A 72,089-nucleotide genomic window follows, 5' to 3' on the forward strand; every position below is an offset into this window, starting at 1 on the left:
TATTAGGGGTAACTCTATACTTTTCTAGGAGATAGTTTATTCAGAGATTTTGACTCTGAGATAAAAGTTTTGGCACCGTTAGCCAACAGTTAAATATATCCATTAGAGATATCAAGATCAGTGACAGATCAAAAAGTGACACAGTAGAATTCGTATCATGTCTATTTAATTGATATTGACGGGTTATAGTTGAGCATTGATTACATAAAGGTGTTTCGCAGAAGCATTGTGTTTTCCATAGTTGAATTGTGACTAGATGCAATTGGGTGATTACAATTCCGCAAGGGTATTCGGTGTCTAGTCGAGTTGTAGTAACTCAGATTCGCAAGTTAGTATTTTCCTTCAGTACGAGTTGATATCAAGTGAGTGGTTAGAATGACTGCTCGTGTTATAAGATGATAACACTATTTTGACGGTGTTGCTAGTTATAGTGTTGCATGAACTGGTGGGGTGATTTTGGTACAGCCTAATAGACAACACCACTATTGATTATTTATATATGGATTAGATATCATAGGAATCTCGACTTAGTAGGGTACTATATATTGAGACCAATTGACATTGTACAGATATCTATTAGGATTTTAGGAGATTACTTAGTGGGTTGGCAGGATATTTTGCAAGAATTCATGGGAACTGTATAGTAGCACAAAAGAAATTTCCATGTGATTTATTGGAATTCAGGGATGACCTCATTTTTTGTACTTACTCAGATATTGAGGTAATTAAACTATTATTTGAATTTAGCTATGTGGCTAAGAATTTTACGATTGAGTTTTGTTGACTTGATCAGTAATGCTCATAGCTTGAACCATAAAAAATGCTAGAGTATAGCATCAGTTTTGGGATGCAACATTATAACAGAAGTTAGACATATTTAGTTGCACTACAAGAAAAAAGCTCATACACCACTTAAAAGACAACGCTTTTTGCAAAAAGCGTTATTGTTTTTTTTTAAAAAAAAACGCTTTTATTGAAAAGCGTTGTTTGTATATGTTTTTCTTGGGTCAAAGACAGCACTTTTTGAAAAGCATTGTGTATGAGCGTCTTTTTTTGGGTCAAAGACAACGCTTTTAAAAGTGTTGTGTACGAGCGTCTTTTTTTTCTATTTACAGCAACGCTCTTTAAAAAGCGTTGTGGATGAAATTTTTTTTAAAACCTGCTACAATGCTTTTAAGAAAGCGTTGTGAAATAGAAATAAAGAACATAGAAGCCCAAACCCAAATCCCCAACGCCTCGCCCCTTTCTTCCTCTCCTTACCCAGCCGCTGCGTCGCTCTCCAAATCGGAAGAAAACCTCAACCCGCGCCCCTTTTTTCCTCTCCTCACCCACCCAGCAACTGCGGGGAACATAGAAGCGAACCCTCTCTTTATTTCCCACCACTTTTTTCCCCAATTATTTCTTACTTTTCTTTTTCTCCATTTTCTCTCTTATCCCACGCTAAACCACATAATATCTTTACTTCCCTCTTTTTCATTTTCTGTCGCTTGGTGGTATTTTAATGACGAGGTATTTATTTATTTTTCGTTTTCTGTCTTACCATTTAATTCTTTTTAGCTTTGATTGATGCCCGGTATTTCGTACTTGGTCAGTGGTTTGCATTCGCGGCTCTGATTTGACGAAGGAGAGTGTGGTGAATGAGGTGGATTTTGAAGAATTAGCATTGGATGTGATTGTCGAAGAAGTTTCGTGATTCCTGAAGTGGGATGTTGGGTGGAGGATATTGCTTATGTCAGTGGTGACTGGTCGTGGCTATGGGTAACCAGGATCCACATTGTTATTTGGTGGTGTTGTTGCAGTTTATTGTGTTTCAACGTCGGCTCTCTGCCTTAGCAGTGAGCTTTAGGGTTATGTTTTTTTTTCTAGTTTAATGGATTTTGACTGACGTTCAGCTAGATTATTGTATCTGTGAATATTACCAATAAAAATAAAATCGACAATTCCTAGCTATTTTAATTGAAACTATCATTGATAGATAAAATATTCTTGAGTTTGATTTGTGTGTCGGCAACACATGCACATCTGTTATTACTAATTAATTAGCTGAATGCATCTATAAATCACATATACTTATAAATCTATATTACATATTAATCAATTAATTCATTAACATAATAATTAATCTAGCTAGAATAAGATTTACCTTTGCATAATTAAAGTCACATGGTTGTCATAGTTACATTACAATATGAGTCGTATGACACTTGTGGTCATTTGGAAATTACTTGGTTCATCCATTACTCGTCTAAAAATCAAGCATGCATGCATAGGCTAGTCTTGTTTCTGATCAATACGTGAAACTTAACCTTTTAATTTCTGATCAATGCAATGTAACAGCGGGTGTTAGGACCAATTAAGTGGCATAGAACTTGAAAATATTTAAAACCTTAATTTCATCTCAAGTGACCGAAATCCCTTCCCTATATATTACCCGACGATTTTTTTGATGTGTTGCAATTTCCTTCATTCGTTTCACTTCATAAACGAATTTATATTTATTTCAGTTTCATAGAGAATTTAGTAGATTTTACTCATTGTCAAACAATTTACAGGGTAAATAAATTTTTGATTTTGAACTTCGGATCCATGTTAATTTTTATTTTTCTGAACTTTGGAAAGGTGTAAGAGGACATCAATCTAATGGTCACAGAGCTGAGAGTCATGATATTCCTTTTCTACTTTCTGGAGGGTTCAACACTTATGTTATCATATTCCTGTGGAATCGTGTTTCTTATACTACCAAATCTCCAATAGATCAGGAGTGAAAGTGTTATTTGATTCATATCTCATTCCTGCTTGTTTGTTATTTTCAGGTTTAAATCTGATGAGGAGAGAGTACCGGTTCATCACATTGTTGAGGAACACATTTCCTCATCTTCTATATATATTGAAACAACTCGTTGAGATCAGAAACACTTATATTGAAATAGCAGATTATCAAGCTGATTTGCAAAACATTCTAGTCTTCCATATATGTATTTTTGTGTTTCTTAAAGTTTGAAATGGGTCACAGGTGACTGTTATATGTCCATGTCACTGGATTGTGGCAGGTGTATTTTGACCTAGAGGTACTCGAATTCTTTTATACAAAGTTGTTTTTCACATACATTTGGTGGAAAGATCCAGCTTTGCATGAGAAAGGATTGTTTAGTCTTGCACCTTTTAAATAAATTGATATTCAAGTGGCATGTTTATTTGCTTTCTGTTGCTTGAAAACCATCCCATGTCTTTTTTCTTTCAGTGGGGTTTACTTGGTCGAGAGCCAATAGATATTTTTCGCCTCGCCCGCACTTTGGTATACAAAGAGGAGACCTACTAACATCAATTTTCACGATGCTGAGGGTATTGTTTCGATTCTTTGTTGCACGTTTGGTAAAACTTAATTTTTTATTCTCACTGAACTTCTTTTTAATGGATTTTTTCAACCTGATGTTCTTGACCAAGGTCTTGACGCTGATGTTATTGCTGATAATTCAAAGATATTTGGAAGATCTTTTACATTCTGAACTTAGACAGCGATTGATTAATATTATTAAGGTTTTTATATCATATTCAGCATATTTTGTAGGCATTTGGCTAAGCTGATCTTTTGGTATTCATCGTTTTTCTTTTTGAGAACTTATGCGACTGATGCTATGAAATATGAGGTGAAATGTTTGGATGAGAGTTTTTCTAACATACACCATGCACCGCAGTACAAAGATGTTCGCGATGCTGCAGATGCCATTCGTGGACGTGATGGATACGATTTTGATGGACATCGTCTACGGGTTAGTTATAGATGGAACAAAGATATTCTTATAACACACTAAAGTTTACTTTATTGGTAGGTCCTTCCTCTTGTTTTTGCATGCAGTACATGCTTTTGATGCCACATCAGAGAAGGAACTGAGCTTGGAAATAGGGGATTACACTGTTGTTAGAAAGGTTTTTGCATTATATTTTAATTTTCTGTTGTTTATATCTGTGGGTGCCAGTGGACATACGTTATGCTATATTTGAGGAAACATGAGTTAATCGGTGTTTCTTTGACTACATTTAGTTACTTCATGACGAAAACCCGAGAGGTAAGTTGGAGGGCAGACGAAAACCCGAGAGGTACGTCATATGTATTTTATCGATTTGATTTTTGAAGAAACAAGCTTCTTTTTATGGATGTTGGAGGGCAGACGCAGTATGGATGCCAATGCTTGAGTGGAATTATGATTCTTGAAATGAACAAGTGTTTGGTGTGTAAATCTCTATCACGTTTGTCATTCTTTTCTACAATGTTCTTAGTATAGAGAGATTTTATCAATTAGATTTTTTTCTATGGAAGTTGGAGGGCTGACGCAGTATGGATGTTAATACTTGAGTGGAATTATGATTCTTGAATTGATAGGAATATACTGGAGTATCTATATGCGCGGAATTACAATCATTCAAGACATTTAATTGTCATGAATACAACAAGTCCCAATAAAGAAATACCGCATGATCTTATTCTCTGTAGATTTCTGTCCATCTTATGCTTTTTTACTTGATTCCAAGTTTAGTTCATAAATTATTGTTTAATGAAATACTCATTGTAGGCCTCTACCTTCTTCTCAATCATCTTGTGAGCAGTTTTTACTATTTGAAGTTGGTTTTGCAACACCATTTCTATTGTTCTCTTTTATTGTCTTACTTATTAAAGTTTCAGATCGAAGCGCAGGGTCATATACTTGTAGCTATCGGAAATATGATTATAATTGGACATATGATAATGATGACCTTCCTGATGATATGATGCATGCTTCAGCTGATTTAGAAGGTTGCCGTCGCCGACCGTTGCTTAGGCTAGGAGGAAGGTTGCTTGAAATGATGTGGGGCTGGTTTTTATTCATTAGCACGCTGTGTTTATTTCGAGGTGATGTTTCTACGTCAAACTTCCTTAATTTTTTTGCTTCTTATATATATGATTGTTCTTATTATTTCATGTTCATATTTATTTTCCCCTGGTTTAATCAGTCAAAGAGGTTCAAGCTAAAGAAGATTTACAATCAATTTTCGAGGAGCTGGACATCAATATATGACTTTCAGCGCACGAGCCATATGAGGGTATTCAGTATTGGTACCAAATTGAGTACATGGAAAACAAATTAAATGAAATTTAATATATGACAAACAAAATATTATTATTATTATTATTATTATTATTATTATTATTTTTTTATTTTTTATTTTTAATCATTTTGTTTTAGACATGATATAGATAATTTTTACCTGATCAGTTCTAATAAAAGTGAAGGTGAATTTGGAATGGACTGTACACATTAACATGCACCGACTTCTTATCTTAGTTTTGTCATTTGTGTTGCATTTTGTTGAACTTTATGCTTAATTTATTATGATTCTTGATTTAACACTTGAACACATCTTTGACCCTTATAAACTATTGAATATTATATTTATATATGTGTTTGTGATTTTTTTAATAACCGTGGAACAAGTGATGTTCGGTTTCCATCCTAGTCTAGCTCCAATTCTTTAAATTTTTAGGTTAGTGGCAGCTAGGTTCCAGCCCCTATTGTTGACTGTAGTATGCTGCATGCAGGTTAGAAAATATATGGTTGCTAGATTTATTTTAAATTTTGTCCTTTTTATGTCGTTATATTCATTATCGGGTTGCTGTAGGTTCAATCGTTGGACAAGTTCGAGGTGTACATGTTCTTGAATGTTCCTATTGATTGTTTATGTGTACACTTGTTCTAGCTCGATTTATTTTTAATGATCTTTGGTTAAAACAAAACTTTTGTGCTGCTATTTTAACTATTTTGGAATATGCATGTCATAGCTTAATAAATCAGTGGAGAATACTACCTTAAAGTCATGGGCTGAGACTTTTGTGTAAGCAATCTATGATTTCATTTAAATTTTATTTGGGTTCGTTAGATTTTTTGGCTTGTTTCTACTGTTGGCCTGCTTTTTTGTATTTCTTGCAGATTTAGGTGGACAAAGGGCTTTTGTATTTGTGGGAACCTCGTGTGCTAATCTCAATTCTTAAACACAATCAATATCAACATGGTAAACAACATGGCTTACAATATCCAATCTGAACAAGTAAGCATCTAACTAAACAAAAAAAATTTTAAAAAAAAAACTAGTGCCTCGTTCAGCAACCTCTACATGCGCTCGAGCGAGAGAAGCTCTGGCCGACCATATGCACAAATAATTTGGAAACATGCTAAACATAAAAGTTGTAGATCTCTGTCTTAGCTTTCCAATTCCACCAACCTCACTTGAATCGGAATTTTTAGTAAAATGTTATGCTCATTGTCCCAAGATGGGTCAGTGTAGAAATTTACAAAAATTACCAAAGACTACAACAAAGTTCAAAGTTACTAGCATGTTAAATAGAGTTGTCCCATGCATTTCTGATGTGTACCAACATTAATCATCTCTAACCAAATCTAAGATGATCTTTATACAAGAAACAAAGTAGAGCATGCTTTTTAATGTATAAACATCTGATACATGTTTGCAAAGTACAATATAACAAGATCAAGTCTAGATCTAAGTTCTCAAACCATTCTAATGCTTCAAGATCACAAGGTTAACAGCACAATCTACTTCTTAAACCCGAGTCACCACGTGCTAAATCTTTCAATATCGAGCTATCCAAGCCACATCTGACTCGCTCATGCCCAAACCTGATGCAATGCACACATACAAACAAAGCAACAGCCGGATAACTTCGGTGAGAAATACATCTCAGTATGAACAACATGCATATACATCATTTAAGCATATTGAATCTATATGCCATAATAATCTTAAGTCACAAAACATGTAATAACATGTAAATCATAGAAGAATAATCGATTCTTAAAGTCTTATAGCATATCTGTTCATATATGGCCATATCATACCAAGCATACAAACACATTCACATCTTGAATGGCATATAATAACATGCTAGCATTTATAAACGCATATTCTAAACCGTAGAAATCTTTAGGTTAATGCATAAATGCAATGCATGCTTCACGGAATAGGCTATCAAGTCTGATAACAATCAAATCTTGGTTCTTGGGATCCCGAGGAATAAAATCTTTAACTAACCACCGACTCTCCCAATCGAGGTGGCGTCAAATATCTTAATGCCCCTGACTTTGGTGCAACTATAGTGAGTCATCTAGCTCTGGAAGCGAATCTACAATCCATGCCACTCAACTATAGTTCTCCAAACGTCATTTCGCAATCTAGGCCAATCTGCTTTTCAAGGTAGGGCTAAAGATGAATGCAACATAATATTGATGCATTAAATCATACAAATACTGATAAACATCTTGAACACACAATTCAATAATCATTCATAGCAACAATAGCAAGTAAATCACCTCCCTACTTGGTTTCCGAGTTCGGTGGGAACTTGATTCTTTTCCTAAACTTCTTGTTCTAGCTTTTGTTCCATGATTTTAATTGTACAATTTATCTTGATTTTGTTTGCAAAAATAAACCAGAGGAAGTGGAGCAGCAGCTGAGTCCGAGCCAAGAAAAACTCCGATTTTATCATCCAGCCAACCTGCATCTTTCCATTCTCAGGGCCCCCATGGTATGAGAACTTTTCATGGGCTAAATTGATTTTTTTTTCCTTTTTCTTTCGCCCGAGCTTTGAATTTGAAGAGTTTTTTTTGGCAATTCATATTTGTTTTATGTTTGTTTGTTCTTACTTTCAATGATTTACAGTATGAAGATACAAATTAAAGAAAAATAGATTGTTGCGGCTTTTATGGAAGCTCAGACGCTAACATGTGCTGAATGAAAAATCAAAATTTTTCGAGATTAATGCATAGTTTTTTCCTAGTGGTCATTGATTTAAAATTCGATTATTTTTTATATTTGAATTATTTATAATATTGGACGATTGTATATTAAATTTTATTTTACAAATTTTTGAATTTTGAGCGATTTATAATATTGAAAATTTGTGAATTAAATTTTAATTTTTTTTATTTTTATTCGAAAAAAAACAACGCTTTTTTATGTGTTATCTTTACCAGAAACGACAACGCTTTTTATGAAACGACAACGCTTTTTATGCGTGGTGTTTACCAGAAACGACAACGCTTTTTACGCGTTGTCTTTTCCAAAAATGACAACGCTTTTTATGCGTTGTTTTTTCCCAAAACGACAACGCTTTTTTCGCGTTGTCTTTGAGCATGGTCTTTTACATCACTGGCTACGACAATGCTTTTTCGGTGATATTAACAACGCGTAAAAAGCGTTGTCTTTCACCTTTTTTCTTGTAGTGTTGTTAGAACGTGAGTAAGGCATATTCTACTATTGTAGATGGATTTCGCATCTAATGGTTGGATAAGGAATGTTAGTTCAACTTATTTGCTAGATTTAGCCTAGCAGTTACCAAATGACACCGTGAGTTATCAAAGATATTTTTGCGACATGACATAAGGATTGTCGGAGGATTATTCGACAGGAAATTTTGATTGATTAAGAAACTAAAATTTCTTGTGGTTTAGATCAAGGATTTATCAGCAGTTTCAGGAATCTTGTTGAAAGTACATTCTCAGGGTTGACCAAGACCTGATTTTGAGGACGAAATCTCTTAAGGTGGGGAGAAGTAGTAACCCGATTTAAATTTTAGTAATTTTAAAGACAAAACATGTTTAGAATGATTAAAACATGATTAAGAAATTCTCAAATGGGTTAAAAGAATGGAAAATCAGATTCAAGACGTTCAAAAATGGCCTAGGAGGAGTTCTAAGTGCTTGGGAGCTCGGACGATCCGAACTAAGAAAGCCATAGGATCGAACCATCCAAACTGTTTGGAAGCATGATTTTGAGTTCGGAGGATCCGAAGTTGGGATCGGGCGATCCGATCACGTTCAGATAAGGGATAAGATATTTGATTGGACATGACTAGGAGATCGAACGATCCAAATTTAGGATCAGACGATCCGATCTATTTTTGTTAGCCAGCTGTCCGAAGATAGGACACATGTTTGGAGGGGGGTGATTGGATGGGATCGAACGATCCGATCGTTTACAAATAGAGGCTGAGAGCTCCTCATTTCTTGCTCATTCCAACTTATTTCCTCTTCCTTATAGTTCGCTTTTGGGGGCTTTTCGGCGTTATTCTCGAAGGCCAGGAAGAGACGAAGCGCTACCAGAGTTGTGCCCAAGTTTTGGGGCAATCGCCATCATTGGGCTAACGACAGACGCAGGTATGGTCCGAGATTCCTAAAAATATTAGAGAGTATCTACTAGCTTAGTTAAGGACTTTAGAGCATTATTAGTGATGCATGGTTATATTGGTTTGTATTGTTGGACTTGAGTACCCGAGTGGTTACATTGCTTGAGTTGCATGATTTGAGGTACAGACATACTATCCTAGATATTCTGGTTGAGTATGCATGTTTTATGTTTGAATATTTTATGTGGCATTGGTTATATGTGCATTTATTATGTCAAGGATATTATGATGCATGCATTGACACGTTGAGCCTATATTTTATTGATGCTACGAGTAGAGGGGTCGCTCAGCCCCATGATATTTTGTGGATGGATACCAAATTTTTGGATCCGGATATGTCCACGGTTTATGGTATGGGAGTGCCTCCTGATGCGACGGCCCAACATACTACATACCATGGTGCCTTTGACTGAGCAGTGTTCTATTTATGATACGTTCCTGATACCCATTCATATGTATTTGTATTTGCATTCATAACATGTATATACTCATACTTTCGTGCTGATATTAATTTCTCACGTCTGTATATTGTATTTGGACACCACATTAGATGGGGCAGTTGCAGGTTTCCCAGGTTCGGGGACCAGTGAGTACTTGGCAACCGGAGAGTTGGGAACTCAGTTGGTGCCAACAGTACTAGATAGGCTTAATCCTTTTGTATTGGATTTTCTATTGGGTTGTATTATTTCTTGGGTTTATGTTATTTTACCTGTTGTATTCTGCCGGGTTAGTAGTTGATTTAAGTTTTCGTAGTTTTTCTCTGATTTTTGTTATTTAAGTTTAATTTCATGCTTAAGCTTTGGTTACTTAGTGATTCCGGGATGATTCACTACAATCCTAGATACCCTGGTTGAGTATGCATATTCTATGTTTTCATGTTTTATGTGGCATTACTGATATGTGCATTGATTATGTCACGTATATTATGCTTCATGCATTATCATGTTGAGCCTTTAACCATTGTTATAACCTATAGAGGGGTTTCTCAGCCCCATTATATATTGTGTGGATGGATGACATGGTTTTGGATTCGGTTATTTCAACGTTTTATGGTATGGGAGTGCCTCTTGATGCGACGTCCTAACATACAACATACCATGACACCTTTGGCTGAGCAGGATTCTATATGGATGGCTTTCTGGTACCCTTCACTTGAATTTAGTATTCATAGCATGTGTATACTCATACATCTATACTGAGCGTTGTTAGCTCACGTCTTCGGTTTTTATTCTGGACACCCCATTCTATGGTACGGGACTTAGGTTGGACGGACCGGGTGGTAGAGGTCATTGAGAAACAGGGTGGATTGTACTGTACCATGTTTTCTTTGTTGTTGGATTTTAGTATGTTTTTATGGGGGTTTATAATACCATTGGTAATTGTAGTATTTGATTTGAACCGGTTGTATTCTGTCGGTAGGTTCTAATTTGAAATATTTAAGTTTCCGCTGGATTATCTGATTATCGTGTTTAAATTATTTTGCATGCTTAAGCTTTGATTAATTATTGATTTCAGGACGGGTCATTACAGTTTATGAGATAAAAATTAAAGTGTTGGACATGATTCAAAATTAAGCACACTAGACATATTACAAAAACCTTGACCAATAAGCTATACAATCATTTGGTAATATGTTATACTAGATATTATATATATGCAATTATCTTCGAATAAAAACAAATCATTGATCCTTCATAATCAATTAGTTGAATCAATTTTAGAATCGATTGCATATTTGTAGGGGATGGATGCTTTCAATTTCAGAATTCGGACTGAAATGAGATGGAAGCTGCATACGCTCCTTTGAATAATGGACAGTTAAATTTAAATTTAAAATTTGAAATTTAAATTATATTATCTATAATTTTTCACTTCTATAAATGTCATATATTGTAGTAACTCATACCCTGTTTTAAGTTCATTAAATATTAAACATTATTAAGGGTTACTAATTAAACAAATAAAGAGATTAAATAGACTAAAAATATGAATTATGAACTTTGAATTCATTGGAGAGTTCGAATGATCCAAACTCAGTTCGGAAGATCCGAACCCAAACTTCGGAAGCAGCGAAGTGTGAATGGTTGGTTCGGAAGCTGAGGAACAGTTCGGAAGTTCCGAACCCCTGATCGGAAGATCCAATCCCAGTCCAAGCCAGTTGTCCCTTAGGTGTCCAAACCATTATGACTCAATGATTGCATGCAGAGTTCGGAATGTCCAAACCAGGGTTTGGAAGATCCGAACCCAGCCAGCTAGATACGTGGCTTGCATGCAGACTTCGGAAGGTCCGAACTCTGTATGCAATTTCCTGAATTCCTTTCTTGTTCAATCTATAAATAAGAGGGCCTGACGATAATGGTGAGGTGCTTCTGGTATAGCATCAAAGTGTGAGTAGAAATTAGGTTGTCGACATCAACGGGCTAACGACGAACGAAGGTATGGTACGAGGATCCTATTAATTTATAGGAGTATCTGTTACATTAGTTAAGGCTTTTAAAACATGTTTAGTGATGTTACAATTATTTGATTGTAGGCTTGAAACATATACCTGATTATACTTGATCTATCATTTAGAGGTACATAAGTACTGACTGAGATTTTCAGCTGAGTATGCATGCTTGTATGTTGCATTTATGTGTCATGATACATATTTTACTGCTTTTCATACATACTTCATGTGAACGTACACGTTGAGCAATATCTTCTTTGAGATATCCTTTTTCATAGGGTCGCTCAGCCCTACACTTGTTTATACTGTCTAACACTGGGAGTTACCGCAATGCGCAGAGACTAATACTACGGTGGTCTAGACGGTTGTGTGAGTTACCTAGTGTTCGTATTCCCAAATGGTACTACATACTCATTGGTGCCTAGTCTGAGCAGGACTTGGTAGTTGACTAGTCACCCCAGTCATCTCATGCTGCATGCATCATAATTACTTTTTTACACTCATTATTTACGTGATGGGTGTTAGTCTGTCACATCCAGGTTGATCTCTTGGACACCTCATTCTATGGGGCAGGTCTCATGCTAGAGGGAGTGAGTGGATCGAAGAAGTGTTAGAGACAGGGTCAGGAGCTTCTTGGAGTTGTAATGTCTACTGTCATTTTTACGTTGTAAATATGTATGGTAAATACATTTGGGTTTTAATACCGGTTGTATTCTGCTGGTTTCTTTTGTAGTAGGTTTTTATGTTTACGTAATAAACTCTATGTTATAATAAATGTTTTTATATTAAGCTAATTACATGCTTAATACTGTAAGTTAGTAGGTGATCTAGACTGGGTCACTATATTTATGGTATCAGAGAATGCATAATATTTTGGGACTTAGCATGATATTTTGCGATTAATGAACGATTAATCCTTCAGAGTAATGGCTGGACAAGGAGAAGATCTGCATAGTGTTATAGGCCCTATGGAAGCAAAAGGTGCACAGGGACATCCTCACTGACACCATCGTGAGGGTCGACATTGTTTCGCCATGCATAAATTATTGCAGATTGGGCCGAAGGCACTAGTGGGTGGCGATACACATGAAGTAGCAGAAGATTGGTTGGAAAGGATGGAGAGTAGCTTTCGAACCTTTGACTGCTTTGAGGAGCAGAAGATGGAGGCCATGAACTTTCTATTGGAGGGACGTGATAGGAAGTGGTGGAAATCCAAATATGCCAAATTACTTCTGCAAAAAGGCCAGGTATTATGAGAGGATTTCCGTCAAACTTTTATGAAGTTATATTTTCTTCCAACTCTCCGACAGTAAAAATCTATAGAGTTGCTGAATTTGAAACAAGGCTTTATGAAAGTCGATGAATATCAGCAGAAGTTCATTGATTTTCTGCCATTCTGTCCCCACATCAATGCAAGTTATGAGGCCAAATATGGTAATTTTTGCAGGGCCTCAACCAGAAGATCTTCGATTGGGTCAATGTTTGTGATGATCCGACATCTTACGAGACTCTTGTGAATCGCTTCCTTCAGGAAGAGACTAGCGTGAACCATGCCAAGGTACTTCTGTCTTCACAACCTAGTGGATCACTTTGAACCTGTGATCAATCTTTCAATAAGAAGGGTTCTACATCTAGCTCTACTTCTACTTATTTTGGTTCTCGTGGATTATTCCGATTTGGTTAGAAAAAGAAGGAAGAGAGTTGTGATCACTGCGGGAGGAAACACCCGACTTAGGAATGTCGGAGATCATCCAGAGCATGTTTTAATCATGATGAGAAAGGGCATCTGCAGAGGGATTGTTCTACTTGGACAAGAAGCACTAGTACTGAAGCTTCTAGTGGATCTTAGGATTTTTTCCAACCATGCCAGTTTCTAGCATAGCCAAGTACTTCTACCCTACGACCTTGAGCTCAGGGACAGGTGTACGCTCTTAGCCAGAACTAGGCTAGTGCTGAGAATGACCACTTGATAGCAGGTACTTTCTTGTTATGTGGCATACCTTCTCTTTTTTAATAGATATTGGTGCATCACATTCATTCATCTCGAGTCGTTTTGTCAAGAGATATCAGTTTCTCTATGTATCCCTAAACATTGACTTAACTGTGTCTACTCCTCTGGGTCAGGAGATAATAACTAAGCATCTAGTGACAAACTATCTTCTAGAACTTGAGGGACATCTCTTGACTGCTAACTTGATGATGGTAGCAATGTCTGACTTTGACTGTATATTGGGAGTAGATATGCTAACATTGTATCATGCCATTGTGGATTGTCACCAAAAACTGGTACAATTTCACCCAGATGAGGGTGATAGTTGGTTCTTTATGGTGAGGGTGTGCGATCTCTGATGCCACTTATGTCGGCTCTGAAGGCCTGTCGGACCTTAGGGTCAGCCGGGGGAGGCTGCCTCATCCATGCTATTAATACTACCAGCATTAGCTGTGGTATTGGGCACATACCAGTATTCAGTGAGTTTCCCGATGTTTTCTTCAACGAGATTCTTGGTTTTCTGCTAGTTCGTGAGGTGGAATTTGGCGTTGATTGTAGTGACCCGCACTGTGATCATCTAATAATTAGAAACTTAGGCATGAAATTAATCTATAAATAAGCATAAATAGAGTAACTGCAAAAATTAATTTAAAAAATTGAACCAGCAGAATACAACCATTAAATAAATCAAAATAATACAACTCAATCGAATTAACTTAATTCAATAGAAATATAATCTAGCGGCAAACCCTGCAATCCTGTATTGGTCACCGCCTAATCCCCAAATCACTGGATGAACTACCTCCAACTGCCCCGTCAAATGAGGTGTCCAAAAAATACAGAAAACACTAGTGAGCATTAAAGTTCAGCACGGTAGCATGGGTAAACATACAAACATGATGCATGCATAATGAATGACTGGGTATCCGTATCTGGGAATACTGATCAAAACCTGCTAAGTCTGGAGCCTAGGATATGATCAGTACCATCGGGGAATCAAACCACTAGGTACATCCACTCACTCCTATCCGAACTTGGATCTAAAAATACCCAAGAACAATAGAGTCCGCTCGTTCCGTCAGCCACTGTGATTGATAAGTGCATTTTGTATGCATTAGTTTATAATATTTTAATGTCTATTTTGTGTGCATTCATAGTGTTTTGTGTGTTTTTATGTGTTTTATTGCATGCATGTGCGTTTCATTCTCCGGGTTATATTGTAGGAAAAATGGAAATTAAAGAGTTTTGAGGGCTAGAAAAGAAAATAAAGAAGAAGAGCGCTTCAAATAAGCGCTATCACGCATGATGTTCAGTGCTTCGAGCAAGCGCTACCGCGCAATGAAATAGCGCAAAGGTAAGCGCTATCGCGCTTAAAATGTTGCAGCTGCGCATGGTCTGTGCAAGAGTGTTGCTTGCTTGAGCGCACTTTGTGCTCGCTTGAGCGAGAGAAAAGGAATCACCGATACATAGTTGTTCTTGCTCGAGCGCGCCTTGTGCTCGCTCGAGCAAGAAAGACGGGCCAAGAGATCTTCGTAGCAGAGAGTTGCTCGCTCAAGCGCACTTTGTTGACGCTCGAGCGAGATGCGCGATCAGATTTTTTAAATATGGAAAGTCTTGCTCGGGAAGGATATTATCTTTTGGGGATCTTGGACACTTAAATATCGTTTCTATCATTAGAAGAAGGGTTCGAGAACGCAGAGATCACAGAAGGCGGCTACTACAGGCTTGGGAGAGAAGATTTCTCTTTTCTTCTTCTTTTCTTATTATTATTTTTAGTTCATGATTAAAAATATTGTTTGAATAATGATTTAGTGTCTTGAGTAGTTCTTTCTTCTCGATCAAGGCAAAGTGATTGGGCCGGACAAATTTATGAAGAAAACTTGGATGTTTGTTTGGTATTTTTCAGACTTGATTTTATTTTATTGATTGTCAGATTTATATTTGTCTTGTGAATAGCCTGATCAACTGTTTGCTTGCATGTTAATCGGTCCTAAGTCGACAGAGGAGGGATTGATTTTGATCACTCTAATAATCAACACATGGTAAAACCAACTAAAAATAGAATTCGGTTTCAGTGTGCGGTTTAGGTGAAAACTGAATTTTCATAAATCTTTAATGCATTCAGATTTGATTAGAATTACGAAAAATTAATTCGTCAATATTTGAATAGGTTTGATTGTTCTAAAAATAGATCTTTGAACAAGTTAGAAGAATTCCCGTAATTTAAGATTAAATCTGAGTCCTGAATCGATTACATGTTGCATGTTTTGTCCGGTACCTACGTGTGTCCTTGATCGAACTTTTCCCATATTTGAAGTTAATCCAAAATTTCTGCTGCGTTTTTAATTTAATTCTATTTGCAATTTAATTTCTTAGTTAAAATCTGAAAATTCATCACTTTTATTAATTAGTCTAGATTAAGTACGAATAATCATATTTTGGTACTCATACACATACAGTCTCTGTGGGTTCGATATCTTGACATTTGTCCACTTTACTATTACTTGACCTGGTACGCTTGCCAGTAGATTTTTATCACACCGATTTAAGCGGTCAAGTTTTTGGCGCCGTTGCCGGGGACAGTTTTGATATCAGAATTTTTATTTCACTTGAGATTAGACTTTATTTTAATTTATTTTATTAAATTCTGAATTCTCTTCTTTTCTTGGTGATTTTCAGGTACTATTTGTTGTGCTTGCATAGCACTTGATCTAGGGAGCTTCTACCACTTGATTTAGAGATTGAACGCATGCTCAGCAGGATCCGAAAGGCCAAGAGATCTATCAATCTTGAACTTGAGACATAATCTAAATAAGAGGAAGATATGGCGGACAACAGAATTGTTCTTGACTTGCTTTGTCCACCCACTGAAGGGTATGGCTCTAGCATCATTCAACCTGCTGTGGAGGCGAATAATTTTGAATTGAGGCCTTCAATTATTTAGATGATTCAGTTGCAAGCAAGATTCGGGGGCACATCTGTGGAAGACCCCTACGCTCCTTTGGAGAATTTTTTGTCGATATGCGACACTTTCAAGGTTAATGGGGTAACATCTGATGCAGTGCGACTGTGGTTATTCCAATTCTCTCTGCAAGGCAAAGCAATGGAATGGCTGGATGATTTGCCTGCGGGTTCTATTACTACTTGGACCCAACTTGTTCAAATTTTTTTGAACAAGTATGTCCCTCCTACGAAGATGGCGAAATTATTCTTGGATATTATCTCATTCAAACAAAATGAGGGTGAATCTCTTCATGCGACATGGACCAAATTTAAAAAAATGTTGAGGATGTGTCCTCAACATAATCTTACTCAGAGCCAGCAGACTCAGACTTTCTACAATGGAGATGATCAGTCTGTTCGATCCATGTTGGATGCTGCTGCTAATGGAAGCTTATTCAGGAAAACATCGGCAGATGCATGGGAGATCATTGGTAATATGACAGAGAGTAATATTGGATGGCCGGATGTAAAGAAGGAGAAGAAGGCTGGATTTCTAGAGGTCGATGCTTTAATGGCCCTGAATAAAAAGATTGACGCTCTGACACACCAAGTGGCACTTATGAAAGTAGCGCCAACGACTCAAGTACAAGGGAATCTGCAAGAAGAACAACAGTTGTTTGAAGTTGAAGCGGATAATTTTGCAGGAAATCAAGGACAGCAACCATACTACTCATACAACAACACCTACAATCAAAACTGACAGAGTCAACCTAAGCAAGAGGTACAGAAGCCGAGCTTTCAGGAGATAATGATGAAGTACGTGGCTAGTACAGAAGCTCGACTACAGAATCAGGAAGCTATGCTGCAGAAGTTGGAGACTCAGATGGCTCAGATAGCAACCCAACTGTCTACTCGTCCTACTGGAGCTTTGCCGAGTAAGAATGAACCAAATCCCAGAGGCGTGAATGCTATCATGGTCATGACTCAAGCACAATCTGAAAAACCTGAGCAGAAGAGGGACGAAGAGACGATTATGGAAGGGCCGAAAAGTTCAGAAGTAAAGGAGGATGCGCATGCTGAAAATTCCTCAACGGCAGGTAAGAAAGGTAAAACTTCAAAATTTGATGTTAATGATGATGTTGATATTTATTCTTTACATTTTCCCCATCGAGCTAAACAATTATTATTTGATCATCACTTTAAAAAGTTTCTTGAAATTTTCAAAAACTACATATTAACATACCTTTTGCAGATGCATTAGCTCAGATGCCGAACTATGCAAAATTTCTGAAGGACTTGCTGAAAAACAAGAGGAAGTTGAATGATATAACACAAGTCACAGTTAATGAGGAATGCTCGGCGGTGCTGCAGAATAAACTTCCAACCAAATCTCAAGATCCAGGGAGTTTCTCCATACCTTGTCATATTGGAAGTTTATCATTTGATAATGTTTTGTGTGATTTAGGATCAAACATAAATTTGATGCCTTATTCACTTGCACGAAAATTAGGTATAGGAAATATTGAACCTGTTTCTATCTCTCTTAAATTTGCTGTTAGATCAATCAAATATCCGAGGGGGATAGTGGAGAGTGTCCTAGTCTAGATACACAAGTTTATTTATCCTGTGGATTTTGTTATTCTTGATATGGATGAGGATTATGAGGTACCTATGATTTTAGGTCGTCCGTTTCTTGCTACTAGTAGGGCCTTAATTGATGTGGAAAAAGTGGAGTTATTGTTACAAATGAATGTTGAGCAAGTGGGTTTTAGTATGTTGCAGTCGGTTAGAAATAACCCAATTGAAAAATCTTTCTTTGCGATTGATGTTGTTAAAATTTGTGAGGAAGAATTTATGAAGGAGATGACAACAATGAGGCCATTTTGCAGCCACCAGATCAAAAATCGCATGCTATAGGAGTTGGAGGGAGCCATGATAAAGCCAGGCATATAACCACGACAGTGGATGATCCGCCATGAAACTAAAGAGGAATATAGTCGGGCTATAGACTATAAATGTAGCGCTGACTAGGAGGCAACCCAGTATTCTTTCCCTTGCTCTTTAGTTAAATTTTTGGTTTTTGTTTATTTCTATTTGATTTTTGTTCTTTCCCATGCCAGTTTGCCGTGAATGCCGATTCACCTAGTCTGCTACTTTCACCTCAAAAGATGTCGCTGCTAGAGTGTGAAGAGGGAGAGAATGATGGAGATGCCAGCGAATTAACCAGGGGAGTTTCAATTTTCAGTTTCATTCTGTTTTTGTTGTTCGTCTTGCATTTGTTCTTTGTTGTGCATATTGTTTGTGTTTCTAGAGCATTGAGGGTAAATTCTTTAGATAAGTATGGGAGGGTTTTGTTTAGTTATATTTTGTTTCGTTGATCATTGTGTTTTGCATTCATATGGTCTAGTTCTTTGCATATAGTTCGTAATCATGCATATCATTATGTTTTGTGTTTGTGTTTGTGTTGTGTGAATAAGTAGAATGATGAATGTTGTCCTATGATGATAGAGTTGGGAAATTTTTTTTTGGGAAAATGTTGCTTTTGATTGAACATGAGAAGTTGTTGGTTGAATCGCAAATTATTTTAAGCACGCATGTTAGACTAGTGTAGTTTAGCGAAGTAATTGATGAAGTTCGTGTCTGTTTGACCATTGCACGACAATAGGTGTTTGTTGATCGTGATAGTGTCTTTGGATTCCTGATGATTTTATGACATTGCATGTATGATCTTGGGCGCACCTAGAAATTTTTTGAATTTTTTTTTTGAAAACTAATAAGTTAACTCCATCCGGGTTACCAGCAAGGGATTGAAATCCTAATACTTTGTTCGTAGCTAAGTATTCAGATTTCATAGGGTTAAAAAATTTGAATTTTTTAAAATAACAATTGCATCCGGGCTTGGAAAATGGTTGAAATTCTAATCATTCTTCCATAGATAATTTTGCGGGCTAAATGGGATTGTAGCTCCATCCGGGCTATAGACGAGGCATTAAAATTCGAATCCTATCTTATTTATAGCTAAGTCTGCTGGTATTTATTGGGGCTTAAGAAAAATCGGGTGTAAAATTCGGAGGTGTGTAATTAATCTCAAGAACGTACATGTTTTTGTTTGGGATGATGGAGTGCTGGATTGTGACACTTGCACTGAATTTTCATAGGTCGCAAAGCATTCTTAGGACAGATTATTTTGAAGTTGCATGAAACTGGAATGACATGCCACACACACACTTTTACGTCAAACTGACAATATATTGTGGACGATCAGAAGTGTTTGTGGTTTTTTTTAGTTGCTGAAGTTGGAACTTATCTGAGGCTATGTTGTTCATGATTCATTCTTACTTATGTTGTTGTTTGCATATTGTTTTTGCATTTCTTGCTAGAGGGCAAGCAAGAGTTAAGTATGGGGGTGTTGATAAGTGCATTTTGTATGCATTATTTTATAATATTTTTATGTCTATTTTGTGTGCATTCATAGTGTTTTGTGTATTTTTATGTCTTTTATTGCATGCATGTGCGTTTCATTCTCCAGGTTTTATTTGTAGAAAAAACGGAAATTAAAGAGTTTTGAGGGCTAGAAAAAAAAAAAGAAGAAGAGCACTTCAAATAAGCGCTATCGCGCATGATGTTCAGCGCTTCGAGCAAGCGCTATCGTGCAATGAAATAGCGCAAAGGTATGCGCTATTGCGCTTAAAATGTTGCTGTTGCGCATGGTCTGGCAAGAGTGTTGCTCGCTCGAGTGAACTTTGTGCTCCCTCGAGCGAGAGAAAAGGAATCACCGAGACAGAATTGTTCTCGCTCGAGCGCGCCTTGTGCTCACTCGAGCTAGAAAGACGGGACAAGAAATCTTCGGAGCGAAGAGTTGCTCGCTCAAGCGCACTTTGTTGTCGCTCGAGCGAGGCGTGCGATCAGAGTTTTTAAATATGGAAAGTCTTGCTCGGGAAGGATATTATCTTTTGGGGATCTTGGACACTTAAATATCGTTTCTTTCATCAGAAGAAGGGTTCGAGAACGCAGAGATCAGAGAAGGCGGCTACTACAGGCTTGGGAGAGAAGATTTCTCCTTTCTTCTTCTTTTCTTATTATTTATTTTAGTTCATGATTAAAAACATTGTTTGAATCATGATTTCATTTCTTGAGTAGTTCTTTTTTTTCGATCAAGGCCACATGATTGGGCCGGACAAATTTATGTAGAAAACTTGGATGTTTGTTTGGGATTTTTCAGACTTGATTTTATTTTATTGATTGTCAGATTTATATTTGTCTTGTGAATCGTCTGATCAATTGTTTGCTTTCATGTTAATCGGTCTTAAGTCGACAGAGTAGTGATTGATTTTGATCACTCTAATAATCAACACATGGTAAAACCGACTAGAAATAGAATTCGGTTTCAGTGTGTGGTTTAGGTGAAAACTGAATTTTCATAAATCTTTAATGCATTCAAATTTGTTTATAATTACGAAAAATTAATCCGTCAATATTTGAATATGTTTGATTGTTCTATAAATAGACCTTTGAACAAGTTAGGAAAATTCTCGTAATTTAAGATTAAATCTAAGTCCTGAATCGACTACATGTGACATGTTTTGTTCGGTACCTACTGTCTCCTTGATCGAACTTTTCCCATATTTGAAGTTAATCCAAAATTTCTGCTGCTTTTTTAATTGAATTTTATTTGCAATTTAATTTCTTAGTTTAAATCTGAAAATTCATCGCTTTTATTGATTATTCTAGATTAAGTAGGAATAATCATATTTTGGTACTAATAAATATACAGTTCCTGTGAGTTCGATATCTGGACATTTGTGCACTTTACTATTACTTGACTTGGTACGCTTGCCTGTAGATTTTTATCACACCGATTTAAGCGGTCAGTGACTCTCAGCATTTATTCGTCTAAACAAGGGTTGAGCAACCCTACTACAAGCTTATCTCGAAAGAGACCCAGACTCAATATGATCTATGCACATGCAGCATAATATATCAAGCAATAACATGTAATCATGGCACATAATTGCAACACATAAGCATGCATACCCGCTGGCAATCTCATTCAGTACTTATGTAACTCAAAATTGTCCTACATGTCCAGACATCTACAGTTCAATCACTACAAGTCAAGAGAATCATGCATCACTAAAACTGATCTAAAAGCCTTAACTAAGCTAATAGATACGCCCAAACTATTTATAAGAACTCGGGTATACCTTCATCCTTCGTCAGCCTATTGGTGTCGATGGCCCCAAAACGTGGGCACAACTCTGCTACGACTCTGGAAACACTTCGCCAAAGCTCCGACCCTCACCAAATAAGGATGGAAACCCTTAAAACTACTCAGAAATCGAGATTATTTAATGTGAATTAGCAATTGAAAATGGCTCCCGAATGCCCTATTTATAGGCGGAGATCGGATCGTCCGATCTCGAGTTCGGACGCTCCGATCTTGCATGATGGACATGTCTCCTGCATGCGCTGATCGGACGCTCCGATCAGCACTTCGGATCGTCTTATCCTTCAATACTCTAGTCCAATCCGTCGATACCTGTTGACCCATGACTTCAGACGCTCCGATCTGGGACTTCGAACGGTCCGATCTTGGCCACATGTCAATCGCAAGTTGACAACACATTGGACACCTCGCTGCTAGATTTCAGATCGTCCAATCTCCTCCCTTCCAACCTAAATCTAACCTTCCAAACTGCTGAAGTTTGGACCATCCAAACTTGGGTTCGGATCATCTAATCCACCCGAATATTGTTGGAGTTGGTGCCCGTCGAGCCAAGTGTTTGCCGATGGTCCTTGTAATAACTCTTGTATGACAATCTTTATTTTAATAATATTTGAATTATTTAATTTGGCACACCTTTATCTGTATACCCATGCTAGTTGCATAGATAAAGTCCTTGAATATACAAATAGTATAAAGAATATGAGATGGTCATGTGATTACTATCATGAAACTCTTATTTGGAATAATGTATATTCTAAATCATTCCTAGTCGATTCAGCCTCCAAAAAGTAGGATAAAGGTCGCTCGAGCTTGAGACTAGTATTTGCAATGTAAGTACCACGTTTCATTGGTAGGGGACATGGTTATGTCCAAGCATGCAAATAGTTCTCATTGTAGAGTGCACTGAAAAACCCTCCCTAAAGGACTTTCTAAGTGGTTCTCACTTATCGAGTGGAAGTGTCCTAGTTTATGGTTGTACACCATTAGTCTTTATGATCCGGGACAACATGGAGACTCTATATGTTAGCGCTTCAATTTGACTTGTTTACCGACTCAATTGGGGTCATCAGGTGGCAAGGTTGGGTCTTGTGTCAAAACATGTAGGATTCGATGCATTATAGTCGGGGATTCACCGCTTACCTTCGGGTATAGATATCCAATGTGATCTCATGCATATGTAGCTTGAAATCTCTGATCAGAGTATGTGGTAATTAAGAAAGGGTTTTCTTGAATTACACATTTGATGCAACTACGACATGACACATAGTTATCGATTCAATTACAACTCTCGATAAATCAATGGTTGTCAAATCGGTCGGGATATATGAGTTGAAGGGAGCATATTGTACGCTAAATGATAAGTGTATTTTATACACTTAATTTATATATGATTTTAATTGTTAAATATTTGTTTCGAGCAGATTTATACCTGGGTTTTGTTGTTTTTGTTTTTGTAGGAGATTATGGATATTTATTTGAAAAAGAGAAGAAAAATAAGAATTTGAGAAGGAAAAAGAAAAGAAGAATAAAAGACATAAAATAGAAGAAAGAAGAAAGGAACTGACAAGAATCGATAAAAGCAAAATGGGCTTTTCTAGTGGGCCTCAATTGTTAGCGCTAAAAGAAACGCTGAAGAGAAGAGAAACAAGAGCAAACGTGCAAGGGTTGTGAAGCGTGAGAAATTCAAGCAGAGCCTTATGCGCGCCCACGCGTGATGTTTAAGCGCCCGCCCATCGCAGAATTCAGCGTTTTATTATTTGGGGAATTATTTTCTTGGGATTTTGAGTGGGCTTTTCCATGACGATATAAAAGGAATTTTCTTATCAAACTTGAAGGGAGCCGCCACAATAACACGAATTATCAAAGAAAGGTTTTGATCGTGATTTTTGAAGAATCTGGAGCTTATCTGAAGAACGAAGATGGAGATCGATAGACCGAACATGGCGTCGACTACGGATTTGTTTTCTTTATTTTATTTATTTAATTCTGAATTTATGTCTGGATTTTTGAACATGATTTTTTTTATTTAGAATTTTATTATGAACTAATTTTTATAGTCTAGAGGTCGGATGGAACCTGGTGTAGACGCTTTCAAGAATTTTTGATTTTATTGAATTGAGTTTCTTCTAGATTAATTGTTTTTTCTAGAATTGATTGTCTTTTCAATTATCTGATCAATAATTGATTTGTTATATTTATTTGAAATCTGGCACTCGAGAGAGGAGATTTTGAATAGGACCATTAGAAAATACACTGTTAATTATTTATATTGCTCGGAAGAGTGTATAATTTTAACAGAGCTTTTAAAAAGAACATTGTTTCGAATTGATCACTGCAAGTAGATTCTTAATAGATATATTGAAATTGAATTGTAGTTGATATTTTATTCGGCACTCGGGAGAGGGAATAATACACTTAAGTGTTCTTAGCTATTAATTCATTGAAATTCATGAAGACTATTAATTAAGATTGATTGTTGTTGAAACCAGGTGAAATCTATACCTCTAGACCATTATTCTCTGATTGATATTTATCTGAAAGTTGTGTGCGTGCTATAAAATCATCTTCTTATTTTTACTTTTATGCAAATCCCTCAAATATTGATTTTCTAGATAAATTTTGGACTATTTTAATTACAAGTACTAAATATTTTCATTTTACTCCCTGTGGGATCGATACTTGATTTTATCACTATATTAAAACTTGACACTAGTACGCTTGCGAGGAATTTTCACAACACATTTTTGGCGCCGTTGCCGGGGAGTAAATTTTGATTATTTTTTAGTCTTGTTACCAATTAGTCTAGATTTTAATTTAGAGTTTTTATTTTATTTTATTTTAAGTTACTAATTGATTTCTTCTTATTTTTAATTGCAGTCTATGTGACGATCTCAAAGTGCGAATTCATTACTTTTTGATCCGGAGATCGAGCGCACTGCACGTGATTTAAAAAGATCTAGAAGAGAAGAAATTGAAAGAATGGCTGAAGAAGAAGCACAAAAACCTCCCCTGGTGCCAATTAGAGATCACTTCCGGCCGACGATCCAGACTCGCTATTCTGGAATCGCTCGAGGGACCATTAACGCCAACAATTTTGAACTGAAGCCGGCTTTGATCAACATGGTTCAACAGAACCAATTTAATGGGAGCGCCACTGCTGATCCTCACCTACACCTACGCACTTTCTTGGAGATAACCGATACGATAAAAATTAATGGTGTGTCTGAGGATATAATACACTTACGCTTGTTTCCGTTTTCTCTTAGGGATCAAGCAAGGAGTTGGTTGCAGTCACTGCCGCTTGGAAGCATCACTACTTAGGAGGGGATGACAGAAAAATTTCTTGCTAAATATTTTCCACCTGCTAAATCCACCCAACTGAAGATTGAAATCAGCACATTCAGGAAGATGGACACTGAACAGCTATACGAGGCGTGGGAAAGGTACAAAGAATTACTTAGACATTGTCCTAACCACAATTTTGCAGATTGGGAACAGATCGAGTGGTTTTACAACGGACTGAATGCGCCTACAAGGAAGAATGTGGATTCTGCGGCTGGAGGTACTATTTTTGCAAAGGATCATGTACAGGCCTATGATATGTTGGAACAGATGACGATCAACAGTTTTCAATGGCCATTTGATCGTACGGAAGTCAAGAAGCCAGCTGGAGTATATGCAGTGGATCCTCTCACATCCATCACTGCTCAATTATCTGCACTGACTACACAGTTAGCTTCTTTGAATAAGATTAATGTTTCAGATTCAATTGGATTAGAAGGATCACATACCCCAGAGGAAGTTAATTATATTAATCCTAATGGCTACCGAGGTTATGGAGCTTACAGAGGTAATCCTGTCCCTAATACTTATCACCCTAGTATGCGTAATAATGAAAATTTTTCTTATGCTAACAATAACTATGCGTTGAATCGTCCTTCGGGATACAACACAATTAAGGGTGAGGGTAAGCCTTCTTTGGAGGACGTTGTTAGTACCTTTGTGTAGGAATCAGGTAAGAGGATGGCTAGAACTGAGTCTCGCCTTGATAGCTTGGAGACGCACATGGCCAACATGGGTGCTGTATTACAATCCATGGAGACTAGCATTGGGCAGTTGGTGAATGCCTTGAAGGATAACAACAGAGGGCAGTTTCCAAGCAACACTGAAGTAAATCCAAAGGAACAGTGCAATGCTATCATGTTGAGGAGTGGAAAGAAAGTAGATAGAGAAGAAAGCAAGCCATCTTAAAGGACTGAGAAAGCTGTAGTTGAAGAGAAGGAAGTCAAGAAGAAGGAGCCTGAACCTGAGCAGAAACCGATGTACAAGCCTCAACTGCCATATCCTCAGAGGTTCAAGAAGAAATCTTTAGATGAGCAGTTCTCCAAATTCTTGGAGATTTTAAAGAAGATTCATATCAACATCCCCTTTGCTGATGCTTTGGAACAAATGCCGAATTATGCAAAGTTCATCAAGGAGATGATGTCCAAGAAAAAGAGGCTGCTAGAGAACGAGGTGGTGAATCTAATTGAATAATGTAGTGTCATGCTACAAAAGAAGATGCCACAAAAGCTTAAGGATCCAGGGAGTTTTACTATTCCTTGTTCTATTGGTGGTTCTCATTTTACGACTGCACTTTGTGATTTAGGGGCCAGTATTAATTTAATGTCATTATCTATTTACAGGGCCTTGAAGTTGGGAGAGATGAAATTGACTATGATTTCATTATAGTTGGCAGATAGAAGCATCACATATCCACTTGGCATTGTTGAAGATGTTCTAGTCAAGGTGGATAAATTCATCTTCTGAGCGGATTTTGTGATATTGGACATCGAAGAGGATTATGGTGCTCCACTGATTTTTGGGAGACCATTTTTAGCTACGGCGGATGCCAAGATCGAAGTCAAAAACGGTTAATTATCGATGGATGTGGAAGGCGAGAGAGTGATTTTCAACTTATTCATGAAGACACCTAATCCACCCATCGAAGAATTGTGCTTAATTGAACCGGTTGTGAAGTTGGAGAAATGTCAAAGAGCTGATTTTGCGGTTGATTCATCGAAGGAGAGAGCGCCAAATTTATCAAAGAATAAGTCCACGAAGAAGAGATCGAAATTTAAATGGCGGTTCGTGAAATTTATTTGGCATGTGAAAGAGAAAGGGAAGACTTAACACCGGTGAAAGTCGGGCTGACGACTCTAAACCAAGCGCTTTTTGGGAGGCAACCCAAAGTTTTTGTTTTATTTTATTTTTATTTCTTTTCTATTTTTAATCAATTTCTGCTTTAATTTTGTTTTTGTTCTTTAGTTAATTTTTGGTTTTTTAAATGCATTTTTGAGAAGTTTTGGAGGTCTAATTTTACAAAAATTTTAAATTTTTCTGGATTTTGGTCTTCTGGCAGCGGCTTATGCGTGCTCGCCCAAGATTTGAGGGCGCCTGCTTAATATTGGGAGTTGATAACAGAGGCTCGTGCGCACTCGCTCGTCAGCTATCCTGCGCCCGCGCACACTCTACGCACTAAAGTTAACTAACCGCACTACAACATGTGCAATCGCGCTACTGAACAACGCTAACCAAAGTGCAAACGCGCATGCCACCTACTCTCTACCTTGCGCTAACAAGCTCTCATCTGCGCCCCACAATGCGCTATCGCGCCTCACCATTTCCCATCTGCGCTACATTCTAGCGCAATCGCGCTTCACTAGTATCACCTCTTTTCCGCGCAACAGCAAGCGCCAAAAATCCCAAGTGCGACTCCTCTCGTGCTAACGCGAAATCAATCGCAACCTTCTTAGTGCTATCGCGCCTCCCCATTGCTCATCTGCGCTTCACCATGCCAAAATGCTCCTACCAGCTGCTGCACCTCTTGCGCAAACCATTTCCCTCTCTGCTACTTCATGCGCCATCGCGAAATCCCTTGCAACCCAGCTGCTCTTCATCCTGCGCCAATGATTCCTACTCTGCGCCTCATAAAGTGCTATCGCGCTCCCAGCTGCTTTGCCAATAATTACCATCAGTGCTCCATCTCTAGTGCAAACACGCTCCATGTTGTTTCCCTTCCATGTGAAAACGGGCAACCTTCAGCAGAAATTCCATGCGCAAATGAGATCACCAATAGCTTAACATGTGCTCTCGCGCTCCTACTTGATCAAAAACATTGCGCTAATCAACTACCCAGCTGCAACACAACATGCGCAATCGCACATCTGAAGCTGTCATGCCTAGCACTCGTTCTTCTTCGCTTATACATTAAGCGAGATATCTTGTCTCCTTTTCTTTGGGATTCAATTTTTGTGTCTTATTGTGTGCATGAATTATTTCCAGGTTCATTTGGATGTTCATAGGATGCTTATCCACCTCTTCTAGGTTGGTGTGGCGGCTGCGAAAATTTGTTATGAAGCTTTTGATATTACATCGAGTACTGATGCTCGGTGTCGAAGGTATGAGTCCCTTGTCTTTTTATTGTTTTTAATCATTAGGGACAATGATTACATTAAGTTTGGGGGGGGGGGGATAAATTAGTGTTTGATTTAGTGTTTGATTTGGTTGGTTGATAGTTTGTTTCGTTGAATTGTATTGTGCTTCATAGAAATGGATGCATGACCAATGATGAAAATTTTTTGTTTTGTGCTATAACTGAAATCCATGATTGTTTACCTATCTGACGAATATTTTTGAGAAAAAATGGAACCAATTGGATGAACAATTTCCCATATACTCTGTTATTAATACTTGAATCTGATTTTTGAGACATACAAACATAGATATGATTGAGGCATTGTTTGAAATTTTTTGGGCCTGAATTTTCATTGAAATAATTTATCCATTAGTTGTCCATTTGAGATACACGTATATTTGTACATTGATGTACGGAAAATCTGAAAAATTTGTTGAAAATCATCGTTTACTGTTGATGATTATTCTTTTCTGAACTGATTGAGATTTTTATGAATTAATTATGGATTGAGACTTGTCTAAAACTAGTTCGAACACTCTTCGAGGTGAAATACGAGCAAAACTGTGATTAAGAATGATTTAGGCAATTTTTCTGAATTCGTTTGAGCCTTTCAAGCTACCCATTAATTTATGTTATCCCTAGTACCTTGTTTGAGCTTTATTTAAAATTGAATGGCATGCGTGTAAACGTGTGATTAAACCTCCATTCGTCATTATTTTAAGGTCACATTGACTACCTGAATAGCCTAAACACTATTTCCTATCTTTAAGGGAGTAATTTGAATGCTAAAATGTTTTATGCTCCTAGTTGATATTTGTGAAAAATGAAATGGTGTGGTGGATGAATTGAAAAAAAAAAAAAAAAGAGTTGTGAAAGAAGTTGTGAAAAAATGGAAAAATCAATGAAGTGAAGAAAAAAAGTGTAAATTTGTGAATGAAAAGGAGTTGAAGTTAGATTGAGCCTAAATATAAATTACTCCTTATTTTGAATTCTAATCCTTCATTTGTAGCCGTGAGCCAGGCCTTACATTATAAGCTGATTAAGTCCTATTTACCGAGTCATAGTTGCCCAATATACTAGTGGAGAAGAGTTGCGAGAATTTAGCCTATGGACTGTTGATTGAAGCTTTTAATGATTATGAATTTTGATCGAAACACGCACACACTATTATTCTTTTCATTTAACTGATTGTGAGTGTTTTTTGATGTCATATCCTTTATTTAATCCTATTCTACCTTGAAAAGTCCTCATGATCTATGAATGTGTGAATTGACTTTGGATAAGGGTGTTTTGAAACGTGAGTTACAGAGATTGTGAGTTTATGCGGTTATTTGGTTATGATTGAAACTTTCAAGTATTAGTAGGTTGGATGAGATTGGATTTGATTATTTTGAAATTATTTCTAAGGTCATTGTTCCATAATATTTCTTGACTATTCTTGTTGGTTTGATAGAATGAGTTTTTGACGTTATTATTTTTATTAATTTTGCTCGGGACTAGCAAAAGTTTAAGTTTGGAGGTATTTGATAAGTGTATTTTACACACTTAATTTATATATGATTTTAATTATTAAATATTTGTTTCGAGCAGATTTATGTCTGGGTTTTGTTGTTTTTGTGTTTGTAGGAGATTATGGAGATTTATTTGGAAAAGAGAAAAAAAAAAAGAATTTGAGAAGGAAAAAGAAAAGAAGAATAAAAGAAATAAAATAGAAGAAAGAAGAAATAAGAAATAAGAAATAAGAAAGGAACAGACAAGAATCGATAAAAGCAAAATGGGCTTTTCTAGTGGGCCTCAATTGTTAGCGCTAAAAGAAGCGCTGAAGAGAAGAGAAACAAGAGCAAACGCGCAAGGGTTGTGAAGAGTGAGAAATTCAAGCAGAGCCTTATGCGCGCCCGCGCGTGATGTTTAAGCGCCCGCCCGTCGTAGAATTCAGCGTTTTATTATTTCGAGGAATTATTTTCTTGGGCTTTTGAGTGGGCTTTTCCATGACGATATTAAAGGAATTTTCTTATCAGACTTGAAGGGAGCCGCCACAATTACACGAATTATCAGAGAAAGGTTTTGATCGTGATTTCTGAAGAATCTGGAGCTTATCTGAATAACGAAGACGGAGATCGATAGACTGGACATGACGTCGACTACGGATTTGTTTTTTTATTTTATTTATTTAATTTTGAATTTATGTCTGGATTTTTGAACATAATTTGTTTTATTCAGAATGTTATTATGAACTAATTTTTATAGTCTAGAGGTCGGATGGAACCTGGTGTAGAGGCTTTCATGAATTTTTGAGTTTATTCAATTGAGTTTCTTCTAGATTAATTGTTTTTTTCTAGAATTGATTGTCTTTTCAATTATCTGATCAATAATTTATTTGTTATATTTTTTTGAAATTTGGCACTCGGAAGATGAGATTTTGAATATGACCATTAGAAAATACACTGTTAATTATTTATATTGCTCGGGAGAGTGTATAATTTTAACAGAGCTTTTAGAAAGAACATTGTTTTGAATTGATCACTGCAAGTATATTCTTAATAGGGATATTGGAATTGAATTGTAGTTGATATATTTTATTCGGCACTCGAGAGAGGGAATAATACACTTAAATGTTCTTAGCTATTAATTCATTGAAATTCATGAAGATTAATTAATTAGGATTGATTGTTGTTGAAACCACGTGAAATCTATACCTCTAGACCATTTTTCTCTAATTGATATTTATCTGAAAGTTGTGTGCGTGCTATAAAATCATCTGCTTATTTTTACTTTTATGCAAATCCCTCAAATATTGATTTTCTAGATAAAGTTTGTACTATTTTAATTACAAGTACTAAATATTTTCATTTTACTCCATGTGGGATCGATAATTGATTTTATCACTATATTAAAATTTGACACTCGTACGCTTGCGACTAACCATAATTTAATGGTTCTTACAGGAACTATCATTTGATACCTAGGAAGTCATGTAATTGATGCTGCTAGACGTTTAACATGACTGGTTGGGTACCCTCAGACTTGAGTTTTCTTACGTTCTTATTGTCAAGGAGTTATTAAATAAGAATGGAGCTATATATGGTATGCTCATATAAGGGACTTGTTGATCCCGAATCACATGGAGATGTGAACCCACTGCTAGCTGTATCATTTAACCATTGAGGGCCACACAAGTACTAGCTTTCTAGATCTCGTTGAGAATAAAATTAGTTCAATGTGTTGAACGGCTTATAAAGGAGTTTATAAGTGAAATAAATTAGAAGCATGACTTCTAAAAGAGAATAAAAGGGAAAGTAACTTTTAATTTGTGAATGTGTTCCAAGATTAAAAGTTGACTTGAATAAATAATTAGTTTATGAAAATGGTGATTTTCAAAACAAATATTATGAACTTAATTAAATTAATTCAAGAGTTGAATTAGTTAAACAATAGTGAACCTTGTAGAGTCCAAATAATTAAATTGATTGAAGTGTTAGATTATTATACACTATTGGGTCTTGTAGAGCCCAAATAAAAATAGTGTTGAATAATTATTCTACTAGGGGGCTTGAATGAGTTCAGGTTGGATTTAATTAATTCATTGAACTTAAATTGGTTTGAGTTTGATAATTAATTAAATATTAAGTTCATCGGCCATGTATGCATATGTTTGACACATAATTACATATAATATATGAGAGAGAGTGAATATGAAGGGTTTAAAGATAAGATTCACACTTTTCTTTGTGTAGTAACCCGTATCCGAAATTATTGATTAATGGATAATTAATCAAGTGATCATGATTAGATTAAGTAAAACATGATTAAGGTATTTCCAAAAAGATCTAAGGAGTTCAAAAATGGATCCAGAACACTCGAAAATGGTCGGGAAGGTTCTGAGGGTTCGGAGGGATCGGATGCTCCAAACCAAGTTCGGAAGGTACAAACCTAGAATGGATCCAATACCCAAGAACGGATGCTCTGATGAGTTCGGAGGATCCGAAATCAGATCGGAGGCTCCGATCTTGTTGTCGTGAAAATTTACTCGCAGACGTACGAGTGTCAAGTTTTAGTATAGTGAAAGAGAGAGTGTCGATCCCACAGGGATTAAAATGAAAATATTCAATACTTGTAATTAAAATAGTCTTAATTTTATCTAGAAAATCAAACTTCGAGAATTTTGCAGAAGAAATAAAGTAAATAATGAGGAATTATCAAGCTCACACACACACAAATTTCGAGGAATTATCAATCAGAGAAAAATAGTCCAGAGGTTTTGATTTCACTCGGTCTCGACAATATTCAATCCTAATTAATCTATTTTATGAATTTCCTTCGATTAATAACCAAGAACACTTAGATTATTCTATTCCCCTCTCCCGAGCAACAAATAGAGTGTATCAACTACAGTTCGATTTCAATATCCCTATTAAAAATCTAGATGTAGTGATATGTGTAAAATGATGTTCCATAAAGGTTCTATTAAAGCTATATACTCTCCCGAGCTATATAAACAATTAACAGTGTAGTTTCTATTGATCCTACTCAAAATCCCCTCTCCCGAGCAATGATTCTAAGTAAATATAACAACTCAATTTATGGCCAATAAATTAAGAAGACATTCAATTCTAGAAACACAATTAATCTATAGAAATTCAATTTATTAAAATCAAAGATCCATGAATATGTCTCAACCAATCTACTTCAACCTCTAAACTAGAAAAGTTTAGTTCATGCTCGAATTCAATAAAAACCAAATCATGTTTAATATTTCAAACATAATTTCAACAATCAAAATAAAAATAAAAATAAGAAACAAATCCGTAGTCTTTCTTCCGTTTCCGGTCGAACAGTCTTCGTCTTCGTTCCAAGCAATCTTCAATTCTTCAACTCCAAAAACTCACAAAAGTGCTCTCTAGAATATTGTGTGTATTGGCGGCTGATAGATAGTTTAATGACTCAGAAAAATCCCTTAAATATGACCTAACAATCGTCCAAAATAATACCAAAGATATCCCCAAAGTTTCCATAAACAGTCGGACTCTTTATTTCCTCACAGACGACGGCGCGGGCGCGCCTCAACTTCTCAAAACAATCCTTTGAATATTCTTCAACGGCGCGGGCGCGCCTAGGGTCAGCACGGGCGCGCCCTCAGCTCGACTTTTCTTCTTAATTTCTTTAATAACAGCGCGGGCGCCCCATCAGTTGGCGCGGGCGCGCTCTCAGCTCGAATTTAAACATTTTTCTTCTCTGTTCCAACTCTTGAATCTCCCTTTAAACTTTCATCTTTTAGGCTTATTTCCACTTGAACACATCATAGTCCAAAACTTCCTACAAACACAAAAACAACAACAATTTCACGCAATATCTACCAATAAATTCCAAAAGTCAAGTAAAATCATATACAAATTAAGTGTACAAAATGCACTTATCAAATTCCCCTAAACTTGAACTTTTGTTCGTCTCGAGCAAAACTAACACAAACTCCACTCAATTGCAAGAATAACAACCATCAAGAATGACTATGGATTAATGACCTCAGTATGGAATTCCAAAACAATTTAAATCCAATCATATCTATCCTACTAACACTTGAAAAATAAGTTAGCCAGAAAAATAATTCAACCTCATAAACTCATAAACTCTGCAACTCACGTTTCAAAATAATCTTCTCTTAACTCAATTCAAAAATTCACAAATCATGAGGACTTTCATGGTAGAACATGATCAAATTCAAAGATATATCATCACAACCACACTCAATTGGTTTAATTCAAAGAACGTAGTGTATGCGTGTTTCGATCAAGAATTCATAATCATTAAAGTTTCAATCAACAGTCCATAGGCTAAATTCTCGCAACCCCTCTCCACTAGTATATTGGGCAACTGTGACTCAGTCAATAGGACTTAATAAGCTTATAATGCAAGGCCTGGATCATGGCTACAAATGAAGAAAAAGAATTCAAATATGGAGTAATTCACATTTATGCTCAAACTCTAATGTCAACTCCTTTTCCTTCACAACTTCACATTTATTTCACTTCATTGATTTTTCAATTTTTTTACAACATCTTTCACAACTTTTCTTTTCACAACTTTTTCAACCACAAATTTTTCAACTCTTTTTCTTTTCTACTACCTTCCTCATTTCCATTCATCCACCACGCCATTCCATATTCACAAATAAAAACTAGGAGCATATAACAATTTAGCATTCCAATTACTCCCTTAAAGGTAGAAAATAGTGTATAAGCTATTCAGGTAATTAATGTAGGACCTTGAAATAATGACGAATGGGGTTTAATCACACGTTTACACGCATGCCATTCGATTTTCAATAAAGCTCAAATAAGGTACTAGGGATAACATATATAATAGGTAGCTTGAAAGGCTCAAACGAATTCAGAAAAATCGCCTAAATCATTCCTAATCACAGTTTTTCCCGTATTTCGCCTCGAGGGATGTCCGAACTAGTTCTAGACAATTCTCAATCCACAATTAAATCATACAAATCTCAATCAGTGCAGAAAGGAATAATCATCAACAGTAAACGATGATTTTCACAACAAATTTCAGAATTCTCATACCTCTAAGTACTAATATACGTGTAAGCTCAAATGGGAAACTAAGGATAAATTGATTCAATAAAATTCAAGCCCAAAACGTCCAAACAATGCCTCAATCATTTTTATGTTTGTTTGTCTCAAGATTCAGATTCAAGCAAAATCATAGAATATATAGGAGTTCAATTGTTCACTTGGTTCCGTTTATTTCAAAAAATTTTCAGCTAGGCAGGTAGTCATTGAATTCAGTTACAAAACAAAAATTAACATCATTGGCCATCAATCCATTTCATTCATGATTTCTCAACATCATTCACCAAAAACCACAACTACATAAATTTCTCAAATTCAGCCACACACCAATACAACACAACTCTTAAGAACCAAACAACTAAAATAAAAACAAAAGCAAAAGCAACTAAACAAAAACAAAAACAATAAAAGTCAGAACTGACACAACTCCCCAAAACTTAGTACATTCATTGTCCTCAAGGAATTAAAACAAGAAACCATAAAGGACATGTACCACAAACGACGACCGTCAGTGGTCATCGCCATCATCAGCGGCATAATCATGGGATGGACCTAAAGGGCCAAAAGTGGGCGGCCACTGTGGATACAGAGGAAATGTATGAGTCGAACTAGCAGCCTGTGGAAATTGATGTCTCAAAGCATCTGTAAAATCAATCATGTAGTCCATAAAGACACCATTATTCTGCTGAAATGTCCGAAACTCTTGACGGTGCGCTCTCAATTCATCCTCCAGAAGAGCAACACGATCGGGCGTAACAGGGGGTGCTTGAGGTCGGGGTGCAGGGCCGCTTCGTGCAGCTGCTCGCTCATTAAAATCTCGCCTCTCAGCGCGAGTTCGGTGCTCAGAAGCCGGTATCAGAAGAAAAGGAGTAAAACAAGCAATAGGGGCAGTAGCTTTCATCAATTCTTCATTCTGGCCCCACTCAACTCCAGTCGCTTCACAAAGATCAGTGATAAGTGCGGGTAATGCAAACCCGCCAGTCGTCTTACCAGCCACCACACCCTGAATTGTTGCTTGACAGATCTGTCCCAAGTCAATTGCTTTGCCCTCCAAAATACAATAAACAAGAATCGCTCTTTCTCGTGTAACCTCATGCTCGTGGTCAGTCGGTTTAAGACGAGCACACACAAAGTTATACCACAGCTTAGCATCAGGAATTAGCTCGGTCTTCTTCAACTTGGAAGGCTGATGATCACGGCCCATGCGCCATTCCGCGCCCGGAACACAAATACGACTCAGAATCGCTGCGTAATCCACTTCATTCGCTCGGTACTCTGCATACTCATCGTGAAACACTAGCGGGAGGTTGTACAGGGTGTTAATAGTGTGAGCATCAAAAGGCATCAGCTGGCCTTGGACAAGCACTTTAAATTGCATGTGCTTAACTTTCAAGTTCGCATAAAATTCACAAACGACTGGGACGACTGCATCCTGAGGTGGCTTAACAAAATTTAACCATTGACGCCCAGCCACAGCCCTACCAATTGTACTCAAAAACTCATCATTCCCAAATCCCGATGTCGTATCAAACCCATGCTCTGGTAATATCGTTTTGCCTAGACAATTTTGATAATGCTGTTCGGCACTCTCATTCCAGAAACGCTGCGGCTCAGGCTCCGGATTAGCATGAGAAGATGATGCAACAGATTTTTGTTTCTTCTTTGGTGCCATGAATCAAACACTTAGTATGCACCACAAGTCACAACAATGAACCAATTTGCCACAATCAATACTCCCCCAAACTTGAATTGACTCCACAATCTACACACAACAATCTCCTCAACAACAGTCCAAAAGAATCCAAACTCCAAAGAACGATTATCCAATAGCAAAACGTCAATACCCACGAATCGCAAGAGATAGGATGTCGGAAAACTCACCACCCAAATCACGTTTATAAGAACCAAAAAGAACGAACTTACTCCAAATCCAAATGAGTCTGATAAAAGTAGATAAGCAAAAGTCTCCCCGTTGTAGAACCCTCCGAAATTAGAACGGAAGCTTGCCCTTGACACTGTGATAACACCGATCCGATTGGAGAAGATAGTGATGAAAGAAAGTAAATGGTGTATGTTGGAGATTAGGAGATAGACGGTCAAATCAAACGAAGAAGGGAAAGAAACGTGAGGAAGGATGCGGAAGAGAAATTAGGGAAAAATTTGGGAGAAAGGAACTAAAAAACAATGGAAATATGGAAGAAATCGGGATCAGGGCGGGCGCTCAATAACATAGCGCGGGCGCGTCTTTACTTCAGCGGGTGAAATTTTATGAGTGCATGGGCGGGGCGAGCGCGCCTCTAGTTCAAAAAAATTGGCACACATTACGGCATAGGAACGGCGCGGGCGCGCTGAAAGCGGGGCGGGCACGCCTTCATCTCGAAAAAAATTCACAAAATCACAGTAGGAGCGGCGCGGGCGCGCCTAAGATTAGAGCGGGCACCCCTCAATCTCGAAAAAAATTTCTAAGATTGAATATGTGACTGAGCGGGCGCGCCTGTAGGTAGGGCGGGCGCCCCTTTTGCTCGAAATGGGCATCCAACATCCTGAAAAATTCATAGAAAAAAAACAAATTACTTCCAAAACAACAAAATTAATAGTAAAAACTAAAAAGCAAAATTAAAACGAGAAAGCAAAAACAAAAACTAAAAAGTTAGGGTGGCCTCCCAGAAAGCGCTTGGTTTAAAGTCCTCAGCCTGACTTGCACCAGTCTTTAGTTGGGATCATTAAGCAATGCGCTGGATGCGGGTGGTACTTCATTGCCAAAGTAGTGCTTGACTCTCTCCCCATTGACCTTGAAAACTCTTCCATCTGTACATCGCAATTGAATGGCACCATATGGATAAACGGTCTCTACGAGAAACGGGCCTGACCATCGCGATTTCAACTTCCCTGGAAATAATTTCAAACGAGAGTTAAATAGCAAAACTTTCTGACCCGTTTCGAATTCCCTCTGCACAATGTTTTTATCATGCCACTTTTTTGTTTGATCTTTGTATAGCTTGGCATTCTCATATTCTTCACTGCGAAATTCATCCAATTCATTCAACTGTAGTTTCCGCAACTCCCCGGATGCTTCGAGATCCATGTTTAGCTTTTTGATAGCCCAAAACGTCTTGTGCTCCAACTCCAAAGGTAAATGACATGCCTTACCAAAAACCAGCCTGTAAGGAGACATCCCAATGGGCGTTTTGAATGCGGTGCGGTAGGCCCAAATGGCGTCATCTAACTTGATTGTTCAATCTTTCCGATTTGTCTTAACCGTTTTCTCCAAGATTTGCTTGATTTCCCGGTTAGAGATCTCCGCCTGGCCATTGGTTTGAGGATGGTATGCACACGTCACCTTATGCCTGACACCATACTTAGTGAGCAAGGTATTAAAAATCTTATTGCAGAAATTCGTACCTTCATCACTGATTATTGCTCGTGGAGTTCCAAACCTCGTGAAGATATTCTTTTGCAAAAATTTAACTACAACACGAGCGTCATTAGTCGAGGTGGCAATGGCTTCCACCCATTTCGAAACGTAATCAACTGCTAATAAAATATAAGTGTACCCAAAAGAAGGGGGAAAGGGACCCATAAAATCAATACCACACACATCAAATAATTCTACTTCTAAAATATTTGTGAGGGGTAATTCATGCCTTCTTGAAATATTTCCCGTTCTTTGACACTTATCACATGATTTCACCAAGGTATAACTATCTTTAAACAACGTAGGCCAATAAAAACCAGATTGTAGTACCTTAGCAGCAGTTCGGGTGGCTCCAAAATGCCCTCCATAGGGTGAGAAATGGCATTGTTCCAAAATTTCATTTGTCTCTTGCCCCGCCACACATCTCCGAATCACTTGATCGGCACAACGTTTGAAAACATAGGGATCATCCCACAAGTAGAACTTAACGTCATGGAAAAATTACTTTTTCTGATGTCGGTTCAATTCTGGAGGCATGGCACCACAAGGCAAGAAATTCGCAATATCAGCAAACCATGGAATAAAGGAACTTACCTCAAAGATTTGTTCATCCGGAAACAATTCCTTTATGCTCTTTTCCTCCTTCACGTCTTCTAGCTCCAATCTTGATAAGTGATCAGCAACTTGATTTTCACTATCCTTCTTGTCCTTGATCTCAAAATCAAACTCTTGTAAAAGTAGAATCCACCTTATCAAGCGTGGCTTGGCGTCCTTTTTGGCAAACAAGTAGCGAATCGCTGCATGGTCAGTATAAACAACTACTTTAGTACCAATTAAGTATGGACGAAATTTATCAAAAGCAAAAACTACTGCAAGCATCTCTTTTTCTGTAGTAGTGTAGTTTTGCTGCGCGGCATCCATGGTTCGACTAGCATAATATATGGCTCGAAACATCTTATCTCTCCGTTGGCCTAATACAGCGCCCACTGCATAGTCACTAGCATCGCACATAAGCTCAAAGGCTCCTTCCAATCTGGCACAATCATGATGGGTGCTGTGGTCAATGCCGTCTTGATCTTTTCAAAGGCCTGCAAACAATCATCATCAAAAATGAATGTAGAATCTTTTTCAAGTAAATTACACAGGGGTTTTGTGATTTTAGAAAAATCCGTGATGAAACGCCGATAAAACCCTGCATGGCCTAAAAAACTTCTGATGCCCTTGATATTCTTCGGAGGTGAAAGCTTCTCAATTGCAACCACTTTGGCTCGATCCACCTCTAATCCATTGGATGACACTTTATGTCCAAGGACAATGCCCTCTTGAACCATAAAGTGACATTTTTCCCAATTGAGCACTAAATTCTTTTCTTGGCATCTCTGCAAAACAAGAGACAGATTATGCAAGCAATGATCAAAAGAGGAACCAAATACTGAAAAGTCATCCATAAACACTTCCATCACGTCCTCCACCATATCTGCAAAAATCATTATCATACACCGCTGAAAAGTTGCAGGTGCATTACACAGTCCAAATGGCATCCTCCTGAAAGAAAACATGCCATAGGGACACGTAAAAGTAGTCTTCTCCTGATCCTCCGGTGCTATGGCAATTTGATTATAACCTGAATACTCATCTAAGAAGCAGTAATAACAATAACCAGCAAGTCTATCAAGCATTTGATCAATGAAAGGAAGTGGAAAATGATCTTTACGAGTAGCTTTGTTCAACTTCATATAATCTATACAAACTCGCCAGCCAATTACTGTACGTGTGGAGATTAACTCATTATTCTCGTTTTTAACCACAGTATTCCCACCTTTCTTAGGCACCACTTGAACAGGAGATACCCAACTACTGTCAGAAATAGCATAAATCACTCCCGCATTCAACAACTTTAAAACTTCTTTCTTAACTACCTCCTTCATAGCGGGATTTAACTGCCTCTGATGATCAACATAAGGGGTATAAGACTCTTCCATCAAAATTTTATGCATGCAAATTTTTGGACTAATACCCTTAATGTCCGAGATTGACCATCCTAAAGCAGTTTTAAAATTTCTCAGAACTCTTAGCAACTTATCTTTCTCTACAGCAGACAAATGAGCAGATATAATAACAAGACAAGTAGAATTTTCACCAAGGAATTCATAACATAGGTGCGCGGGCAATGCTTTCAGATCATGAGTTTCAGGGGATACCTCTGGTGCACTATTTTCCAATGTTTCAGATTCCTTAGAACTCACCATTTTTTCTTTCGGAGCGCTGTCTAGGAATACTTTTTGTTCATGTAACTCCCAATCCTCTTCCTTATCAACCACCTTGTCCACCACCAAACATCGTTCGAGCGGATCAGTAATTCCTGCACATGAAAAAGAGTTATGAGAATCAATAATTTCAATGCTCTTACATGTACTTACCTCATTTGGGCCCCTCATGGTGTGATAAATATTAAAAATCACCGCTTCACCACCAACTCGAAGTGTGAGTTCTCGCTTGTGGACATCGATCAATGCGCGTGCAGTAGCTAGAAAAGGTCTCCCAAAAATCAAGGAAGTTTCTTCATCTTCATCCATGTCCAAAATCACGAAGTCTGCTGGAAATATGAACTTATCGACCTTTACCAAAACATCCTCCACAATACCCCGTGGGTATGTGATACTCCGATCAGCCAGCTGTAATGTGATGGTGGTTGCTCTGACTTCTCCAAGCTCCAAAGTCCTGTAAATAGAAAAAGGCATTAAATTTATACTTGCTCCTAAATCACATAAAGCTCTATTTACCTTAGAACCACCAATGAAACAAGGGATAGTAAAACTCCTTGGATCCTTCAGCTTTTGTGGCAACTTTTTCTGCAGGATTGCGCTACATTCTTCTGTCAAATTCACCACTTCATTGTCTTGCAATCTCCTCTTCTTAGACATTACATCTTTGATGCATTTTGCATAATTAGGCATTTGTTCCAAGGCATCTGCAAATGGAATATTGATGTGTATCTTCTTGAAGATATCTAGAAACTTGAAAAACTGCTCATCAAGTGCCTTCTTCTTAAACCGCTGTGGATAAGTTGTGGCTTGTACATCGGTTTAGATTCAGCTTCCTTCTTGGGCTCTTCAACCATAATTTCTTCAGCCACTGGTTCTTCACTTTCTTTGGATTTTCTCTGCTCTTTTGCTTCTAACTTCTTCCCACTTCTCAACTCAACTGCTTTGCACTGCTCTTTTGGATTCACTTCAGTATTGTTGGGAAAGTGTCCTCTGTTTTGATCCTTCAAAGCATTTGCAAGCTGTCCAATCTGTGTCTCCATGGATTTCATCATAGCTCCCAAACTGCACATATGTGTCTCCATGCTATCCATTCGAGTTTCAGTCCTCGACATCTTCTTGTTAGATTCAGTAACAAATGTAGAAACAACATCCTCCAAAGATTCTTTACCTTCCCCTTGATTTGTATTGAATCCCGGAGGGGGTTTCAACACATTCTTGTTGTTGGCATAAGAAAAGTTTTCATGGTTACGTAAACCAGGATGATAAGCATTAGGTGGAGGGTTACCTCGATAGTTTCCATAGCCTCTGGGATTGATATATTGAGCTTCCTCAGGTGGATGAGATTCATCTATGGCAACTGACACACCTGCAGGTTTTGCGATATTCACCTTGTTCAGAGAAGCCACTTGTGTACTCAACGCAGATAGTTGTGCAGTAATGGATGTAAGAGGATCCACACTGTACACTCCTTTCTTGGCTCCCATACGTTCAGATGGTCATTGATAACTATTGATAGTCATCTGTTCCAGCATATCATAAGCCTGAATGGGGTCCTTGGCAAATATGGTACCTCCAGCAGCAGAGTCCACAGACATTCTTGTAGGCGTATTCAGTCCATTGTAGAAAAACTCTATTTCTTCCCAATCTGCAAAATTATGATTAGGACAATGCCTTAACAAATCTTTGTACCTTTCCCATGCCTCATATAGCTGTTCTGAATCATGCTGTTGAAAGGTACTGATCTCAATCTTCAGCTGGGTTGCCTTGGATGGTGGAAAGAATTTCTCTAAGAATTTCACAGTCATGCCCTCCCAAGTTGTTATGCGTCCTAGTGGCAATGACTGCAGCCAACTCCGTGCCTTGTCCCTGAGAGAAAAAGGAAACAAACGTAAGCGTATTGTATCCTCAGAAACACCATTTATTTTAACAGTATCAGTAATCTCTAAAAAAGTGCACAAGTGTAAGTGAGGATCAGCGGTGGCAGGTCCATTGAATTGGTTCTGCTGAACCATGTTGATTAAGGCCAGCTTCAACTCAAAGTTGTTGGCATTTATTGTCCCTCTAGCGATTCCAGAATAGTGAGTCTGGATCGTTGGCCTGAAATGATCTCTAATTGGCACCAAAGGCAATTCATTGACATCTTCTTCAGCCATGTTTAATTGTTCTTCTCTCCTAGCTTTTCTCAAAGCTCGTGCAGTTCGTTCAATCTCTGGATCAAAGAGCAAAGAATTCGCACTTTGAGATCTTTGCATAAACTGCAATTAAGACAATAGAAATTTATTAGTACTTAATTCAAAATAAAGAAAATCTCTAAATTAAAACTTCGACTAATTGGTAACAAGACTAAAAAATAATCAAAATTACTCCCCGGCAACGGCGCCAAAAACTTGTTGTGAAAATTTACTCGCAAGCGTACGAGTGTCAAGTTTTAGTATAGTGAAAGAGAGAGTGTCGATCCCACAGGGAGTAAAATGAAAATATTCAATACTTGTAATTAAAATAGTCTTAATTTTATCTAGAAAATCAAACTTCGAGAATTTTGCAGAAGAAATAAAGTAAATAATGAGGAATTATCAAGATCACACACACACAAATTTCGAGGAATTATCAATCAGAGAAAAATAGTCCAGATGTTTTGATTTCACTCGGTCTCGACAATATCAATCCTAATTAATCTATTTTATGAATTTCCTTCGATTAATATCCAAGAACACTTAGATTATTCTATTCCCCTCTCCCGAGTAACAAATAGAGTGTATCAACTACAGTTCGATTTCAATATCCCTATTAAAAATTTAGATGTAGTGATATGTGTAAAATGATGTTCCTTAAAGGTTCTATTAAAGCTATATACTCTCCCGAGCTATATAAACAATTAACAGTGTAGTTCCTATTGATCCTACTCAAAATCCCCTCTCCCGACTAATGATTCTAAGTAAATATAACAACTCAATTTATGGCCAATAAATTAAGAAGACATTCAATTCTAGAAACACAATTAATCTATAGAAATTCAATTTATTAAAATCAAAGATCCATGAATATGTCTCAACCAAGCTACGTCAACCTCTAGACTAGAAAAGTTTAGTTCATGCTCGAATTCAATAAAAACCAAATCATGTTTAATATTTCAAACATAATTTCAACAATCAAAAGAAAAATAAAAAGAAAAAACAAAGCCGTAGTCTTTCTTCCGTGTCCAGTCGAACAGTCTTCGTCTTCGTTCCAAGCAATCTTCAATTCTTCAACTCCAAAAACTCACAAAAGTGCTCTCTAGAATATTGTGTGTTTTGGCAGCTGATAGATATTTTAATGACTCAGAAAAATCCCTTAAATATGACCTAACAATCGTCCAAATAATACCAAAGATATCCCCAAAGTTTCCATAAACAGTCGGACTCTTTATTACCTCACAGAAGACGGCGCGGGCGCCCCATAACCAACGTGGGCGTGCCTCCACTTCGCAAAACAATCCTTTGAATATTCTTCAACGGCGCGGGCGCGCCTAGGGTCAGCGCGGGCGCGCCCTCAGCTCGACTTTTCTTCTTAATTTCTTTAATAACAGCGCGGGCGCCCCATCAGTTGGCGCGGGCGCGCTCTCAGCTCGAATTTAAACATTTTTCTTCTATGTTCCAACTCTTGAATCTCCCTTTAAACTTTCATATTTTAGGCTTATTTCCACTTGAACGCATCAAAGTCCAAAACTTCCTACAAACACAAAAACAACAACAATTTCACGCAATATCTACCAATAAATTCCAAAAGTCAAGTAAAACAATATACAAATTAAGTGCACAAAATGCACTTATCACTTGCATGGCAAACTGTCCGGAAATAATTCGTGTAGTGACCCTTACCGAGGTCACCTACTAATCAGAAACTTAAGCATGCAATTAATTTAATTAAAACAGTAAGCCAGAATAAGCTGCGGAAGCAATAAACATTAATAAAATCTCAAGGAAAGGAATCTGTAAATACCCAAATAGTTATACAACCAAATCAAATAGTGTATAATCACAATACATCAAAATAAATCCCTAGGCGAGATCCCAGCTGGTCATCCACTACCTAATCCCTCCTGGATCCACCCGCCTCATCCAAACGCAAACCTGCCCCATGGAATAGGGTGTCCAGATATACAAAGTACAAGACGTGAGCATAAAACGCTCAGCACAAGAGTATGAGCATGTTGTATCATATAAATGCATTAATGCAAGTGTACCGCCTACTGAAACTAGAGGCCAAGGATCATATAACAAAGACAGACCGGGCCCTGGTATGTAGCACGCTGTGCCGCAGCCTCAGGAGATGGCTCCCATATCGAATACCAGTGGATACTCCGGACCCAAATCGATGGATATTCATCCACTAACAGGATAGGGTAAGACCCTATAATATTCCAAGGATATAGCTCGTAATGTAATATGCATTGACCGGCTAAATCGGTGTGAAATAAATCTACTGGCAAGCGTACCAGATCAAGTAATAGTAAAGTGGACAGAGAGTCCAAGTATCGATCCCACAGGGACTGCAGTCAATTCTCAAGAACTAATTATTTATCTTAATCTAGACAAAATCATAAAAAGCAATTTGATTTAAATAAAATAAGAAAATAAAATAAAAACTGTTTAAGAAATAAGAATAAAAATATCTAAAGATAAAAATAATTAAAACAAAGACAACCAAGACACACATAGGTACCAAACAAATCATGTAACATGTAGTTTATTCAGGACTTAGATTTAATCTTAGATCACGGGAATTCTCCTATCTTGTTCAAAGGTCTATTTCTAGAACAATCAAACCTACTCAAATATTGACGGATTAATCTTTCGTAATTCTAATCAAATTTGAATGCATTAAATATTTATGAAAATTCAGTTTACACCCAAATCGGACACTGAAACCGAATTCTATTTCTAGTCAATTTTACCATGTGTTAATTATCAAAGTGATCGAAATAAATACCTCCTCTGTCGACTTGGAATCGATTAACATGCAAGCAAACAGTTGATCAGACTATTCACAAGACAAATATAAATCTGAAAATCAATAAAATAAAATCAAGTCTGAAAATTCCCAAATAAACAAATCAAGTTTTCTACATGAATTTGTTCGGCCCAATCACGCCGTCTTGGTTGAAAATAAACTACTCAATAATTGAAATTATAATTCAATAAATAAAAATAAAGAAGAACAGAAGAAGAAAAAGTGTAGAAATCTTCTCCCAAGCTTTGAAACCGCCTCCCTTGTGTTGTCTGTGTTCGGAACCCTTTCTCACGTCTGAACAAGTCCTTTAAATATGAGTTTAAAAAGCCCATGAAAAATAGCCCGTAAAATAATACTTTTTAATTTCCAAAATTCTGATTTTTTCTGATTCCGGACGTCGCGCTCGAGCGAGCACAACCTCTCGCTCGAGCGAGAGACTCCCTGTTCCGAAGAATTTATTTTTCCATCTCGCTCGCTCGAGCGAGCACAAGCTCTCGCTCGAGCGAGCATGTTTCTGCCCGAAAAACAACTCACACAGCCCTTGCGCCCTTCTTAAGCGCGTTAGCGCCTTCTCATGCGCCCTTCACCTTCTTCTAAGTGCGTTAGCACTCTTCCTAGCGCCAAACTCGAGTGCAATCGCACTACAACACTCACCAACAGCGCAACTTTCAACCTGCTCCGAGCAACAAATTTCAAAAATTCATATCTTGAGTTCTAGCCGTCGGATCGACCTGAAATTTGGACAGCTGCTTCAAAACATCTTGAAATTCATTCTGAACTTTGGAGATTGGATTTTAATTTTTCTAAAATTAAATTTGTTTTTTACCAAAGCTGCTCCGTAATTCACTCTTCAACAATTCATTTTCCTACAAAATTAATCGGGAGAGTGAAATACACACACATGCACTAAAAAACATAAACACACATAAAAACAATATGAATGCACACAAAATAAATATAAAAATAACACAAACTAATGCATACAAAATGCACTTATCATGCATGCAGCATACAATCATGTCATAAAATATGTACATAAAATCATGCAAGCACATAATACAGGCATACTTAGTCAGGATATCTCGAATAGTACTTTCTACCTTAACTACTAGGCAGCTCTACCAGCTCTAGGTACATGCTTATAATCCGCACTACACAGCGAAATGATACTATTATCATTAATATACTCCAAAAGCCTTAACTAAGCTATCGCATACTCCTAAATATTTTTAGGAAGCAAAAGCTATACCTGCATCCGTCGTCAGCCCGTTGCTGTCGATTGCCTCAAAACTAGGCCAGAGCTCCACTACGACGCCTGGATCGCTATGCCACTTCTGGATTTCCAAAAGGAAGCCTAGATCTCCCTATATCTAAGCTATAAGACTAAGGAATCGAGATAAGAGAGGTGATTGGTGCGTCTAAAAATGAATCTTGGCACCTTTATTTATAGACGGAGTTCGGAGCGTCTGAACCGGCTTCGGAGCGTCCGAACATGATCGGAGCATCCGATCTGGACTTTGGGTCATTCGAAATCCCATCAATGAGTCAGCCATGAAGTCATTTTGCTGACGTAATCAATGACATAATACTTGATCCCAATCGGACCGTCCAAACCTGCCAACGGAGTGTTCGAACACGTTCAGAGCCTCCGATCCTGGCTTCGGATCGCCCGAACTTAGGATTCTTAATTGCAATTATTTTCTTTAATTAGTTTACTTGGTTACGGGCTACTACAATTCGTCATTGATGAAGTCACTGAGAGGACTTAGGATGCTCCGAAGGTGAAACATAGGCTCCGAACTAGTGTCGGTAGGCGTCCTGCGGAAACTAGACATGTGGTTGGTTGAGGGAGTTCGGGCGGAGGGTTCAGACGCTCCGATCAGGATCGGAGGCTCCGAATGTGTGATCGGACAGTCTGATCGCTGTCAATAAATAGGGGAGCCGAGCTCATTTCTCAGTGCACCTTTCCTCTTTTTTCTCTCTTCTTCTTGTAGTCTTTTAGCTATTTAGGGGCTTTCTAGGTGTCCTATTGGCGAGCCGAAAGTGGCTAGGCACTACTGTGCTAGTAGAGGAGTTGTTCCTTAGTTTTGGGACTATCGCCATCAGCAGGATAAGGACGAACGCGGGTATAGCTTTTGCTTCCTAAAAATATTTAGAATTATTCAATAGATTAGTTAAGGATTTTAGAGCTTAAATAATGATGCATGGGTATTTGCATTGTAGAGCTGATGATTGGCTTGGAACCTAGAGTGGGACTGCTAGAACTGCCTTTAGTGAGGCACGTAAGTATTGAACGAGATAGCCGACATAATATATGATGTATGTGTTACATGTGTATGTGCTATGTGTTTACCATGTTTTTACTGCTTTAGAACATGCATGTTTTTATACTAGACTACATCTAATGAGAGGTGTGTCATTGACAGTTTCCATAGGAAGCATGTATCTCATTTTGGACTCTAGTTGGGTATTCACAGTTTCCATATGAGACGTGTATCCTATTTTGGATTTAGGTCAGGTTTGGTGAGGCTCAGCCCCTAGTTTTGCTATCACTAGGAGCGACCACGATGGTGGAGTAGACGTTATAGTTGATAGTGAATATACGAGTACCCCCGTGGACTAGCTATCTGGAAAGGTGATTTATATTCATGGCGCCCCTGAGTATACTATTTTACCCATGTTTTAAAGTCACTTATGTGTTGCATATATTTTATATATCATTGCTACCATATTGAGCTTAGTCGCTCATGTCAAGTGTTTTTGTATGTCTGGACACCCCATTCGACGGGACAGATGCAGGTGAAGGTAGTACACCCAGAGACTTGGAGGAGTCGGTGACCAGAGAGGACAGCAGGATTAGCTGTAGGTTTTACTTGCCTTTAGGATTATTTATTTGATTAGGTTGTATATCGAATTTGTTTAGTCGGTTGTATTCCGCCGACCAACATTTATTTAAGTCTTCCGCAGCGAATTATTTAATTTATTTTAATTTCTTGCTTAATTATTCTCTAACTCAGATTAGGTAATGGATCCGGGTTGGGTCGCTACATTTATTGGTATCAGAGCGCATGCAAGAGACTTTTGGGATATAGTAATGAAACTTTGGGTTATCCTTGTAAGAATGATAAGACCTTTAAAAGAAATGATGATGAGGAGTTTAGGTTGCCCGAGTACTATCATCATCAGCAGAATTTTTAAATATTTGGCTTATGGGATTCCAGCAAGTACGGACAGGAGCGAAGGATCATGTCCGAGTTTTCGAGATTTCTACTCATGTGGATGCTAGCTTTGGATCTATTACCAAATTTTAGAGGCAGTGGCAAAGGATTGGTTGGGACACACTTGATGTTTGAATCTGTTCCATTCGGCCATGATAATACACCTCTGAAGATTCTCTGCTCGTAGTTGGAGAGATCATCATAGAGATTTTATCTCACCCATCGGAAGTTGCGCATATATTATTGACGCATCCGATCGAGTGATAAATAAACTCTAGGTTTGAAGTGTGAATAAATACGTCTGTCAAAGTATGCTTGCATCGATGCTTAGACAGATGAGAAACTTCATGATCAAAATCAAGATGAGTACGATGATTTAAAAGTATTTAAATACTGTATTTTGTTGTAAACAGTATTTCAGTTGTAAGTATTGAATCATCTGTACTAATGAATCATAAAACATTGGTGGTATCATTTCAAGTTAAGTTGTACATATTTCCAGTGTATTTGGATTTTGGGTTTAGTGATTTGTTTTATTACATGGGATTGTAATGAGAAATTGTACATAACTTGAAATAGTGATACATGCATAAATTTTGAATTTATACAGCGAATTGTGTTCGACTGCAGTAATTTTGCTAAGGTTTAGCATGGTTCTAGTTGATTAGTGTAACTGTTGTAACTCATAAGTTTTGAGTGATACAATTGTAACCACTCACCATGTGGTTAGTCTAAGATGCTTTCCTAGGATGACCTAGATAGTCGGTGGACTATAGTTAGTGCCAAAATGAGAGAATTCATCAGTAGACATATGTTTTGTTCTAGGTTGTTCCCTTAGAACATTGGGTAGTTTGAGTCTTAGGTTGTGACCTTGTGATGACGAAATTTCATCACGGAACCAGGTCGAGTAATACCAAGAGTTGTGAAATATTACCAGGAGTAGACATGAGGAGGCGTGATCTTATGTCGATATTCCTGGAAGCTTTTGCGCTTCATGAAGGGGCGGTGGAAAGGCTACTCAGTCTAGGGATTTGGTAACAGTCACAACGGGGTATGACCTTGGTGTAGATAGATAACTAGTTTGGTATCATTGACTTAGATATCGTCTTACTTTGTCAGAGATATGGGTTTTGGGTTTTTCTACTGTCAGAACCAGTCTTGGAGGGATTTTCTTGATGATTAAGTGCTCTGAGCAGATAGGTTTGACATATGAGATATTGCTAGACGAGTGAATCTAGTAGGTAGTCGGATTTCTACCAGTGTTGACGCGAAGTGTCATCTGATGTCTTCAAGGGTGAAGCATAGGGTTTCCATGGGATGGAAATGATCTAGGTTGATAGATCGAGGGAAATTCCTTGGGTTTTAGTTCGCCTTGGTGATTCGCTGTGAGTGAGCAAGGTAGCAGTTAGTAGTTCTTTAATGGCGCAATATGAGTTCCAGTGACTACTCTTATCTATTGCCTGATGCTGTCAGGGATATGGTGTTGAATCCAGCGTGATTTTTGTTATTCCAAGTGATTGGGATTAGAAGACTTGTGGCAATTGGGTCAAGTTTATTGATCGAGCCATGTAGGTTTCAATAATCAGTGGTTGTATGAATTGATTATCAATGTCAGACCAAGTGCGAGCCACAGTAGATCGACATGATCTATAAGAGAGTCCAACCAGTGATGATTAGGATATAATAGATTGAGAGGTATTTGGGATAGTACGTTGACGCAGTGTTCTTAGGAGATTGGTACTTGGTACAGTTTCAGAGCAGTTGGCGATTTGGGTATAAATAGAATCTCTAGGATTTCCAGAGACGGGTATTTTGGGATTGCTGCTAATTGAGGACGATTACAAGTTGACTCGTGTAGTAAAGTTTGGGTGATAACCTGGTTATCAGCAGTAGTAGGAACAACATAAGAATTGGTAGTTCTCAAGGATATTGCTAAGAAGAGACTGATTAATCCAATCATTGCTTAGTATTGGCAATAAAGAACTCAGGATGAGTGATTGGGATCAATTAGTCATCCGCTAATGACAATTTCGAAGGCCGCTAGCCGAATGATTTTCTAAGGGTATTTGATTTTACAGTTGGGATTAGGTCCGACTAGTATTGTGGATTCTAATTGGCATTAGCGAGTGAACATCAGTTGTTTGGTCGTAATGTGAAACAATAGCTGAGACTTGGTTTGCAGAGTTTAGCAGGATTGTTGCCACTAATCTTCCAGAAAGATTCTAATGTGCTATGCCATGGGAATACTAGAATAGATCAAGGGCGATTGTCATAATCCAGTGCGAAGGACAATGCATCTTGTCTAAAGTTGGGTCACATCAGTGCGGACTGATTTTCAAGGTTATTGCATTTTAGTAATGGGCAATAGTCGAGAATGTGATGTGTAGCAAGTTACTTCAAGCATGGAGCATTCCTAAGAGTAACTTTGTGACTAATGACTTGTGATAGTTCCAGAGATGACGTGTTCGTCAGGAATCCTAGTATTTTCCAATTCATGTCAGGGCTGATGCGTTTCAGTAGGAACATGAGTTAGTGAAAATGTTGAATCCGTTGGGACTAGTTTCCTTTAAGATCGGTTGGTCAGATCTTGCGAGGATAGATTTAGAGATGATGGTGTCATCAAAGACTCCGAGATGAGTTATACCAGGTGCAAATGACTGTTGAGTTTCGAGACGAAATAGAAAACATTTCCATATGCCGATGTACTGTGGAATGTCCCAGTCAAGAATTTTGGGTGGAATCTTGCCTTAGTCTTGATGTGTGTACAGTGATTGCTAGTATGTATGACTATCATGGGGATGTCCAAGAATAGCTGAATCCTGTAGAGAGATTTGACTAGCCCATTGATTGAAATTCATGGGTAAGTAGTCTGTGGTCGAGATGATGTAGTTCATCAGAGATGCAATGATTACCATTGCGACGTATATGTATGGCTTTGCAGACCAATGGAAGGAGGACTTTGTGACATGATTGTCATGTGATGAGAATTTTAGCATGAAACAATGTTGAGTTATACTAAGAAACGTGGACTGTGATTCATACTAGACTTGGTGGTTTGAGTTTCCAGTATTTCTTGAGAAGCTTGTTTTTTCTTCAGGGGGAGCATGGGAAGGATGAACAGTCTAGAAATCGTTGTAAACAGTTACGTTGAAGTGTATCTTGGTGTCAATTGGATTTTCTTGCAGAGTAATACATGTTTTGATGTAACAGAACAAGTGTTGGGAGAATATTTCCTGACTATGGATATTCTTCACTGAGAATTTTGGGAACCACTAGATGGATATATCTAGTTAGTGAGTCGGTGAAAGTCACGAACTAGATAGGTTATGTGGGGATCTCGGGTGCTAATCTCAATTATCGACTCACAATCAGAATAAATCTTATAATTAAACAACATGGCCTACAAGTAATCAATCTGATTAAAGAGGCAAAAGAGTAAAGCCATAAAAAAAATTTCTTTTTTTTAACTAATGGCCTCGCTCAAGAGGGCTTCAGGCGCACTCAAGCGAGCGCCGTTCTGGACGTCCTCAAATGAGCCTCGCTCGAGCGGCTGCAAGTTGCGCTCGAGTGAGCCCTGTGCTGCCTGAAGGTAAGCATCTGATCCTTTTTTGTGTTCTAAGCCATTTCAAACATTGATTCAACATCTAACCATCCCAAATCAATTCTAGGATGATCCAAATACAAAATATAAGGCTAGAACATGGATTTCTAAACATCATAACTTCATACATGATTTCTAAAAATGTAAAACAACAAGATCCAAATCTGATTTGCTATTCTTAAATCATTCGAACATTAACAATACAAAGATATGACAGCAAATAAACATCTCTAATTCTTAACCCGAGTCTCCACTTCTAACTTCTTCAATCTTTAGCTATCCAAGTCTCGTCTGACTCGTTCCTTCCCAACCTATTGCAATGCACATATACAAAACAAAGCAACAGCCGGATAATTTTGGTGAGAAATACATCTTAGTATGAAAGACATATATATATACATATAAACATATCAAAACAGTATTCTACTATTACAAATCACAAAGTCCATATACCCTTACCTGCCGGATTTCATTCAAAGCAAATAAATCAATATCATAACAACACAGTTATAGGTAAAAGGGTAAAGGATTTTAATCTCGCAGAATCGATATTTCATAAATAATCTCTTTGGGATCCCGGGTAAAGAATATGGCCAAATCAAGCCTCCCACCTACGCTCCCGCTTGAGGTGGTAACAAGCTCTTATTCCCTGGACTGTGAACACTATATTAGGAATTCTGGCAATAGAAACTCAAATATGATTCCTAGCCTCGCATATATAAGTTCACCACATCCAATATTTTCTTTTTCATTCTGTTTTCGGAGTTTCGAAAGAATTGTGTATCAAGAGGATTACAATTCTACTCTATCAAAAATATTACCACAATTAAATCGCTTATAATAATCTACACTTCTCAAACTTAAATAAGAAAGAATGTTTAATCAAACAAACTCATTTAGTAAGCAATAAGATCAACTAAATCAAGTAGATCAAGTAAGTCATATAAGATCAAGCAAGAACAACTAAACATGCATGTATGTGATTTAATAAACTCGAAAACCACCACGTTCTCGAGTTATTCTACCTGTCAAGGCTAATGTCGAATCATGTCTTTGTCTAGATCCAAATCTCTTAAACTCTAGCAACTCTTGATCAAACACAAGCTGTCCAAATTCTGCACTTCAATCAAAATCTGCTCATATTTCTCTTGCTAATCCAAGGTCTAGTTGCTCCCAACTTGGATCCAACTTCAAGTAATTCGGACTCTTCAACTCAACTTTGATATTTCCAAATCACGTCTGAAATGAAGTGTTTACAACTCAAGTATTAGCATTCAATCGCATCTAAATCTCACAAATTCTTAACAACTTTAAGACTTAATAAAAGCACCGAAATTCAACCGACGGCGTAGCGATTCGAAACCGATAATTCTAAAAGCATAAACATCATTATAACAATGATCTAAACCCAATATCCATCTCAATACATCATAAGAAATTTGAAAATAGCAGCTCACATTTTTCAGAAATTCATCAACGTAAACAAACGGCATAACGTCTTGAATTCGGTAATTCCAAAAGCCTATTCATAATCATTCTTATCTAATTCAACTCAATTCAATCTCATTTCAACAGCAAAATCTAGAAATACCAGTCCACCAAATTTCAGAAATTTAGAAAATATTAAAAAATTGATAAACATGCCCGAACGAGGATCTTTTCGCGATCCAACTTAGATATGCTATCGTCATATATAACTAGAACACGTTTATACAATCAAATATTAATTCTAACAACATCTCAAAATTAGAACATGGTAGAATTTAGCCAAACTTACGTCAAAATATAGCACTCGAAGCCGTGATCGCAAATATACGTTCTATTTGAAATTCTACCGGCCGGATCAATTTCTATCAAATTTTAGACGTGAAGGAATTGCTTCTCCTTCTTCCTTCTGCCTTTCTCGATTTCCTTGACTGAATTGCTGATGGAATACTCATCTCCAAACTCTTATATTCATGCCCACACGTGTAATCCACTTGGATTAAATAAATTGCACTTTAGTCCTTGAAAGCTTGGATAATAATGAAATTGGCTTAAAATGCAGAATTCTCAAATTTGGCTTCACTTTCAGATGAAGATTGCATACATACACACGTTTATATATTTAAAGGCCATGTGTAATCAACCATATAAGTGCATATTGCATTTCAGTCCCCAATTCTTCAAAATTTGCAAATCGATCCTTAATCAATATTTTGCTTCTAATTAAATCCTTTCTGTATCCAAACTCCAAATTTAAATCTTAAATCCCATAAATAATCAATTCAAATATTCTATTATTTTAATTTAAGAATTCATAAATTTAAATCTCAAATATCCGTAAATTCTCAAATTAAATATTTTCGGCTCAGAAATTAAATCTCTAATTTCCATAAATTACCAAATAATAATTTTCCAAATTCGAAATTTAAATCTCAAATTCCGTAATTAATAAATTAATAATTTCAGGGCCTTACAATTCCTCCCCTCTAAGGAATGGTTTCGTCCTCGAAATCGCATTCAATCGTACTACTGAATCTCGTAGACTGTAAAGCTGACTGAAGTAATTCTTACTTGAATTCTGAGAGCTTTAGTTATCTTTTCTGATATCTTATCTTCTTCTTCTTTCAGATTAAAATCTATATCGGTTATTCTGATTAACTCAAAGCCTTATAAGTTTCTGCTTCATCTAATTCAAGTTCACAGGCAAGAGTCTAGCAGAAGAACATGTTCTTCAGCTTATACACAAAGATCAAATCTCATCTATCAGATAAATATATAAAGAGTACACATCGATAAATTAGATTCTGCTTCATCTAATTGAAGTTCACAGGCAAGAGTCTAGCAGAAGAACATGTTCTTCATCTTATACACAAAGATCAAATCTCATCTACCAGATAAATATATAAAGAGTACACATCGATAAATTAGATTGCTAATTCCATCTAGAAGAGTCACAAGCATCATTCATCAAATCACTTCTAGAATCTCTTTCTGAATCAGATTTTTCTCCGGAAAGAACATTTCTCACTGAACACTCTATTCAAGATTCAAACTCGATATCTGTCATTCAATTTCTAAATCTGTCTAATCTGCTTTGTTCTTATTCGGTACGGATCAATTTTCATATTCTCTGTCTTTTCTCAAATCACATCTGATCTGATCGTTGATACTGCTGAAATACCGTCTCAACACAAAGCAATTTTGCTTTTCTTCTCATATCTTAATAAAAAACACAATCTCTATATCTATCAAATAACTATTATAGTAATCATAATAAGAAAGTGGAAAAAATCTGTCAGCTAGTACCAAATCTAGTACTATAGTTCTGAGCATATCCTCAAAAATATGGATAGTCATATCAGACAATCCATTGAGTGAAGGATGGTATAATGCAATCACATACAACCAAACACTCAGAACCATCTGAAAATTGATGCCACACACTATCAAATTAGTCTAAAGTCTCTATCTCTACAATAAATTTCAATAATTCATGTAATTTCATCATATCACCAACTTCTTAACAACTATCAACTTAGATATGTATTACAGCTAATACAGCGTATTCTTGAATCTAACGAAATCTACTTCAATAAAAATCACAAACTCGTAACGATTTGAGTAATTTTGAATTAAATCTGTCAAAAAACTATTCTTGTTTCGACTCTAGAGTTGCTAAACTGTTTCATAGATCACTCGGCCTCTTTTTTCTGCTTCTATTACTGGAAATTTAGGTATCAAAAATTCAATTCTGTCATATCGTCTTCCATTTTCTTTCACCAATACTGATTTTCAAGTAATTCATACAAAATTTCCAAACAACTGAATGGATATATAATATGTTGTAGTGTGCCTTTTCCCGAATTGATATCTCATGTCAAGATTATCTGGCACAGTCAAACAATTATTCATCTCAAAATCCATTAACTCTGATCTGCTATCTTGTCTCATATATCAATCTACCATTCTCAATCGAATTCTAATCGCTTGATCTAATCTCAATGTTGCTTTCATCTTTCCAAACTAATCTAACGTAGTTTGGATTTCAACAATCCTGATTATGTGAGTATCTGTCTAGAAACTCAAGTACAAAACAAAATTTTTAATCAAACGATCAAGAATTCATCTAGTTTCTTCTTTCTATTTCTCAAGTTCTGGCAAAATCATACAATCAATCCAAAACTCTTGCTGGTACTCTGAATCAAAATTTCTATCAGTTACGAGCCAAAAACATCAAAATATACTGAATGTATACACCAAATGATCAACGACTCTTGAAATTCATAATCAAAGAAACTCACTCAAGCCAAGGTCATCCAAAGAGAAAATATTTTGAATGACAAAATTTGCTAAGTGAAAACAATTCACTTGCATCTCAACTTTAAGCAAGTGAATCAAATCAGACTCTAACAAAAAATAAGAGTCAATCAAGATCGATTGAGGTCGAATAACAAAACCTCAAAGTCGATATCAAACGATTCAAGAGTCATGATTCTATGATATAATAGCTTCATAAAAATCGAAGAGAAAGCTCGACTGTAACTGATTTTCTTACTTGTCTTATCAGATCTCTAAGATCTTTCTGAATATTATTGATTGATCTATAATCTTATACAATAACCAAAATAATACATAATCTGAATTTTTGGAAGTCATATTGTAATTCAAGTACCACAATCAATTCCAATTCAATCTTATTTCCTCTAAACTGTAATTCAGCTTTTCTGATTCAATTTGCTAATATCTTCTTTCATAGCCTTTTACAAAGGTTAGAACATAGCAATTACAGCAAATAAAGGCTCAACATACAACTAATGTAACATAATCAATTACTCAGCTATATCTATATGCAATGCACCCAGATTCATAATTATGCAGGAAGATTAATCAAATCTTATAATTACCTGCAGTCTTGTCATCTGGTGCAGTTTGAGCCCAGTTAGCTATAGATGCTTGTTGCCTAGGTGATGGATCTTTATTCTGACTTCCTCTTGATCCCCCTTGATTAGGACACACTCGAGAAAAATGTCCCACTTGATAGAAACGATGACAATTTCCTAAAGTTTCTCGAGAGTTAAACAACAATACTTTCTGACCTGATTCGAAATCCCAAGGTACAATGTGTTTGTCATACCACTGCTTCCTCTACTCTTTGTATATCTTGGCATTCTCATAAGCTTCACTTCAGAATTCATCTAACTAATTCAACTTGTTGGAAAACGCGGCGATCAGATCAATTTGGATTGATACCCGGTGCAGCGGAAGTTTAAAATTTTTATTTGGAATGATTCCATAATGGGTATCAACCTTACGATTAAATTGTGTGTGTAAAAATTAAATAACGATTATAAAATTTTTACCTTTAATCTCGAATCGAGATTTTGGACACCAACAGATTTCTCTGCTCTTGTTGTATATCATTGGAACTGATGGACGAACTGTTCTTCAATCAGGTCCACGAACGGATATTTAATCCCTCTGATAGATTGCACTAGAAAATCTATCAGAAGTTTCTACGAAGAGATTAACGAATTTGATCCGTTAAACCGAACTGCAAATTCAAAATTCACAGGCTGGGTTTTTCGAGCTGAGAGGGGAGAGGGGGGCGGCGGCCACTAGGTTTCAAAACCCTAGTTAATTTCGAAAATTATGCCTGTTGTGTGTAATTTCTGTACTGCAATAACTTATTTATAATGTAGGCCACTAACAGCTTAGGGCCCATTAGTCATAAGTTCAAGCCCGACAAGTAAAGCCCGCATGTTCAGAAATTAATATAAAATTCATCATGACTCCGATTGATAAACCGATTTCACCAATGTGCACAGAAACCATTTAGCACCTTTTAAAGTCAAGATAAATTTTTCTGAATCCGAATTCAGTGATTTCCAAAAATGCCCATCCCTATGTCATTTTAGGAAATCTTACTCCTCTACTCATAATTAAGAAGTCCAACTTCTTTGTTCATTAAATTTAACTCTTTAAATTTAACTATCTCAACGGGGATTAAAAATCTATTACACTGTGTGACCCTCAATGGTTCAGGGATACAGCTAGCCGTGAGCTCACAACTCCTTGTGACTCGGAACAACAATTTCCGACTTGCCCATCGAATCATGGTAAGAGCGCCTAGCAACATCGCCCCATGATTCCCTAGGTATCACTGATAGTGCCTACAAGAACCAATAGATTTTGGTTAGCGTACAGTACGGTCCCTTCATCCATATATCCCGATCGAATCAACAACCATTGGTATATCGAGAGTCGCTCGAGATTCGATAACTATGCAATACATCTTGAAGATCAAATAGTGACATCGCATGTGATACTAAGAAACCATTTCTTAAATCACATCATGTACTCTGGCCAGAGATTCGTCACACTAATATCTCCTCAGATCGCATAGGATATCCACACTCGCAAGTATGTGGTGAATCCTTGACAACAATGCATCGACTCCTATATGTGTTGTAACTGTACCCAATCCCGACACCTGATGACCCCAATAGAGTCGGTAAACGAGTCAAAGCATAGTACTAGCATATAGAGTCTCAATGATGTTTCAAGTAGTAAGGACTAATGGTGTACAACCAAAACCGCGGACTATATCCACTCGATAAGTGATAACCACTTGGAAAGTCCGGATAGGGTAGTTCGATCATTCATCGTATGAATATCCATTTGTATGCTTCGAACATCTCCATGTTCCTTACCAATGAAACGTGGTACTCTGCATCGCAAATGCTAGTCTCAAACTCGAGCGATCCTTATCCTTATTATCGGATGGCTCAATCGACTAGGAACAGTTTAGAATATACAGTGACTATAAGATGTGTTTCATGATAGACATCTCCATGTTCTACCACATCTTACATACACTATAGTATATTCAAGGTCTTTATCAAAACAACAATAGTATATCACAATATAACAATATGAAGAAAGATAAAGTCATTTCCTTTAATAAAAGTGTAAATTATATTAAACAAAAGATTGTTTATACAAAGAGTCATCAAAGCCCTTAGCCACAAGTTGGCTCACCGGGCACCCACTCTTTCACAACTGTAATTTCTGCAACTCCCCAAATACTTCAAGATCCATGTTCAACTTCTTGACAGCCCAAAACGCTTTGTGTTTAAACTCCAATGGAAAATGACACGCTTGTTGGAAAATGGTGTTCAGATCAATCAGAATTGATACCCGGTGCAGCGAAAGTTTTAAAATTTTATATGGAACGATTCCATATCATGGGTATCAAAACTTTACGATTAAATTGTGCGTGTAAAAATTAAATAACAATTAAATTTTTACCTTGAAATCTCGAAACGAGATTATGGACACCAACAGATAACTCTGCTCTTGTTGTATATCCCAGGAACTGATGGACGAACAATTCTTCAATCAGGTCCACGAACAGAAGTTTAATCCCTCTGATAGATTGCACTAGAAAATCTATCAGAAGTTTCTACGAAGAGAATTAACGAATTTGATCCGTTAAACTAGACTGCAAATTCAAAATTCACAGGCTGGATTTTCTGACAAAGAGAGGAGAGGGGCGGCGGCCACTAGAGAGAAAATAGCTAGGGTTTTCGAAAATTGTGACCTCTGTTGTATAATTTCTGTACTGCAATAACTTATTTATAATGTGGGCTGCTAACAGCTTAGGTCCCATTAGTCATAAGTTCAAGCCTGACAAGCAAAGCCCGCATGTTCAAAAATTAATATAAAATTCATCGTGACTCAGATTGATAAACCAATTTCACCAATGTGCACAGAAACCATTTCTGCATCTTTTAAAGTCAAGATAAATTTTCTGAATCCGAATTCAGTGGTTTCCAAAAATGTCCATCACTATGTCATTTTAGGAAATCTTACTCCCTCTACTCTTAAATAAGAAGTCCCACTTCTTTATTCACTAAATTTAACTCTTTAAATTTAATTATCTCAACGGGGATTAGAAATCCATTACTTGTGTGACCCTCAATGGTTCAGGAATACAGCTAGCCGTGGGCTCACAACTCCTTGTGACTCGGAACAACAATTTCCGACTTACCCATCGAATCATGGTAAGAGCGCCTAGCAACATCGCCCCATGATTCCCTAGGTATCACTGATAGTGCCTGCAAGAACCAATAGATTTTGGTTAGCGTACAGTACGGTCCCTTCATCCATATATCCCGATCGAATCAACAACCATTGGTAAATCGAGAGTCGTTCGAGATTCGATAACTATGCAATGCATCTTGAAGATCAAATAGTGACATCGCATATGCTAATAAAAAACCATTTCTTAAAACACATCATGTACTCTGGCCAGAGATTTGTCACACTAATATCTCCTCAGATTGCATAGGATATCCACACTAGCAAGTATGTGGTGAATCCTTGACAACAAAGCATCGACTCCTATATGTGTCGTAACTGTACCCAATCCCAATACCTGATTACCCCAATAGAGTCGGTAAACGAGTCAAAGTACAGTACTAGCATATAGAGTCTCAATGATGTTTCAAGTAGTAAGGACTAATGGTGTACAACCAAAACCGCGGACTTTATCCACTCGATAAGTGATAACCACTTGGAAAGTCCGGATAGGGTAGTTCGATCATTCATCGTATGAATATCCATTTGCATGCTTTGAACATCTCTATGTTCCATACCAATGAAACGTGGTACTCGGCATCGCAAATGCTAGTCTCAATCTCGAGCGATCCTTATCCTTATTAACGGACGGCTCAATCGACTAGGAACTGTTTAGAATATAAAGTGACTATAAGATGTGTTTCATGATAGCCATCCCCATGTGCCACCACATCTTACATACACTATAGTATATTCAAGGTCTTCATCTAAACATCTTATAGTATGTCACAACATAATAATATGATAAAAGACAAAGTAAATGCCATTATAAAAGTGTAAATTATATTAAACAAAAGATTGTTTATACATAGAGTCATAAAAGCCCTTAGCCACAAGTTGGCTCACCGGGCACCCACTCTTTCAATCTCCCACTTGCCCTAAAGCCAACTAGTCATACTACGTAGTCCCATTGCTTCGCGATGTTTGTCAAATAATGGTCCTGGCAAGGGCTTAGTAAGTGGATCAGCGATATTGTCTGCAGAGGCCACTCTCTCGACAGTGATGTCTCCTCTTTCCACGATCTCCCGGATGATGTGGTATTTCCTCAGTACGTGTTTGGAACTTTGATGAGACCTTGGTTCCTTTGCCTGAGCAACGGCACCCGTGTTGTCACAGTACACCGGGACTGGACCAACAGCTTCAGGAATAACGCCCAACTCTTGGACGAAATTCCTCATCCAAACGGCCTCTTTAGCAGCAGCTGATGCCGCAATGTATTCTGCCTCAGTGGTGGAATCCGCTGTGGTGTCCTGCTTGGAACTCTTCCAAGAGACAGCACCGCCATTGAGCATGTACACAAATCCAGAGGTTGACTTCGAGTCATCCACGTCACTTTGGAAGCTAGAGTCGGTGTTGAAAGAGTGGGTGCCCAGTGAGCCAACTTGTGGCTAAGGGCTTTGATGACTCTTTGTATAAACATTCTTTTGTTTAAATATAATTTACACTTTTATTAATGGCAATGACTTTATCTTTCTTCATATTGTTATATTGTGATATACTATTGTTGTTTTGATAAAGACCTTGAATATACTATAGTGTATGTAAGATGTGGTAGAACATGGGGATGTCTATCATGAAACACATCTTATAGTCACTGTATATTCTAAACTGTTCCTAGTCGATTGAGCCGTCCGATAATAAGGATAAGGATCGCTCGAGTTTGAGAATAGCATTTGCGATGCAGAGTACCACGTTTCATTGGTAAGGAACATAGAGATGTTCGAAGCATGCAAATGGATATTCATACGATGAATGATCGAACTACCCTATCCGAACTTTCCAAGTGGTTATCACTTATCGAGTGGATAAAGTCCGCGGTTTTGGTTGTACACCATTAGTCCTTACTACTTGAAACATCATTGAGACTCTATATGCTAGTACTGTGCTTTGACTCGTTTACCGACTCTATTGGGGTCATCAGGTGTCGGGATTGGGTACAGTTACAACACATATAGGAGTCGATGCTTTGTTGTCAAGGATTCACCACATACTTGCGAGTGTGGATATCCTATGCGATCTGAGGAGATATTAGTGTGACGAATCTCTGGCCAGAGTACATGATGTGTTTTAAGAAATGGTTTCTTAGTAACACATGCGATGTCACTATTTGATCTTCAAGATGTATTGCATAGTTATCGAATCTCGAACGACTCTCGATATACCAATGGTTGTTGATTCGATCGGGATATTTGGATGAAGGGACCGTACTGTACGCTAACCAAAATCTATTGGTTCTTGCAGGCACTATCAGTGATACCTAGGGAATCATGGGGCGATGTTGCTAGGCGCTCTTACCGTGATTCGATGGGCAAGTCGGAAATTGTTGTTCCGAGTCACAAGGAATTGTGAGCCCACGGCTAGCTGTATCCCTGAACCATTGAGGGTCACACAGAGTAATGGATTTTTAATCCCCGTTGAGATAGTTAAATATAAAGAGTTAAATTTAATGAACAAAGAAGTTGGAATTCTTAATTATGAGTAGAGGAGTAAGATTTCCTAAAATGACATAGGGATGGGCATTTTTGGAAATCACTGAATTCGGATTCAGAAAAATTTATCTTGACTTTAAAAGGTGCAGAAATGGTTTCTGTGCACATTGGTGAAATCGTTTTATCAATCGGAGTCATGATGAATTTTATATTAATTTCTGAACATACGGGCTTTGCTTGTCGGGCTTGAACTTTTGACTAATGGGCCCTAAGCTGTTAGCGGCCTACATTATAAATAAGTTATTGCAGTACAGAAATTAAATACAACAGGTCACAAATTTTCGAAAAACCTAGTATTTTCTCTCTAAAGTGGCCGCCCCCTCGCCTCTCTACTCGGGAAAAACCCAGTCTGTGAATTTTGAATTACAGTCTGGTTTAACGGATCAAATTCGTTAATTCTCTTCGTAGAAACTTCTGATAGATTTTCTAGTGCAATCTATCAGAGGGATTAATTATCCGTTCGTGGACCTGATTGAAGAACAGTTCGTCCATCAGTTCCAGGGATATACAACAAGAGCAGAGCAATCTGTTGGTGTCCATAATCTCGATTCGAGATTGGAGGTAAAAATTTATAATAGTTATTTAATTTTTACACACACAATTTAATCGTAAAGTTTTGATACCCATTATGGAATCGTTCCATATAAAAATTTTAAACTTCCGCTGCACCGGATATCAATTCTGATTGATCTGATCGCCGCGTTCTCCAACAGGTGTAGCCTTCCAATCTCAATTCTCTTCCTCCATATACCATGAACATATTCTTAGTCCTTCGTAAGTACTTAAGAATGTCCTTCATGGCTTTCCAATGCATTTGATCGGGATTGGCTTGATATCTGCTCGTGACACTCAGAGCAAATGCTACATCCAGTCTGGTAGATATCATCCCATACATGATACTCCCTATGGCTGACGCATATGGTACATGTGTCATTTTCCCTATCTCTTCATCAGTCTTGGGACACATGGACTTGGATAGAGAAACTCCATGACACATAGGTAGATGTCCTCTCTTGGACCCATCCATTGAAAACCTTTTCAATATAGTGTCGATGTAGGTTGATTGAGTGAGTCCTATCATTCTTTTAGATCTATCTCTATAGATCTGAATTCCTAGAATATAGGATGCCTCACCTAAATCCTTCATCGAGAATCTACCTGATAACCATATCTTTGTTGACTGCAACATCCCTACATCATTCCCAATGAGTAGGATATCATCAACATAAAGTACTAAGAATGTCACAGCATCTTTAACTACTTTCTTGTACACGCATGGTTCCTCCGGGTTCTTGATGAAACCAAAATCCTTTATTGTTTCATCAAATTTCTGGTTCCAACTTCTTGATGCTTGTTTGAGACCATAGATCGATCTCTGAAGCTTGCATACCTTATGCTCGCTTCCCATGGATGTGTATCCCTCAGGCTGCATCATATAGATATCCTCCTTAATGTTTCCATTAAGGAATGCAGTCTTCACATCCATTTGCCATATCTCATAGTCATACCAAGCAGCTATGGCAATAAGGATTCTTATGGACTTGAACATTGCAACTGGTGAAAAGGTTTCATCATAGTCAACTCCTTGTCTTTGAGTATAACCTTTCGCCACCAATCGTGCCTTGTAGGTCAATACCTTTCCATCAGGCCCAAGTTTTCTCTTATAGATCCATTTACACCCTATTGGAACAATTCCATCGGGAGGATCTACTAAAGTCCAAACTTGGTTTGTATGCATCGAATCTATTTCCGACTTCATAGCTTCAAGCCATAAATTCGAATCTGCATCAGAAATTGCTTCCTTGAAGTTTCTTGGATCACATCCAATGTCGGGTTCACTTTGATCCCCTTTAAGAAGAAAACCATATCTAATAGGAGGCCTAGAAGTCCTCTCGGATCTTCTAGTAATAGGCGTGTCAATCAATGGTTCTTGAGGTGTAGGATCATTATTTTGTATCTCGGGTTCTTCTCGAATTTCTTCGAGTTCCATCATCTTGCCTTTCTTATCCAATAAGAACTCCTTCTCCAAGAAGGTGGCATTCCTTGAAACAAACACTTTTGTTTCAGTAGGATGATAGAAATAATATCCGATTGAATTCTTCGGATACCCTACAAAATAACATAAGGTGGATCGACTATCCAACTTATCTCCCACTGTCTGCTTCACGTAAGCAGGACATCCCCAAATCCTCAAGTACGAATACTTAGGAGCTTTGCCATTCCATAACTCGTATGGTGTTTTGTTCACTGCTTTAGTGTGAACGTTGTTCAACAACAATACCGCCGTTTCAAGAGCATAGCCCCAAAACGAAGGTGGGAGCTCAGTGAAGCTCATCATAGATCGAACCATGTCCAACAAAGTTCGATTGCGACGCTCCGAAACACCATTCAGCTGTGGTGTCATAGGAGGAGTCCACTGAGAGTGAATCCCATTCTCTTTTAGATAGTCCAAAAACTCGGCACTTAAGTATTCTCCACCACGATCCGATCGAAGTGCCTTAATACTTTTGCCTAGTTTGTTTTCTACTTCAGCCTTGAATTCTTTGAACTTTTCAAATGCTTCAGACTTATATTTCATTAAATATAAATACCCATACCTTGAATAATCATCAGTAAAGGTAATGAAGTAGGTGTGGCCAAATTGAGTACCAACTCTAAATGGACCACAAACATCTGTATGGATCAAATCCAACAGATTTTGACTATGCTCAGGTTTTTCCTTGAATGGAGATTTAGTCATTTTTCCTTTCAGGCAGGATTCACAAGTAGGTAGAGAGTTAATATCAGACATATCAAACATGCCCTCTCCCACTAGCTTGTTCATCCTCCTTGAGGAAATATGACCTAGCCTAGCATGCCAAAGATTTGCCGGGTTTTGACTATCGTTTTTCCTTTTATTTGTTGTTACCGGTTTATCAACATAATTAATTGGAACGTCTTTTAATTTTAAGCTATATAGATCGTTTTCACGTTGTCCATTTCCAATCAAACATTCATTCTTGTAAATATTGCAAATTTCATTTACAAAATTGCAAGAAAAACCATCTCTATCAAGCATAGAAATAGATATAATGTTTTTGACCAAATCCGGAACATATAAAACATCTCTCAAAAATAACTTAAAATTGTTCTGCAAAACTAAATAAATGTCTCCTATAGCTTTGGCTTTGACTCTAGAACCATTCCCGAGCCTTAGCTGGGTCTCACCCATCCTTAGCTTATTACTTCTTGTCATCATTTGCAACTCATTGTAAATGTGAGATCTATATCTGGTATCCAATACCCAAGAAGTAGTATAAAGTAAAACATTTATTTTAATGTAAAACATACCCTTTGCAGTTCTCAACTGCTAGAGGTATGCTAGAGGTATTCCTTGCAGTTACGTTTCCAATGACTGGGTTTCTTGCAGTAATGGCAAACTTGTTTAGACTTGTCGAATTTTGCATGTAACATTTGGCCTTGAGATCATGGTCCAACCATTTCTCTAGTTCGGCCAACCTTTCGGCAGTTACATCAGCCGAGGCTGTTTTCGGAGAAGCCTTTTCTAACACTTAGAAAATCTTTTCCGAACTCAGGACAATCTTAACTTATGGAACCATCCTGTATAGATTGCGCCAGAAAATTTATTTTGTTCGAGAATTGAAACATGTGGATTACGAAGATTCATCATAATGATATACTGAAATGAAACAGACAATTATCGATGATTGTTTAATTAATTTACTAAGACATAAAATAGGCGAAATTTATTTTATGAATCTCACTCCCACTATTTTAACGATTTCACTACCTTCTAGTGAAAACGAGAAACATTTTCTTTAGTGGGAACATGGAGTCCAATTGACAAACTATAGTCCCGAATAATATCAGTCAACCATAATTTTCAAAAGGTAGAGCCCAATTGCTTCCAAAGCAACCTTCATGTTTTTACCTTATGTCCAATAAGGGCCCAATAATATGACGCCGTTTATTGTGTCATCTCAAGATGACCCATCAATATTAAGTTGTGATGGACGGTCGCCATGTGGATCCCCAATAATATGAGCCAATCCCATGGGAGTTCCATCCAACTTACAACATGCGTCGATCCAATGTACAGCTTTCCGACGAATGGGCCCCCCCAATAATATGATCCGGACCGTATCCGCGGGTAGCATCTCATACATTGATCGTTGATGGAAGGTAGGAATATTTAAACAATATTTAAAATTCTCTTTTGTTTATCTTGATATCAATTTTAAATCATATTTAAAATGAGGGATTTTATTTTTGAAAATTTGTCTCATCATTTAAAATTTGTATGCTTGCGGGATTCATACAATTTAGTCTAAACATGCATACAACGATAATATCATATATTATATTTTAGGATGATCGATTCCATTACTAATCGACCCGTGTTTTCCAATCACGAGTCTAAGTCCAATCCTAAGTGATATGCAAGTATACAATGCAATCCTATCCTATTACATTGTGCTCCCAATTTACATTTCTTCAGTCTTTATTGTCTGCTGGGCCCACCTCCGTCTTCAAATCTTCATCTCCCACTAAGTATAATATATTTACAATAAATAACTATGACAAGTAGGGGATACATTTTAAGGGGTGAGAACGGGCCATAAACCAGGCCCACTTTTATTACATATGACAATTCATATTGGGCCATAAACCAGGCCCATTAATAAATCCAACAACAATAAAAACAAATGTAAATTCCCTAACATACACCTACAAAATTGGTCATGGTAATCGATCATCCTTATCCAATAATATTTAATTCAAAATTAATTTATTGGATAACATGCAATGACAATAAAATTAAAAAGGATAAAATCATATTCCATATATAAAATCTTATTTTACATACAAAATCATATTTTACCTTTTTATCAAATAAAATCATATTTTACATATAAAATCCAATTTTATACATAAAATCATATTTTACTCAATATTTCCATAAGATCATATCTTATCATCAATTATACCAAAATAATTAATTTCATAAAATATGATTTAACGGATAAAATCTATAAATTTTCAAAAAATTCAAATTTATCCAAAAATCAATTTTAAAATTTTCGGACTCAAACAATTCGATCCGATGCCTCGTGGACCAATTAAAAACAATTTTCGATCGGACCAAAAATAGAATTTTAACATATTAAAATTTTAATTAAAAATAAAAATTAATTTTCCCAGGCCGCCCGGGACGATCCCGGGCAGCCCGCGGCCCAAAAAGGGCTCGGGCCGGGCAGCCCGTCGCTGCCCCTTGGGCAGCGACGATCGCTGCCATGGGCAGCGCCGTGCGCTACCCTGGGCAGCGATCACATCGCTGCCCATGGGCAGCGATCCAATTGCTGCCCGTGTTTTGCACGTAAAAAATTTAATTTTAAAAATTTGTTTTGTTTCAAAAACCGAGGCTTAAAAATTTTGTACAATCGATTAATTTAATCGCTTGATCTGAGCAACCTGTCTCTGATACCACTGTTGGAAAACGGTGTTCAGATCAATCAGAATTGATACCCGGTGCAGCGGAAGTTTTAAAATTTTATATGGAACGATTCCATATCATGGGTATCAAAACTTTACGATTAAATTGTGCGTGTAAAAATTAAATAACAATTAAATTTTTACCTTGAAATCTCGAAACGAGATTATGGACACCAACAGATAACTCTGCTCTTGTTGTATATCCCAGGAACTGATGGACGAACAATTCTTCAATCAGGTCCACGAACAGAAGTTTAATCCCTCTGATAGATTTCACTAGAAAATCTATCAGAAGTTTCTATGAAGAGAATTAACGAATTTGATCCGTTAAACCAGACTGCAAATTCAAAATTCACAGGCTGGATTTTCTGACAGAGAGAGGAGAGGGGCGGCGGCCACTAGAGAGAAAACAGCTAGGGTTTTCGAAAATTGTGACCTCTGTTGTATAATTTATGTACTGCAATAACTTATTTATAATGTGGGCTGCTAACAGCTTAGGGCCCATTAGTCATAAGTTCAAGCCTGACAAACAAAACCCGCATGTTCAGAAATTAATATAAAATTCATCGTGACTCAAATTGATAAACCAATTTTACCAATGTGCACAGAAACCATTTCTGCATCTTTTAAAGTCAAGATAAATTTTCTGAATCCGAATTCAGTGGTTTCCAAAAATGTCCATCACTATATCATTTTAGGAAATCTTACTCTCTCTACTCTTAAATAAGAAGTCTCACTTCTTTATTCACTAAATTTAACTCTTTAAATTTAATTATCTTAACGGAGATTAGAAATCCATTACTTGTGTGACCCTCAATGGTTCAGGGATACAGCTAGCCGTGGGCTCACAACTCCTTGTGACACGGAACAACAATTTCCGACTTACCCATCGAATCATGGTAAGAGCGCCTAGAAACATCGCCCCATGATTCCCTAGGTATCACTGATAGTGCCTGCAAGAACCAATAGATTTTGGTTAGCGTACAGTACGGTCCCTTCATCCATATATCCCGATCGAATCAACAACCATTGGTAAATCGAGAGTCGTTCGAGATTCGATAACTATGCAATGCATCTTGAAGATCAAATAGTGACATCGCATGTGCTACTAAAAAACCATTTCTTAAAACACATCATGTACTCTGGCCAGAGATTCGTCACACTAATATCTCCTCAGATTGCATAGGATATCCACACTAGCAAGTATGTGGTGAATCCTTGACAACAAAGCATCGACTCCTATATGTGTCGTAACTGTACCCAATCCCGACACCTGATGACCCCAATAGAGTCGGTAAACGAGTCAAAGTACAGTACTAGCATATAGAGTCTCAATGATGTTTCAAGTAGTAAGGACTAATGGTGTACAACCAAAACCGCGGACTTTATCCACTCGATAAGTGATAACCACTTGGAAAGTCCGGATAGGGTAGTTCGATCATTCATCGTATGAATATCCATTTGCATGCTTTGAACATCTCTATGTTCCATACCAATGAAACGTGGTACTCGGCATCGCAAATGCTAGTCTCAATCTCGAGCGATCCTTATCCTTATTAACGGACGGCTCAATCGACTAGGAACTATTTAGAATATACAGTGACTATAAGATGTGTTTCATGATAGCCATCCTCATGTGCCACCACATCTTACATACACTATAGTATATTCAAGGTCTTCATCTAAACATCTTATAGTATGTCACAACATAATAATATGATAAAAGACAAAGTAAATGCCATTATAAAAGTGTAAATTATATTAAACAAAAGATTGTTTATACATAGAGTCATAAAAGCCCTTAGCCACAAGTTGGCTCACCGGGCACCCACTCTTTCAATCTCCCACTTGCCCTAAAGCCAACTAGTCATACTACGTAGTCCCATTGCTTCGCGATGTTTGTCAAATAATGGTCCTGGCAAGGGCTTAGTAAGTGGATCAGCGATATTGTCTGCAGAGGCCACTCTCTCGACAGTGATGTCTCCTCTTTCCACGATCTCCCGGATGATGTGGTATTTCCTCAGTACGTGTTTGGATCTTTGATGAGACCTTGGTTCCTTTTCCTGAGCAATGGCACCCGTGTTGTCACAGTACACCGAGACTGGACCAACAGCTTCAGGAATAACGCCCAACTCTTGGACGAAATTCCTCATCCAAACGGCCTCTTTAGCAGCAGCTGATGCCGCAATGTATTCTACCTCAGTGGTGGAATCCGCTGTGGTGTCCTGCTTGGAACTCTTCCAAGAGACAGCACCGCCATTGAGCATGAACACAAATCCAGAGGTTGACTTTGAGTCATCCACGTCACTTTGGAAGCTAGAGTCGGTGTAGCCTTCCAATCTCAATTCTCTTCCTCCATATACCATGAACATATTCTTAGTCCTTCGTAAGTACTTAAGAATGTCCTTCACGGCTTTCCAATGCATTTGACCGGGATTGGCTTGATATCTGCTCGTGACACTCAGAGCAAATGCTACATCCGATCTGGTAGATATCATCCCATACATGATACTCCCTATGGCTGACGCATATGGTACATGTGTCATTTTCTCTATCCCTTCATCAGTCTTGGGACACATGGACTTGGATAGAGAAACTCCATGACACATAGGTAGATGTCCTCTCTTGGACCCATCCATTGAAAACCTTTTCAATATAGTGTCGATGTAGATTGATTGAGTGAGTCCTATCATTCTTTTAGATCTATCTCTATAGATCTGAATTCCTAGAATATAGGATGCCTCACCTAAATCCTTCATCGAGAATCTACCTGATAACCATATCTTTGTTGACTGCAACATCCCTACATCATTCCCAATGAGTAGGATATCATCAACATAAAGTACTAAGAATGTCACAGCATCCTTAACTACTTTCTTGTACACGCATGGTTCCTCCGGGTTTTTGATGAAACCAAAATTCTTTATTGTTTCATCAAATTTCTGGTTCCAACTTCTTGATGCTTGTTTGAGACCATAGATCGATCTCTGAAGCTTGCATACCTTATGCTCGCTTCCCATGGATGTGTATCCCTCAGGCTGCATCATGTAGATATCCTCCTTAATGTTTCCATTAAGGAATGCAGTCTTCACATCCATTTGTCATATCTCATAGTCATACCAAGCAGCTATGGCAATAAGGATTCTTATGGACTTGAACATTGCAATTGGTGAAAAGGTTTCATCATAGTCAACTCCTTGTCTTTTTGTATAACCTTTCGCCACCAATCGTGCCTTGTAGGTCAATACCTTTCCATCAGGCCCAAGTTTTCTCTTATAGATCCATTTACACCCTGTTGGAACAATTCCATCGGGAGGATCTACTAAAGTCCAAACTTGGTTTGTATGCATCGAATCTATTTCCGACTGCATAGCTTCTAGCCATAAATTCGAATCTGCATCAGAAATTGCTTCCTTGAAGTTTCTTGGATCACATCCAATGTCGGGTTCACTTTGATCCCCTTTAAGAAGAAAACCATATCTAATAGGAGGCCTAGAAGTCCTCTCGGATCTTCTAGTAATAGGCGTGTCAATCAATGGTTCCTGAGGTGTAGGATCATTATTTTGTATCTCAGGATCGGAAGCTCCGATCGCCCCTATCCGAAGTCAACCAGT

General features: G+C 37.5%; 1 long non-coding RNA gene and 1 other non-coding gene across 9 annotated transcripts; both read left to right on the forward strand.

Moving 5' to 3' along the window:
• Positions 1–1,213: 1,213 nt before the first annotated feature.
• On the forward strand, positions 1,214–10,670 carry LOC140875642 (uncharacterized). 8 transcript variants are annotated; one of them, XR_012148540.1, is made up of 13 exons: positions 1,214–1,509; positions 1,593–1,758; positions 2,814–3,068; positions 3,242–3,342; positions 3,696–3,770; positions 3,857–3,927; positions 4,043–4,098; positions 4,781–4,888; positions 4,990–5,868; positions 5,964–6,081; positions 7,485–7,576; positions 9,091–9,206; positions 10,212–10,670. It is a non-coding gene; the product is annotated as an uncharacterized lncRNA (long non-coding RNA). The 8 variants fall into 8 exon arrangements; XR_012148536.1 differs by having other exon boundaries at positions 1,593–1,835; positions 4,043–4,888; XR_012148538.1 differs by having other exon boundaries at positions 3,242–3,537; positions 4,043–4,888.
• Positions 10,671–42,211: 31,541 nt separating this feature from the next.
• LOC140876907 (small nucleolar RNA R71) lies at positions 42,212–42,317 on the forward strand. The gene has a single exon (XR_012149135.1). It is a non-coding gene; the product is annotated as a small nucleolar RNA R71 (small nucleolar RNA).
• Positions 42,318–72,089: the final 29,772 nt, after the last annotated feature.

The sequence above is a fragment of the Henckelia pumila genome, chromosome 1 (assembly GCF_033568475.1).
Source record: "Henckelia pumila isolate YLH828 chromosome 1, ASM3356847v2, whole genome shotgun sequence".
Lineage (NCBI taxonomy): Eukaryota > Viridiplantae > Streptophyta > Magnoliopsida > Lamiales > Gesneriaceae > Henckelia > Henckelia pumila.